Raw genomic sequence first — 72,089 nt, 5'->3', positions numbered from 1 at the left:
TTTTATTACTCTAATTATATTACTATTTTTATAACCATTTTATTACTATTAAACTTTTAAAATTTTAAAAAACAAGTGATTGGTGTTTTTCACATGAACCATTGTATTTTGTTAAAGCCTAGAGAATTTGATGTTGGGAAACAAGTTACAGGACTATTTTTAGAAAGCTTAGAAGCTAAGAGTTAGGAATACAACCAATAAAGGTAGATAGTTTAGTAGAAGGATTAGGAATTGACCAAGACTGATTGTTTCATATTTGGTAACACTCAGAGTCAGCCAAAGCAGTGTGGTGGTAGCTCTTTGGTCACAGAGTAAAAACAGATCACTTTTCCAGGCATCATTCTGTGGAAGTGTGGGAAAGCTCAGAGAAATAATCCAAACAATCCTTAATCTCTGTTGCTGTGATCATGTTAACTTGTGCTACGTGATGTTTACAGTAAGGTTGTGTCATAGGTTAAGAAGGAAGTGAGGTTTTTGGGAGCCAGCCTCAAACCATGACATTTTGTTTACAAAAGGGTGGTTTCTTAAACAACCAGTGGTGATGGTGTTTTGATTAAAGGACCAATCAGGTCCTCATGCAGCGAACTAGAGTATAAAAGTGAATGGGTTCTTAATAAAATGGAATTAGCCTTCTGATCTGACTACGTGTCATCTCTGATGCAACGGTGACAAATCTAGCAACTGATTAGTTTCACTACAACTTTCCCAAAAACTCACTTCCTGGTCGAACCATGATATTTAGATGTTGGGAAATTCTTGCGGTGAATGCCCCAAGTGAGAGGACACGAGTCTTGAGTCCATTTTCATCAGAAGGCTGATTTATTATGTTATATATTATATTAAAATACTACATTAAAACTATACCAAAATAACAGAGAGAGAAGAAGATCAGAAGGCTACCAAGACAAGAATAGAATAGGAATAGAATGCATAACAAAATCCTGTGACTGCTCACAGCCTTGGCACAGGTGGCTGTGATTGGTCACTAATTGAAAACAATCCACATGGACCAATGGAAGATGCACCTGTGGCATTCCACAGCAGCAGATAGTTATTGTTTACATTTCTTTCCTGAGGCACTCAGCTCTCAGGAGGGGAAAAATCCTAGCAGAGGATTTTTCATAAGATATCATGGCTACAGGAAACAAGTTACGGGACGTTTTTTTAGAAAGCTTAGAAGCTAGGAGCTAGGAATGCAACCAATAAAGGTAGATAGTTTAGTAGAAGGATTAGAAATTGACCAAGATTGATTGTTTACATTTGGTAACACTCAGAGCCAGACAAAGCGGGACCAATACACATCTGGTAACAGTCAAGTGAAATCGATATGCATCAGATAACACTCAGAGCTAGCCCAGAGAGACCCATATGTTATGAATTTTGACACTGAAACTAATCAAGACCAGAATGAAGAGACCAGCAGATCAGGTAGTCCGAGCAAGAAGACAAAGGTGAAAAGTCAGGGGAGAGGAAGACTTCCTCCTCCTTCATCTTTTAAGCCCACATACCCATTTTACAACCCCTGACTCAATAAAGAAAAAGGACTACACAGCTGCAATGAACATGCAAACTCATTATAATACTGAGCAGGGAATGGGCGGTGACAGGTAATAAATATGTATAGGTCTTGTTTTGACAAGAACCCCTTGTGTGAGGACACGAGGCTTGACTCCATTTTCATCAGAAGGCTGATTTATTATGTTATATATTATACAAAAATACTACATTACAACTATACTAAAAAGAACAGAGAGAAGAAGATCAGAAGGCTACAAAGACAAGAATAGAATAGGAATAGAATGCATAACAAAATCCTGTGACTGCTCACAGCCTTGGCACAGGTGGCTGTGATTGGTCACTAATTGAAAACAATCCACATGGACCAATGGAAGATGCACCTGTGGCATTCCACAGCAGCAGATAGTTATTGTTTACATTTCTTTCCTGAGGCACTCAGCTCTCAGGAGGGGAAAAATCCTAGCAGAGGATTTTTCATAAGATATCATGGCTACAGGAAACAAGTTACGGGACGTTTTTTTAGAAAGCTTAGAAGCTAGGAGCTAGGAATGCAACCAATAAAGGTAGATAGTTTAGTAGAAGGATTAGAAATTGACCAAGATTGATTGTTTACATTTGGTAACACTCAGAGCCAGACAAAGCGGGACCAATACACATCTGGTAACAGTCAAGTGAAATCGATATGCATCAGATAACACTCAGAGCTAGCCCAGAGAGACCCATATGTTATGAATTTTGACACTGAAACTAATCAAGACCAGAATGAAGAGACCAGCAGATCAGGTAGTCCGAGCAAGAAGACAAAGGTGAAAAGTCAGGGGAGAGGAAGACTTCCTCCTCCTTCATCTTTTAAGCCCACATACCCATTTTACAACCCCTGACTCAATAAAGAAAAAGGACTACACAGCTGCAATGAACATGCAAACTCATTATAATACTGAGCAGGGAATGGGCGGTGACAGGTAATAAATATGTATAGGTCTTGTTTTGACAAGAACCCCTTGTGTGAGGACACGAGGCTTGACTCCATTTTCATCAGAAGGCTGATTTATTATGTTATATATTATACAAAAATACTACATTACAACTATACTAAAAAGAACAGAGAGAAGAAGATCAGAAGGCTACAAAGACAAGAATAGAATAGGAATCAATAACAAAAATCCTGTGACTGCTCACAGCCTTGGCACAGGTGGCTGTGATTGGTCACTAATTGAAAACAATCCACATGGACCAATGGAAGATGCACCTGTGGCATTCCACAGCAGCAGATAGTTATTGTTTACATTTCTTTCCTGAGGCTCTCAGCTCCTCAGGACAGGAAAAATCCTATCAGAGGCTTTTTCACTAAAATATCATGGCAACATATAGGCGTCTTAGAATATGCATGATTTTTGTGAATAAATCGAGGGCTAAAAGCTGCGGAGAGGTGCGCAAACCTTTGGGAGTGATCCCACGTGTCCGCCCAGCGTTGAAATAAATATCCCCTTTTAACCAAACCGGTTAAAAGGTATTTTGTCCTTGCCTTTCATGCATCAATAAGATCTCCTGGAGGAGCCTCTGCCCTTCCTCCTCCCCACCCTGCTCAGAGAGGCTGCCGGCACCCAGGACGGGGTGCTGCGGGTGTGGGGAAGGGACGCGATTGTTTCGGGCCACCTCGAACCCCCCGGGACCCTCCCCGCCCTTGCTGCCCTTTCTGAGGCTGTGCAAGGAGGGCGGGAGCTGCACCCAGACGGTGGGGGCTGTGTCGGTTGCAGTTTGAGGAACTCAGTGGGGGCAGGGCTGGAGCCATCCTACGCCGTTTCCCTACCCCCCTTCGTCTGATGGATGTCTTACGCCCCTCTCAGGACTTTTGAAAGTGTTGGGAGCTGCTCAGAGCTCTGTGTTGGCGCTCCACCTAGACGAACCTGGACCCCTCCCTCACCGAGGCCCTGATATGGCCCTATGGCACTCTGGGGCCACAGGTTTGTTTGGACTTAAATATTTTTATAACAATTACAAGTCTTAACAATTATGTGTAATTAAGGACCTAGTGTTATGCAGTGCTGAATATCTATGATATAAAGCTGATAAGGATTTAATGTAAATAATAATTCTTATAAATGTTGTTGATTGCTATATCTGTAGTTGACATAGTAATTATTTTGACAAGATATATATGTAAAGTGCTTCTTGATGCCTATGGTCCCATAGGACAGGGTTTGAATACTTTTGTGAAAAACACATTCACTCTCCTGTGAAAATTTAAAAAGTTTAATAAATGACAATAAGAGACAAAGACAATAAAGCAAAGATTACGGCCCCATGAGTCTTGGCACTCAGCCAAGAGCACACCATAACCTTTGGGGATATCCTTTAAATACCTTTTCCATTACATCATCACGTTGCATATTCATAGACCCTTATGCATAGCCATATTTTTTCATAAACTATTTTACCTATTCTAGGAAGTATTTTACATGGCCCCTCCTTGGGTCCACCTTTTTAGAGCATGCATGTTTCTTGGCTGTGGTTTTCGTCTGTTCTCTTTATCACTTGCAGTTTGGGCCTTGGTCCATACTTTCTTTGGGCGCCAGATGCTGATAGTTGGCATATCAATAGCAGGGTCCTCATTACATGTCACTGGATGTTATCCTGACCAAACAGACAGTTCACTCATAACTATATCAGCTACCACTGCTATTATGTCTAAGTTTTTGTTAATAGTAGAAATAAAAGCAAAGTTATTTTAACATAATACATATAGCATTCATCTTAATATTTGCAAAAAGCCAACAGCATAATGTGTTTACAACTAGCCTATTATAAACAACAAATATAGTTATTGGATTTTGCATTTATATATGTCCTAGTTTAGGACAAGTTTGGGAGATAACCCCCAAAGGGGCTTCTCTACAAAAGCAGATTCAATTGCCCCTCCCCCCTCCAACCGGTTCGGGAGAAAAATATCTCCTTGGAGAAAAAGTGGAAAGAAACCTGTTTATTAAACAATAGAAACCAAACAATATTAAACAATAAAACTTCTCACTGCTCCAAAAAAAAAAAAAAGCAAACTCAGAACAGTCCTCTCCCCGGGTTGCAGCTCAGCTCACTCAGTCTTTAATCAGTCTCTCTGGTGCTGGAAACGCCGCGGCCCAGGCCCGGCCAGGGGGGCCACAGGTGGAGCTGCCGGTGCTCTTCTGAGTGTTCAGTCTAGAGCAGGCTTGAACAGGTCCAAGCAAAAAGGAAAAAAAAATCACAGTCCAGGGAACTTCTTTGCCTCAGCTAGCTAAAATTAACTAAAAGAAAAAAAAAAAGGGAAAAAGTAGCTCTGTCCAGCTGTTTGTCCATCCTCAGACAACACAGTCCAGGAGCAGGAATGTGGAGGAGTGAGAGCAGTCTGAAAACAAACTGCGCGCTTCTTCCCTCCCCTCTTCACTGTCTGGAAGAGAGTCTTAAAGGTGTAAAACTTATTATTCAGTATAAACAGAACAAGACGATTGGGGATAAAAGCATCATATAGTCAACCCAGGACATTCCACCCCTTATCCCCATATCGTCAGCTTACTACTAAAACTAATATATATTCTAACTCTACAAACACATACATTATACATCCAATATACAGCTATACACAGACAATGGTGGTAACATTCAGCAAACAGTGATATTTATACATAGTTGTCACCCAACAATCAGATCTCCCTGAGGTACACATCGTGTTCTTCCATCTCTTTGCATTATCCACCATGTGCAACTTGGTCTTTGAGCAGAAACAACCCCGCGAATGGGTTTGTCTGTACTCAAGGCAGGATTGTTCTAAACTGTCTTCCTTAACAAACCCTTGACATGTACCACTGGGAATTTGTTTCTATCTACTCTGTGCAAAGGCTCAGATTGGGCAGGGCCTACTCGGTTAGTAGAGCTTCGGGTATTAACTAACCAGGTGGCCTTTGCCAAATGCTGCTCCCAATTTTTGAAAGATCCCCCACCTAAGGCTTTTAAGGTGGTTTTTAGCAGCCCATTGTACCTTTCTACTTTGCCCAAAGCTGGTGCATGGTAGGGAATATGGTATACTCACTTAATGCCATGTTCTCTGGCCCAGGTGTTGATAAGGCTGTTCTTGAAATGAGTTCCGTTGTCTGACTCAATCTTCTCAGGGGTATTATGTCTCCACAGGACTTGCTTTTCAAGGCCCAGGATGGTGTTACGGGCAGTAGCATGAGGCACAGGGTAGGTCTCCAACCACCCTGTGGTGGCTTCTACCATTGTGAGCATGTAGCGCTTGCCTTGGCGTGTCTGGGGCAGTGTGACGTAGTCAATCTGCCAGGCCTCCCCATACTTGTACTTGGACTACTGCCCACCATATCATAGGGGCTTCACCTTCTTGGTCTGTTTGATGGCAGCACACGTCTTACAGTCGTGGATAACCTGAGAAATACTGTCTATGGTTAAATCTACTCCTCGGTCTCGTGCCTACTTATAGGTGGCATCTCTACTCTGATGACCTGAGGCATCATGGGCCTATCGAGCTAGGAATAATTCTTCCTTGTGCTCCTAATCTAAGTCTATCTTGGACACCCCTATCTTTGCAGCCTGGTCTACCTGCTCATTGTTTTGGTGCTCCTCATTGGCTCTACTCTTGGGGACATGGGCATCTACATGGCAGATCTTCACAGGTAGCTTCCCTACTCTGGTAGCGATGTCTTTTTACTCTTCAACAGCTCAAATTGGTTTTCTTCTACGTTGCTAATTAGCCTTTTTCCACCTCTCCAGCCATCCCCACAGAGCGTTGGCTACCATCCATGAATCAGTGTAGAGGTAGAGCTTTGGCCACTTCTCTCTTTCGGCAATGTCTAAGGCCAGTTGAACAGCTTTGAGTTCAGCAAGTTGGCTTGATCTACTTTCTTTTTCAGTGGCCTCTGCAACCTGTCGTGTGGGGCTCCATACAGCTGCTTTCCACTTCCGATTCATTCCTACCATGCGACAGGAACCATCAGTAAAAAGAGCATATTGTGTTTCTTCCGCTGGCAGTTGGTTATATGGAGGAGCTTCTTCAGCACATGTCACTTCTTGTTCCTCTTCATCAGTGAGACTGAAGTTTTCATCTTCTGGCCAGTTTGTAATTATTTCCAGAATCCCAGGGCAATTCAGCTTTCCAATACGGGCGTGCTGTGTTATGAGAGCAATCCACTTACTCCATGTAGCACTGGTGGCATGGTGGGTAGAGGGAACTTTTGCTTTGAACATCCACCCCAGTACTGGTAGTCGGGGTGCCAGGAGGAGTTGTGCTTCAGTGCTTATTACTTCTGAGGCAGCTTGGACTTTTTCATAGGCTGCTAAAATTTCTTTCTCTGTTGGAGTATAGTTGGCTTCAGACTTTTTGTAGCTTCGACTCTAAAATCTTAGTGGTCGGCTTTGAGTCTCTCCAGGCACCTTCTGCCACAGGCTCCAGGACAAACCATGGTTCCCGGCTGCAGAATAGAGCACATTTTTCACATCTGGTCCTGTCCTGACTGGGCCAAGGGCTACCGCATGAGCGATCTCCTGCTTAATCTGGACGAAGGCTTGTTGCTGTTCAGGGCCCCAGTGGAAAGTGTTCTTCTTACGGGTGACTAGATAGAGAGGGCTCACGATCTGACTGTACTCAGGAATGTGCATTCTCCAAAAACCTATGGCGCCTAGGAAAGCTTGTGTTTCCTTCTTGTTGGATGGTGGAGACATTGCTGTGATCTTGTTGATGACATCAGTGGGAATCTGATGCCGTCCGTCTTGCCACTTCACTCCCAGAAACTGGATCTCTTGAGCAGGTCCCTTGACTTTGCTCTTCTTGATGGCAAAGCCGGCTTTCAGGAGAATCTGGATGATTTTCTCTCCTTTCTCAAACACTTCTGCTGCTGTCTTCCCCCATACAATGATGTCATCAATATATTGCAGATGTTCTGGAGCTTCACCCTTTTCTAGTGTACTCTGGATCAGTCTATGGCAGATGGTAGGACTGTGCTTCCACCCCTGGGGCAGTCAGTTCCAAGTGTACTGCACACCTCTCCAGGTGAAGGCAAACTGAGGCCTGCATTCTGCTGCCAGTGGAATGGAGAAAAATGCATTTGCAATATCGATAGTGGCATACCACTTCGCTGCCTTGGACTCAAGCTCATACTGGAGCTCTAATATATCTGGCACAGCAGCACTCAGTGGTGGAGTCACTCCATTCAATGCACGGTAGTCAACCGTCAGTCTCCATTCTCCTTCAGATTTACGCACAGGCCAGATGGGGCTGTTGAAGGGTGAGTGGGTCTTGCTGACCACCCCTTGGCTCTCCAGCTCTCGGATCATCTTATGGATGGGAATCACAGCATCTCGAGTGGTTCTATACTGTCGACGATGCACTGTGGAAGTGGCAATTGGTACCTGTTGCTCTTCTCCCTTCAGAAGCCCTACTGTAGATGAATTCTCAGACAGTCCAGGCAAGGTATTCAATTGCTGGACGCCCTCTGTCACTACAGCTGCTATGCCAAATGCCCACCTCAGTCCTTTTGGGTCTTTGAAATACCCACTTCGGAGATAATCTATACCCAAAATACAAGGGGCCTCTGGGCCAGTCACAATAGGATGTTTCTTCCACTCATTCCCAGTCAAGCTCACATCAGCTTCCACCAAAGTGAAGTATTGTGATCCCCCTGTCACACCAGCAATAGAAACGGATTCTGTCCCTACATGTCTTGATGGAATTAAGGTACACTGCGCACCAGTGTTGACCAAAGCTTTATACTCTTGTGGTTCCGATGTGCCAGGCCAACGAATCCACACCGTCCAGAAAACATGATTTTCCCTAGCCTCTACCTGGCTAGAGGCAGGGCCCCTCTAAGCCTGGTTATCCTTCTTTCCTTGGGCATATGTCTTAGAGGTTCCTTCAAGGGGATCAGACATGTCATAATCATCATCATACCTGGCAGTTCGGCTACGGGCAACTGGAGCTGCTTTCTTTGTTGTGGAACTTCCTCTCTGAGCCCTGTCTTCCTTCAATTCACGCACCCTTCGGGCCAGAGCAGCGGTGGATTTTCCATCCCATAGCCTCATGTTTTCTCCACAATCGCGCAGGAAGAACCACAGCTCAGCTCGTGGGGTGTACCTTCTCTCTCCATCTGGGGAACGTCTGCGTTGGGTACCAGAACCTCTGATCTGTACTGCCGAGATTTGGAGAAGGTCTTCTTTAATCTCCTCTCTGAGCTTCTTATGATTCTCCTCTATCTTATCCTCTAATTTCTGCAGACGTGTTTCCACTGCTGCGATTCTGGAATGTGTTGGGCTATGTACAGCATCTGCATAAGCTCGGAGCTTCTTTGCCATGTCAAGCACGGTCTCATCCGTGTCATCCCGCTTCATGATAGCTAGAGCAGAAGCATATTCATGTGGCCCAAATCATACTAGTTTTCGCCACATCACAGATGTGCACGGTACTAAGTCTGGATTCTTAGTTGTTATGTCATCTGAGAAGATAATCTCCGCCACTGCCATTTTTCTTAGGCGTTGAATCCCTTGTTCTATGGTCTTCCACCGTGTTTGCTGCATGTAGAGATCATCGGCACACAGGTATCTTTGCGCTACACTGTCCAAGACCAGTGCTCAGAGGCTGTGAGGGTTAGCTCCCCTCATCATGCCTTGGTCGATGACAGGACCATGTGACAGGGATCCCAAATGCCTCGCTTCCATGCCGTCCAGAATTGTAGCCTCACCTGCAGCATCCCAAAGATGGACTAACCAGCTAATTATGGATTCATCAGATCGTCAGGTGTAATATTTCCTTAGGCCACGCAGGTCTTTCAGGGAGAAGGACTCAATATTGGCTTCTGATCTTGTGCCAGTTGCTTTGACTCCTGATTTTATGTCAGGAAACATTGAGGGTCCTTCTCCTGCATCATCATCATCATCATCCACTGGTCGATCGGTCTTGTCTGTGCACTTCCCACTTCTAGTGCTAGTAGCAACAGCCATTGGTTGAGGTGTATTGTCTGGTTTAACTGCTGGCTTAGGCTCACTATGTGGTTTAGCTGCTGGCTTTGAGCCTGGGGTGTTGGCTGCAGCCTGAGCGATTGGGATAGCTCTTGATGTATCTCCCTGCCCCCCTTCCTGTGTCTGCTGCCCTAGAGTATCTAGCAGTGTGCGATAAGCATATGCCAGGGCCCAGCTCACTGCAATGATCTTTTTCTCCTTAGAGTCATCATGATACTTCTCTTTCAGATATTTCCCCACCTCAGCTGGGTTCTGAATTTGTTCATGGGGAAAGTCCCAGACTATAGGGTCAGAGAATTCTTTTAGGATTTGGCCCATATTTTCCCATTCTCTACCCCACTCAGGATTCTCTACACGTGGGTCTACTTCTGGGTCAGGGGTCTCATTAGCTCTTCTAGATATCTCAGCCCTCATTCTAGAGAAGCTGCAGACCATATAGAGGAAGCTTACCAGATTAAATACCAGAAAGATGGTCTCTTTAGCATTCAGGGGAAACTGAACATTCTCCACAAGTGACGTAACAGATTCAAAGGAGAAGAAGGAAAGGAAAGGCTGGAAAGCCTCATTCCCTGCTCCTCCTCTAACCAGCTGGGTGCAATTACTAATAAATTCCCAAAACATACTGCTAGAACTGGGATGCAGGGTAGGACGAAGAAAGCATAAACCATACATATCGTAAACAGACGCCAGTATCTTTGTAAACGCCCTATAAATCATTATCACCAAGGCCAGCACAATAGCTAATCCAATCCGTGCCCCTTTACCGCAAAAACTACGTGATAGGGACAATAATCCTAGTGACCAGAAAGGTATTGAAACCTCAAAAAGGTCTAGAGACCAGAGCCACATAAACGCCTCCCTAAGAGACATTACAAAATCAAACAACATTGCTACTGGGTACGTTAACCTACTACACAGCAAGCACAACCAACCTGCAATCAGTAAAGGGTTTTTTTCCACTTTCTCGCCCTACTTTAGGCGCCACTAACTGTATTTGTCCTGGTTTAGGGCAAGTTTGGGAGATAACCCACAAAGGGGCTTCTCTACAACAGCAGATTCAATTGCCCCTCCCCCCTCCAACCGGTTCGGGAGAAAATATCTCCTTGGAGAAAAAGCGAAAAGAAACCTGTTTATTATACAATAGAAACCAAACAATATTAAACAATAAAACTTCTCACTGCTCCAAAAAAAAAAAAAAGGCCAACTCAGCACAGTCCCCTCCCCGGGTTGCAGCTCAGCTCACTCAGTCTTTAATCAGTCTCTCTGGTGCTGGAAACGCCGCGGCCCAGGCCCGGCCAGCGGGGCCACAGGTGGAGCTGCCGGTGCTCTTCTGAGTGTTCAGTCTAGAGCAGGCTTGAACAGGTCCAAGCAAAAAGGAAAAAAAAATCACAGTCCAGGGAACTTCTTTGCCTCAGGTAGCTAAAATTAACTAAAAGAAAAAAAAAAGGGAAAAAGTAGCTCTGTCCAGCTGTTTGTCCATCCTCAGACAACACAGTCCAGGAGCAGGAATGTGGAGGAGTGAGAGCAGTCTGAAAACAAACTGCGCGCTTCTTCCCTCCCCTCTTCACTGTCTGGAAGAGAGTCTTAAAGGTGTAAAACTTATTATTCAGTATAAACAGAACAAGACGATTGGTGATAAAAGCATCATATAGTCAACCCAGGACAGGAAAAAGAGGGGAGCTTTTCCATGTAGGGGTCGCATGTCTCAGTCCTTGAGGGGAGAACCTTCTCTCATCTCAGTCCATCTGACATGGTGGTTGATGTACGGTGAATGGAGGGTCTTTTAGTGGTGACCTCCGAGAAGGTCATTCCAGAGAGAAAGTCGAGCCAAGTCAGAAGGGTGGAGAAATTCCAGGACTAGCGTTGCTAGGTGATGCAGGCGAAGGAGAGCACACTGCCCCTTCTTGGGTGCAGTGTTCCATGAGTTGAGCAAACACACCCGTAGACAATAATTTGGCTTGGTGGACCTGTCAGACCTGGATTTTCAGAAGAGGATCTTTTCCTTTTCCCGATGGTCTTGGCTTTCATGACGATCGAGAGGCAAAAAATGAGGGAGGTTTCAGACAGACACTCACAGCTGGTTGGCATATTTGGTGGTTTTAGCAAAGAGCAACCCTGGCACTTTGTTCACATCAGTGAATACATATCACCACTCCCTTGATGGGGGCATGGGGTCAATGTAATCAACCTTCCAGGTAGTCAAAGCTCACTGTCTCCACTTTATTTCCCCCCAGGGCCTATATAATGCCATTAAATGCAGCTGTGTACAAATAGTACAATTATGTGCAAATGTCTTATTGTCTTGGTTTGAAAGACAGGTGTCTGCCAAGGAAGGCAGGAACCTCCCTTGGAATGAAGAATATGACCACCTTCCCTCTGAATTATTATAACTTTGAAATTAAGGGGCTTTCGGACAAAGATATGGGAAAAGGAATAACAGTTCTTTACTAGTATGTATATGTATAACAAGGCAAACAAACAACAACAATGGCAGCAACAATGAACAAAACCAGAAACCCAGTAACAGCCTTCTCTCCTCTGTCAGGCACCTTCCCCTTTGGTGTAGTTATGGTCACAGCTGGCAGGGGCACTGTAGCTCCCAGCCAGGCAGGGCAAGTACAATGATTCCCTCGCAGCTGCAGGGGGCACTCTGGTGCGAATACAGTGGTAATGGCCGGCGGGCTGGATGGCGAAAATGGGCTGCAGTAGGAACCTCGGAGCAGTGGCTGAGACAGCAGGGACAAGCAGACCCCAGAGTAGCAAACAAAATGAATCAGAAACTCCACAGCTGTAGCAGGAGCCACAGGGGTTGGGTGGACATGAGGTGTTGGGTTTAGTGAAAAAGCCCGAGGCAGCGGCAGAAAGCAGCGGGGCTTGGCAGCGGCAGCCGGGCTTTCCATAGCAGCTGCCACATGCAGCTGGGGAGATGTGCCCCCCAGAAAGGGGAAGGGGGTCGGGGCCCCAGGTTTTCCCCTGAGGCACCTGAATAGATGGTAAGGGTCCCTTCCAGTCAAATCAGTTGTTAATAAGGTCCCAGTTCAATGGCTGCTCTAATGAGCAAAGGCTCACCCACAGTAGGAGAAGCAATGGGAGGACAGAAGCTCTGTAGTGGCAGCAAATCTTCTGGGCATCAGTAAAACAAGCATCTTTCCTGTGCTCTTCTGTTAATTCATCATAAGGGGGTGCCTCTTCCACAGGAGATGCAGAGATATCTCCAAGGAGGACAAGCTTTCCCCAGCATGGGCTCATGATTGAAGGACACAGTTCCCAAAAGAGTAGCATGTGGAGTAGTTACATGCAGTTTTCTCAGTAAAAATCATTGCTGTAAATAATGTTTCTATTTCCAATGTTTGGCTGCCTGGGCCACCCCAGCGTGAGCCCTGACAGAATTATCAGTTACACACCCATTAGTGGGGATGGGGATGTGTACAGCCATGTTATCTTGACCTGTGATTCAGTTTCTTGCAGTGCCTAAAACACAGCTAGAATTTGTTTTTCCATTGGGGTATAATGTGTAGCAGAGCCTTGTAATGCTTTGGACCAAAATCCTATAGGTTCTTTCTGATTTTCTGGCCCAGTTGTCTGCCACAATCCCCACAAGACTCTCATCTAGAATTCTTACTTCTACTTTGAAACGATATCTGCCTAGGAGTGTACAATTGGGCATAATCAATCAAAGCATTCTTGCAGGTATCAAAGGCTTTGGGTTTTTGTTTGGCCCATTGCCAAACAACTTCCTTCTGTCGTTTTCTGCAGAGAGTGCATTAGTACCACCAGCTGTGGAATGAAAGTTCTTCAGCATCCTGAAAGCCCCAGGATAGTTTGCAGTTGTTTCACCATGGTTGATACAGATAATTGCTGGACTGTTTGCTGCACCATGTTCAGTATTTCTCTAAGCTGCCCTTGCCAAACTATCCCCCACAAATTCACAGTAATACTAGGGCCTCCTATTTTCTCTGGAAATGGGCTTTCAGTGATTCAGCAGCTGCCTCAATTTCTTGCCGTGACTCCACCATAACCAATAGATCACCAGTATAATGGTGAACAATGATAGCACCTGACCACAATGCTACATCAGATGCCACCATTTGGTGGCAAACTGAGGGACAGTGGTTACATCGCTGAGGCAATACCTGAAAGACATACAGCTTTTGCTGCGAGGTAAAGAACTGGCTGGATGGTTGAGCCCAGAGAGTGGTGTGGCACCGTGATACTTTCTGAAAAATCCCTTTGCCAGGATTTCTTTTCCTGGGAAGCTGAGAAGCCTCAGAGAAGAATGAAAACAATAATTATCTGATTGCTTCTTCTGTTTTGCTGCTTTGGAATGTGGTCTGGAGATTGTTTACCAACTGGTCATTGTTTGATTGGTTTCATGTGAATTGTTTTTACTTAATGACCAATCGCTGTCCAGCTGTGTCAGGACTCTGGAAGAGAGAGTCACAAGTTTTCATTATCATTCTTGTTAAGCCTTCTGATGTATCCTTTCTCTATTAATTTAGTATAGATTTAGTATAGCATTCTTTAATATAGTATAATATCATAATACAATAAATTAGTCTTCTAAGAACATGGAGTCAGATTTCATCATTCCTTCCTTCATCTTGGGGGCCCAGAAACTACCACAGTGGTGGTGAACAGTGCTGCATCTAGCTGGCGGCCAGTCACCAGTGGTGTTCCTCAGGGGTCTGTGCTGGGGCCAGTTCTGTTCAATATTTTAACTGACAACATGGATGAGGGTATTGAGTCTTCCATTAGTAAACTTGCAGATGACATGTCCCGAGGTGATTTTATGATGCTTGTATCCCAAATCGTCTGTTAAGCCCAGAAATAAGTTTTGCACCTTTAAGACTGGTTCCGAGAGCGAAGGGGGGCAATAAGAAGCTTGCAGTTTGTTATCAGAAACTGCACTTGTTCCCCCGCATCCTTCTCTCCCTGGACTGTGTTGACTGCAGCACAAACAGACAGCGGGACAGAGCTCTCCTTTGCTTTTTAGTTAGTTTTTAGCTAGCTGAGGCAGAGAAATTCCCTGGAGTGTGTTTTTTCTTTCTTCTTGGAACTGTTTAAACCTGCTCTGGACTGAAAACTCAGAAGAGCACCAGCAGCTTTTGCCTGTGGCCCAGTGGGCCTGGCCTGGGCCACGGCATTTCCCAGCTCCAGAGGGACTGATAACAGACTGAGTGAGCCAAGCTACAGCCCATGAAGGGGACTTTCTGAGTTTGTCATCTCTTTGGAGTGGCAAGAGGTTTTATTGTTTAATATAGTTCATTTTTTTTCTGCTAGGGAATGTGTTAAATAAACAGGTTTTTTTCCACTTTTCACCAAGGAAATATTTTTCCAGAAGCAGTTGGGGGAGGGGCCACTTGGATTTGCTTTCTAGAGAGATCCCAATTCGGAGGTTTCCTCCAAAATTTGCCCTAAACCAGGACAAATACATTTTTTGGCGCCCAACATGTGGTTCGAGAAAATGGAAAAAACCTGTACAGATTGAATTTTGGTTGTACTTACTCTGTATTGGGATAAAGCAGTCAGTAGCCATGTTGCTTGAATTCATAATGTCTCTCAGGGTGGAGGCCTTCATGTGTTTCTGGTCCCTAGCTGTTTTTGAGATTTTAATAACTTTCTGGTCCCTAGGCTTAGTTTCTTAGCTGGAGACAGCTCCAGTTTTGTCCCTAACACACTGTTTTTACAGTAGAGGAGCATGGATTAGAACAGCTATTGGGTTGGGCATGGTGATAATGATTTATAGAAAGTTTATAAAGGTACTGGAGTTTGCTCCATATATGCATGCTTTATAGTTTCTTTGTCCTACCCTGCATCCCAGTTCCAGTAGCATGTTTAGGGAGTTTCTTAATAATTGCACCCAGTTTGTTAGAGGAGGAGCAAGGGATGAGGCTTTTCAGCCTTTCCTTTCCTTCTTCTCCTTTGAATCTGTTATGTCACTTTTTGGAAATGTTCAGTTTCCCCTGAATGTTAGAGACAACTTTCCTTAATCAGGTAAGCTTCCTCTATATGATCTGCAACTTCTCTAGAATGAGGGCTGAGATGTCCAGAGGAGCTGATGAGGCCCCTGACCAAGAAGTAGACCAAGGTGTGGAAAATCCTGAGTGGTGTGAAGAATGGGAGACAATGGGTCGAACCTTGAAGGAATTTTCACAGAATCTACAGAATTCACAGAATTACTAGATTTGCAGAGACCTTCAAGATTATCGAGTCCAACCCATGCCTTAACACCTCAACTAAACCATGGCACCAAGTGCTACATCCAGTCTTTTTTTAAACACATCCAAGGGTGGTGACTCCACCACCTCCTTGGGCAGGCCATTCCACTACTTTATCACTCTTTCCATTAAAAACTTATTCCAAATATCCAACCTATATTTCCCTTGGTGCAGCTTAAGACTGTGTCCTTTCATTCTGTCACTTGCTGCTTGGAGAAAGAGACCAACCCCCACCTGACTACAACCACCTTTCAGGAAGTTGTAGAGAGTGATCAGGTCACCTCTGAGTCTCCTACTCCAGGCTAAACAACCCCAGCTCTCTCAGTTGTTCCTTGTAAGGCTTGTGTTCCAAGCCCTTTACCAGCCTCGTTGCCCTCCTCTGGATGCATTCAAGCTCCTCAATGTCCTTCCTAAACTGAGCGGCTGAGAACTGGACACAGTATTCAAGGTGTGGCCTCACCAGTGCTGAGTATAGGGGAAGAATGACCTCCATGTTCCTGCTGGCCACACTATTCCTGACACAGGCAAGGATGCCCTTGGCCTTCTTGGCTGCCAGGGCACACTGCTGGCTCATGTTCAGTTGGCTGTCAGTCAGTACCCCCAGGTCCTTTTCTGCCTGGGCACTGTCCAGCCACACCGTCCCCAGCTTATAACATTGCAGGGGGTTATTGTGGCCTAAATGCAGGACTCAGCACTTGGATTTATTAAACGCCATTCTATTCAAATCTGCCCATCCATTCAACCATTCCAAGACTCTTTGCAGAGCCCTCCTACCTTCCAACAGATTGACACATGTTCCCAACTTAGTGCCATCTGCAAATTTACTAATGAAAGACTCGATACCCTCATCCATGTCATCAATAAAATTATTGAACAGAACTGGCGCCAGCACAGACCCCTGAGGGACACCACTGGTGGCTGGCTGCCAGCCGGATGCAGCACCGTTCACCACCACTCTCTGGGCCCGGCCATCCAGCCAGTTCTTAACCCACCAAAGAGTGCTCCTGTCCAAGCCGTGGGCTGCCAACTTTTCCAGGAGCATGCTGTGGGAGACAGTGTCAAAGGCCTTGCTGAAATCCAGGTACACAGCATCAGCAGCCTTTCCTCCATCCATCAGGTGGGTCACTTGGTCATAAAAGGGAATCAGGTTGGTCAAACAGGACCTACCCCTCCTAAACCCGTGTGTCTCCCAGATTTTTAAAGATTTTCTAATCCTTCTGATGTTTATATATGTCCTATAGCGACATCTGGTGACCGCCGAAGTGTACTGCAGCCTAGGCTGGAGGCAGAGAGTCCGGACTGCCGGGTGAGGTCGTGTCGTTTTACCCCCCCCCCCGCCTCGCTGTTTGGTGCTTTGCCTGCTGCTCTTGTGGTAATGGCAACCCCTGTGGGTTTCATGGCGGAGTATCTGGTTTTGGACCTCTGGAGGGATCTCCTGGAGTGGAAATTAGTTTCCGTTTCCTCGAGTGATTTTGAAAGATTATTTCAGTGGGACAAACAGCAAGGGTTTGTTTCCAAGGGTTTGTCTCCAGGGAGACGTGGTCTCTAGTGGGAAGCCATCTCATGGACGCCCTGTTTGATGATTGCTCTGTAGACGTGGGACCACTGCTGATGCAGTGGAAAATATTAGACACAGTTTGGCAGGGGTCTGGATTTTGTAGCTCTTGGAGTTCCCTGGGGGACCTTTCCGTCTCGGATGTGGACAAAGGGGAATTTGAATTTCTGCGCGACGCAGAAGCTTCCCCTCTCCCCCAGGAAGGGGAGCTGGAAGACGGCTCCACCTCCGATGGTGATGGTTGGTCCCCCGGGGTGGATCGAGCTCCCAGCCAGCTGGTCCTGGGTGACCAGCCGGTGGGTGGGGCCCCGCAGGCTTCTGGGGGCCCCGAGGAGTCGGCTCAGCTGACCTGCCCCACCCCGTGCCGCGGAGGCGGCGGAGCGGGGAGGGACCCGCTCTCTCCTTGTGCCTTCCCGGCGCTCGGGGGCAACGGGAGGCCCCTGGATCAGCCTCCGCCTCTGATTGAGCCTGATTCAGTGACCACGCTTTGTTCGCATTGCGGTGTTTCCACGACATATCCCCTGGGGGTGGTGGGAACTGATTCGCCCGCTCCAGACTCAGGCTCGTCTTCCAGGGGGGTGGTTTATCCTGTTTCTGAGCCTGCGCAGCCTGCCGGGCATGCGCAGGTAGTGGAAGCCGCCAGAGGCGGGGCGTTGGTTGGTGTTCTGTTGGGCCCCACCCCAGCAGGCGGGCAGTCCGCCCCACTCTGATCGGCAGGGGCAGTGCCTGCTCTGGGATCCCACATCACAGGTCGGACGCTGATAGGGGCTGTGCCGGCCTCCCATGTGTCGCCCCGCAGTGACGTGGCTCCACGCACCGCGTCTCTCTCTGTGCCCCACCCCTCCCTCAGGCTGGGGGAGGGTGGCTCCGTGCTGGGTTTGCGATCCATGCCAGTGCCTGTGTCCGCTGTGGTGTCCTCTGCCCGTCCTGCGGCGGACAGCACTGCCGGGTTGCTGGCTGGTTCGGCCCCGCAGCCCCCGCCTTCCGCAGGAGTTGAGGTCGTGGTGTAGCAGGGCGCTGGGGTGTTCACCTTTAGCCCAACTCATAATGCGGCCGACAGGAGACCGGTGGTTTCCCGGGGCCACGGACCCTCCTCGTCGGCTTTGTGGACTCTTCCCCCGTGCCAGGTGACCGTGGGTCTGAAGGAACACGGGTGGTTCTGGCGAGAAGTCTGAGCTAAGGCCGAGGAGGCGGGCAAGCCTGCCTCCTTGCAGGGTCTGCAGGATCGCGGAGGGGGCTCCTCTGGCTCTGCTGATGCTGCGGGGGACGCGGGGTCAAGTGGTGTTGCACCGTCTCGCAGTCAGGCAGCTGCTGTTGTCCCTGTGGGGTCCACTGGACAGGACATGGCAGATGCTGCAACCTTACCAGGGGGTCCCCAGGCTTTCCCTGTGCTCAGGGGTGCTACTCATAACATCCATCAACCTCTATAGTTTAAGATAATGAAGGAAGTCCATGATACAGTTGCTCGACATGGTGTGGGGTCTGCTGAAGTTATGCAGATGCTTTGAATGCTTTCTGCTGGGTGCTGACACCTTTTGATGTCCATGCTTTGGCACATGCTGTTTTTGACCCTGTGGAATTTGACATTTTTGAGACCAAGTGGGCTCGCTTGGTGGCCAGCGCAGTGGAGCAGAATGGTACGCTGGGACTGCAGGATCCCAGGCGTGTGGTTGGCACTGACATGCTGTTGGGCACAGGCAAATATGCTGATCCTCAGGGGCAAGATGACTTCAATCCCCTCCTGCTTGACCAGTGACAGACACTAGGCATTGCAGTGGTGGTTTGGACCCTGGAAATGACTGCTCCGAGGCAGCCATTTGTGACTGTCGTGGTTTGACCGGGAAGTGAGTTTCTGGAAAAGTTGTAGTCAAACCAATCAGTGGCCAGATTTGAAAATTGGCACCTGTTGTGGCCACTGGGGACCTGGATACGCCTCTGAGAACACACAGGGGTTAAAAGCAGAGGATTCCCAGAGGGGCTTTCTCTTTTGAGTCCGGCGGTGAGTCGAATCTGACCTCCTCCCATGCCCAGCTGCATCTGGGTGGGGGGGGGGAAGGCCATGCGGCCTGTGGGAAGGGAGGCCGGAGCCCTGCAAGGTGCAGGGGTGGAGACCTGGGATGTTTTGGGCAGCCCCCCCCCCGGGAGAGAGTGATAGAGACTGTGCTGGCTTGAAATTTGATATCTTGTGCTGGCCCCATGGCCAGAAGGGGGGGGAGGGGGCAAGGTGCCCAGCTGCCGGCAGACCGCATCTGAGGTTTTACCCCGTTGGTATTGAGATAATGGAAGCTGTAAAAAACACTGATCCTCCCCAGCTGAGAATTGAGAGGGAACGGAGGATGGGCAGATGAGAAGAAGGCTTGAGTGAGTGAAGAAATACCAGCAGATGAGAAGCACCCTAGATAGAGGAGATGATTTGGAGTGGCCTTTTGGCTGGACTTTTCTCTTACATGGCCACAGGACGGAACCAAATCTTCCTGTAATGCAGAGACTGCACCTTGGGGGAGGCGGTTGGCCAGAAGCCAGGAGTGACAAAGCCGTTATGAGAAGAAGTAGAGGGAACAGAGACTGATGGGGAGGGTGTGGTGGAGCCCTCTGCCTTCAGCGAAGGATCTCTGTTCCTGAGACCCCCAGGCCCCAGGGGAGTAAATATGGGGGGGGACAGGTGTCCCAAATGGTGAGAGGCTGCCACTTCTTAGAACTGGGCAAGGCATTCTTAAAAGGACCTAAGAAGCAGTTTGGATCCATGGTCAGTGGTGAGAGCACTGGACATGGAAGGAAGATGGTCACCACAGCAGATTCTCTCCAGGCGGCTGCCACGTGTGACATGGAAGCCCAGGAGGTTCCAACTGTGTTTCCTGGGGAGGCCCATGGTGCAAGAGGGACACTCCTCTCTCCTGATGAACTGGGGGGAGGTTGTGTGAAGGAGGGTATTGGACTGAGAATTGAGTGTTAGAGGGTATGGAGTGTTAGAGGGGTGGAGGGAGGAGGAGTGTTTTGGAGGTATTCCATTGTGGATTGTTGTGTGTGTTTGTTTTTCTTTTTTTCCCTTTTGTCTCTTATGTTGTAGATTAATAAAGTGTTGCGTTTTTCCCTCCATTCCCAAGTTGGAGCCTGCTTTGTTCTGTTTCCGGGTCACATCTCACAGTAACCATTTTGGAAATATACCTTTCATGGGGGCACTGGCATTGTGCCAGGGTCAAACCATGACAGTGACCATTGTCCAGGGGGCTGATGAGACTTTCCTGGAATTTGCAGGGAGGCTGACTGCCTCTGTGGAGAGACAATTGTCAGATCCTGTGACAAGGAGACTTGTGATTGTGAACCTTGGGAGAAGTAACTGCAATGAAGATTGTAAGAGAATCATAGAGGCTCTTCCTGGTGAGCCTACTGTCTCACAGATGGCAGAGGCCTGTGCAAACATGGATCCCCCTGTCGTTGTCGAGGCGGTCACAACACAAAGCAGAGACAACAAGCAGTCTCAGATGGCAACACTTTATTATCGAACATGGCTGACCTTTTATACACTTTTTAATTGTTTATGCTTCTTCTACCCTAACTATTGGATACAATAAATCAACATAACACCATTGGTGAAAAGTTACAGTGACTTAACTAACTTTCTAAATATACTTCGTGCAGCTGTGAAGTTCTTATCTTTCTTCAGTCCCTCAGTTCTCTTGGTCTCCTTGGTTACAGCCTTGGAGAGAGCTCCTTATCAGCTTCTTCTTTCTTCTCAGCTTCTTCTTGCTCCTTTAGCTAACAGGCCCGCTGTTAGCCCCTTCCACAATTCCCCCTTTTTGTTTTTAAACACAGCTGCTATGGATTTTTGCAGGGCCCTTTGCAAAAATCCAAGCAGACAGGGGAAACACAGAACAACAATCACAACCATCAACAAAATCATCATTCCCATTCTTAGTACAATCATTCCTGTCTTTCATCCATCTCTAGGTGCTTTTAAATTTCTTAACTACTTTATAAGATAAAGCCGTGAACTATAACCACCCCAAAGTGCTCAAAAGGAGCTGCAGGAATACTAGAACTAAGGTTCCAAAAACCTGCATTGTCTCGGTCAGCCCAAACCAAAACCACACCCTTTAATTACTATGAAAGCACATGAAGAGCAATGAAATACATATCCTGATTTATATATCTAGATATAGCCTTAGCCAATGTCATCCGCACGTTCTGCTTCAGCTGCGGAGCCATCCGTCTTGTCCCTGCCTTCACACTCCAGATAAGGTTTGACACAGCGAGCAGGAACCCATCGAGGACCATTATCTGTCAAAACACAAGCATAACCTCTTCCCCAGGTTATTAATTCCACTGGGCCAGACCACATGCCAGTAATTAAATCCTTGACCCATACCTTAACATTTCTACGGAGATCTGGTTGCCTAGCATTCAAAGAAGAAAAATGGTAAAAAATTGGAGATAACTGTGAGTCAGGTAGAGGACATAAGAAGTTTAACCCATAAACAGCTTTATCTAATCTCACTTGAGGTGACTCCTGTTGCATTCCCCCTTTTTGTTTTTGAACCTGACGTTTAAGAAGACCGTGAGCTCTTTCAATAATTGCTTGGCCTGTGGGGACATGTGGAATACCCGTTGAATGTTCAATGCCCCAAGCACGAAAGAATGCTTGCATTTTCTGCGAAACATATGCTGGGCCATTATCCGTTTTTATGTGACATGGAACACCTAGGACAGAAAAGGCATGATAAAAATGACGAATAGCATCACGAGTTTTTTCTCCTGTGAATGCTGAAGCAATCATTGCGTGAGAAAAGGTATCAACCGTAACATGAACATACTTAAAGCGACCAAATTCTGGCATTTTCGTAACATCAGTCTGCCATTCCTCTAAAGCGGAAAGACCCCTAGGGTTGGTACCATAATATTGAGTGACGTGAGTCATGTGACAGTCAGGACAAGAAGAAAGAATTGATCTCGCTTCACCAGGAGACAATTTAAATTGCTGCCGTAAAGCTCGAGCGCTCTGATGAAAAAATTGATGAGATAAAATTGCCTGCTGCAACACATTATTTATGGTTTTGATTGCAGCAGCAGCTACTAGAGAATCTACATAGGCATTGCCTTCAACAAAAAATCCTGGTAACGATGTGTGGCTGCGAACATGCATGATAAAATAAGGATGTTTTCGAGCACCAATGACTGTCCATAACTTCACTAACATGGTAAACAATGGTTTCTCTTGGATATTATACAACACTGCTTGATCTAACTGCTTAACCAAATTGGCAACATAGATAGAATCAGTGACTATATTTAGAGAATCAGGAAATAAAGTGAAAGCCAAAAGAACAGCACAGAGTTCAACCAATTGAAGAGATCCCTGCTGAATCATTGTCTCATATTCCCAGTGGTCATCCTTTTTCCAAACTACAGCTGCTTTTCCGGTTTTCCCGGATCCATCTGTAAAAACCGTTATACCTTCCACTGGAACAGGAGAACAAATTTGTTTTCCTTCAAAAGGAATCTCCTTGGTCAGTTTTAAAATTGGATGAGAAGGTAAATGGTATTTTGTTTGGCCTGTAAAACAAGACAAGGCAGACTGCAATTCATGCACTTGGATTAGGTGTTGTTTTCCCTTCATGCCCTCGCTGTCCACATCTATAGCATTTTGATGAATGTCTTAAAACTGCAGCAAGAGCTGCCATTTTATGCTCCACAGAACCGACTTTTGAGCAAGCAGTAACAATTTCAGGCAATGTGGGTTCCCCGGGTAAAGTATCAATAATCTTTCTGCAATCTGGGTTTGCATTTTCCTTTGCCAATTGGATACACAATTTTTGTCGCAAGGGTTCATCATCTACCTGTTTTTCAATAGATGCAGCAAGCCTTTCCACAAATTGCATAAATGGTTCTCTCATCCCTTGCTGTATAGTAACATACCTCTGCTTTGGGGCTGACATTTCCATTGTTTTAATTAAAGCATTCATGCCAATTTGCTGAGCTTGCATCAAAATTACAGGATCCCACCTTGCCTGTAAATCTGGATTAGCAAAAGGCCCACTGCCGAATAGGGCATCAAAACCCACAGCATGACGAGGGTCATGTTGAGGCAGATGCATATTTGTCAAAGCAGTGCGCTCAGCCACTTGCCTCCAAGATTCTTGAAAAACACCATATTGCACTGGTTGGAATAAAATTGTAGCAAGGTGCATGATGTCATAAGGTGCAAGCAGATCTGCATTGATTACACGTATTAATTGCATTACCTCAGAGGAATTAATACCATACTGAGCCACCTTCGACTGGAGATCTTGTACAACTCTCCAGGCATAGACATGATGACTATCATCCTGTCTTGTTCCAGGAGCTGCTTTAAAAACTGGAAAAGCCATAGGGTTAGTACAGGCAACAGTTGCACCAGCACTCTTCTCCTGAGGTACTTTTGGAGGACCCAATCTTTCTATTATGTCCCAATTCTTTTCTTCAACTGCTTTTTTTCTAACAAATTCCCAAAACTCCTGAGGATGTCGAGGAAGCACAGTTACTTGACATGGAGGCAAAGTCCATGGGGCAGTAGGGCTAGAGCTATTAAAAGGTAAACTGACAACAGTTCCTTGCCCCAACTCAGGTGTTACTGCGGGTGACTCATCACTTGATTCGCTGTCACTGCTAGATAACGGAGGATACGACCTTGCAGATTGTTCATGCAGTTGAAAGCGGAGCGGGGGGGCAGACGGCTGGACTAGAGCAGAGGGAAGCGGGGGGGCAGATGACTGGGTTTCTTTCTCTGCTAAAGACAGTTCAACTAGCTGGCGTAGCGGTGTATCGTATACAGGCACCATCGCGAGCTGCTGCGCAGGTGTGAGATACAGAGGTTTAGGAGTCTGATAAGGAGACGCCACGGCAGTTTGCCCAGAAGTTTTGGCAGTTCTCCCAGAAGCCTTGGCAGCTTTCCCAGAAGTTTTGGCGGCTTTCCCAGAAGCTTTGGCATCCAGCCCAGAAGCTCTGGCAGCTTTCCTGGAAGCTTTGGCAGCCAGCCTAGAAACTCTGGCAGCTTTCCCGGAAGCTTTGGTAGCCTGCCTGGCAACTTCCACGGTACCTGCACCTTCTTCAAGGATGGTTTCAGCAAGTTCCCCATCAGAGGCCCCGTCTGCCTCATCCCCCCGTCAGTTTCTATTATCAACCCCGATTCTTCGTCCACATCCCGCTCTGCTTGTTTCTGCTCTGTTTTCCATTGTTTCAATGCCTCAAAGAGCGATCCCCAGGTAACAGCTAAATCAACAACACTTTTATCTCCTGCTCGGATAACTTCCCACAGTCTGTCCCCAACTTTTTTCCATGCCTTAACACTAAATGCTGTACCAGGGTCAGTGCCAAAACCCTGTGATTTAGCTCACAGCAATAAACTTTGAAGGGCAGAGTCTGAAGTAAAGATTCCCTTATTTCTTAACAAAACTTTCCATGTAGCCGAAACAGTTTCTTCCTCTTTAGATAAATTATTTCCCATTATTGCTAGTTGGTGGCTCACCTAATTCCAGGTGTCTTGATAGGAGAAAATCAGGTTTGGACCTCCCTGTGGCTTTCACCGGCCACTCTCAGCTACACCAACGCCGCCTCCCCCACTACGTCCCAGTGGGTCACGGTTGCCAATCACTAGGACCCCGAGTATCTCGTTAAGGGTCTTGTATCACGTCAGGGATCACCAAATGTCATTGTCGAGGCGGTCACGACACAGAGCAGAGACAACAAGCAGTCTCAGATGGCAACACTTTATTATCGAACATGGCTGACCTTTTATACACTTTTTAATTGTTTTTGCTTCTTCTACCCTAACTATTGGATACAATAAATCAACATAACACCATTGGTGAAAAGTTACAGTGACTTAACTAACTTTCTAAATATACTTCGTGCAGCTGTGAAGTTCTTATCTTTCTTCAGTCCCTCAATTCTCTTGGTCTCCTTGGTTACAGCCTTGGAGAGAGCTCCTTATCAGCTTCTTCTTTCTTCTCAGCTTCTTCTTGCTCCTTTAGCTAACAGGCCTGCTGTTAGCCCCTTCCACACCCCCCAGTTCAGAAGATGGCTGCCTGGGCTACTGTCCGCAGCCGGTCTGGGCAGCTCCGCAGGGCAGGCAGCGACAGCAGGGGAATGCTCAGGCCAGCAAAAAAAGGTGGAAGAAAGCACAGAAGGCAAAAATTCCCATGTTCTTGTGTGGCCGGTGTGGAAGGCCAAACCATATGATGAATGTCTGCAAGGCAACAATTCATGTTAATGGCCAAGCACTGCCAGGCTCGGGAAACAGGAAGCGAAGTGCGAAGGGGAGACGCGCTCAGATACAAGCTTCTCTCCAGACCCCAGAGCCGATGGAGGCTTGCTCAGCCAGCTTGCAGCCAGCACCTGCAGCTCAGCAGGTGTGAATGTCTGCACAGCAGCAACAGTTGTTTTAGAATCTTGTCAAGTACACAAGGTTCCCCTGGATGCCTTTGGTCCCTTGGGTGAGGTCATGAGTGTTCTCCTGATGGGGAGGTCTAGTGCTACCCTTCAGGGCATTATTGTGCATCTGGGGTTCATTGATGCAGACTTCACAGGGCAGATTTGTGCAATGGTCTCCACACCCACCCCCCTGTCACAATCCCAAAAGGGACGCGACTTGCTCAGATTGTGCCTTTTAAGCCCTCTGTTCGCAGACAGCTGACCGGTCGTGTGGGGCTGGTGACTTTGGATCCACTGGGACCCTGCAAGTTCACTGGACCACTGTCCTGACCATCAAACGTCCCGAGATGATGTGTACCCTGTCCATCCCTGGTGCGACGCCGTTAGAGATCTACCTCTGCAGGCTTCTCGACAGCAGCACTGACATCACTATTTTCTCCCTTGCCACCTGGCCTCCGGACTGGCCCCTGAATCCGGTGGAGATGCCTGTCATGGGACTGGGGGGAACGGCCCGATGTTATGTGAGCCAGCAGTCTGTGATGGTCATGAACCCAGAGGGACAGACAGCCTGGATTAGGCCTCATGCTACTTCTACCCCTGCTAACCTCTGGGGGAGGGATGTTCTGTCAGCGTGAAGGATGCACATTGGTGCAGGTTTTTGATGGGGGCCACTGTGACAAAGGGAAGTGTCCTATATGGTGGCTGGTGGACAAACCTGTCTGGGAAAACCAGTGGCCCCTCCCTCAAGATAAATTGATCGCCCTTTGAAATCTAGTGCAGGAGCAGTTGGACCAGGGTCATCTGGAGCCTTGTACCAGTCCCTGGAACACTCCTGTCTTCTGCATCAAGAAAAAATCTGGGAAATGGAGGTTGTTACAAGACCTCCGAAAGGTTAATGCTGTGATGGAAAGCATGGGAACATTGCTGGCGGGCATGCCATCACCTACCATGCTTCCTGCAGACTGGCCGGTCCTCATTGTGGATCTGAAGGATTGTTTCTTTACAATTCCTTTGCATCCTGATGACAGACCGAAATTTGCCTTCTCGGTGCCAGCAATTAACAACGCTGTGCCCACACAAAGATATCAATGGAGGACCCCTCCCCAGGGCATGCAAAACTCTCCTGTGATATGCCAATGGTATGTGGCCCATGCCTTGTCTGGAGTTCGCAAGCAGTTTCCTGGTGCACGTCTGTATCATTATATGGGTGACATTTTGGTGGCTGCGTCCACCCAGGATGACCTGCTGAGGATTCAGCCTTGGTTGCTCGATGCTTTGAATGCGCATGGACTGCAGGTGGCTCCAGAAAAGGTTCAACAGCAACCACCTTGGAAGTATTTGGGGGTCAAAATTCTGGAACAGACAATCAGGTGCAATTTTTGCATTCTGTGAAGACACTGAATGATGCTCAAAAATTGGTAGGTGTCATCACTTGGTTACGTCTGTACCTGGGACTAACCGACGCACAACTGTCTCCTCTGTATGATTTGTTGAAAGGAGACTCTGATCTAAAGTTGCCTCGCACATTGACCCCTGAGGCACGTCAGGTCCTGGAGGTGGTTCAGCAAGCTCTTTTGGCTTGACAAGTTTATCGCATTGATCCCTCCGTTGATGTCACTCTGTTCATCACTACTCCAGATTCGCATCCCACAGGCATCATTGGCCAATGGAGTGACAAATGGTCTGATTCCTTGCACATCTTGGAACGGGTTTTCCTGCCCCATCAGCTGCAAAAGACAGCAACCTCATTATCTGAGTTCCTTGCTCGCTTGATAATCAAATGCCAGCAACGGTGTTTGCAATTGATGGGTGCGGATCCCACAAAGATCGTACTCCTGGTATAGCGGGAGGATTTTGACTGGAGCTTTGCAAACAGTGTGTCCCTGCAGAGTGCTCGAGAAAACTTTACAGGGCAGATCATTGCATATGGCAAAATCCACACAAATCTCTTTGCGGCCCAAAAATAGTCAGGAACCCGTGATAGGACCCACCGTCTTCACTGACAGTTCAGGGAGGACATAAAGGCTTGGAGGGACAGATCTGAGTGACAGGTTCTGGAAGGTCATGAGGATGGGTCAGCCCAATTGGTTGAATTGAAGGCTGCTGTCATGGCATTTGAGAAGTTTTCCCAGGAACCTTTCAATTTGGTCACGGATTCTGCCTATGTGGCTGACATCGCACAGCGATTGGCTCATTCGGTTTTGAAGGAGGTCAGTAATCCTGCCTTGTTTCATTTACTGAAGACCTTGTGGTGTGCCATTCAGGCTTGGGTTCATCTTTTCTATGTTCTGCATGTGAGGAGTTGCACCAATTTGCCAGGCTTTATAGTGGAAGGTAACGTGAGGGCTGACAAGTTGGCTAACCTAGTGTGGGTAGCACCTCAGCCTGATACACTCGTGCAGGCCAAGGCATCGCATGGGTTTTTCCACCAGAACGCATATACTCTGCAGAAGCAGTTTCAGCTGACGCCAGCTGAGGCTCATGACATTGTTGAGTCATGTGACGACTGCCATGTGCTGGCTCCGCCTTTGCCAGCAGGGACAAACCCCAGAGGCCTTAAGGCCTTGGAGCTTTGGCAGACCGATGTCACCCAGATTGCCATGTTTAGCCGGCTCAAGTGTGTGCATGCCACTGTGGACACGTTCTCCTCTGCAATGTGGGCTTCTGCTCACACTGGAGAAAAGGCCCGTGATGTCCTTGCCCACTGGAGGCATGCCTTTGCTGTTCTGGGCATACCTTTAGCTGTGAAAACTGACAATGGTCCTGCTTACGCATCGCAAAAGGTGCGGCAGTTCCTGCAGTTGTGGGGTGTGTCACACAAGTTTGGTATCCCTCATTTTCCGACTGGTCAAGCTATTCTAGAACACGCTCATGGTACTCTGAAGCGGGTTCTTCGAAAACAAAAATGGGGAATGCAGGGTGAAACCCCGCACAGTTGGTTGGCAAAAGCATTGTACACCATCAATCATCTTACGGTGCCGCAGAACTCAAATAACCCTGTCATTTTGAATCACCATCTCTCGTTGCAGTCTGCGGACAAGGCACATCAGCCTTGAGCGAAAATTCGGGTGCGGAATTTGGTCATCAAACAGTGGGAAGGTCCCTATGACCTTATTGCTTCGGGGCGCGGGTATGCTTGTGTATCCACAGATACTGGGGTACGCTGGGTACCTTCGAAGTGTGTTTGCCCTGACCTGTGACTGCAGAGACAGAATCCGGCTGATGGGCAAAATGGAAACCATGATCAACCTGAAAGGCATCAAGTGGGCGAACCATTGAGTGATGACTAGGATGCAGACGACGTAAGTGATCACTTCGATGATTGCTCCACGAATGGACACTGAACCTTGTTCATTTTTCTTTTTTTCACATTGTTCATTTTTTCTTTCTTTTTTCTTTTTTTTTAAACTGAGAAGGGTGAGATGCCCTGATTTTTTAAGATTTTCTAAGCCTTCTGATGTTTGCATTCTTGTAGCAAACTTTCTCACACATTTTCTGTAAACAAATTATTGTTTTGCATTCTTTTATGGAGGAGGAGAAATTTGATGGACTGTTGGTTTGTCCAGTGTCATTGGAGAGGTGGTACTTTCACCCTCCAATCCACTGTCACCTTTGGAAATCTATAAATGTTCGAGTCAGAAAAAAACTTCCCTTTTCTACCTTGAGAACAGCAGTGTGTTCGCATCATGTTATTTCGTGTCCTATAGCGACACCCTTGCTGGCTGGGTCTGATACCCTGGCCATCCTGTAAGTGCTGTGTGATGACACTCAATATAAACTGTTCCATAACCTTAGCAGCTACTGAGGTCAGGCTGACTGGTGTATAATTACCAGAATCTTCCTTTCCACCCTTTTTGTGAATGGGCATCACATTGGCCAGTTTCCAGTCATCCGGAACTTCACCAGTGAGCCAGGATTGCTGGTAAATGATGGAGAGTGGTTTCACAAGCTCATCTGCCAGCTCCCTTATCACCCTGGGATGGATCCCATCAGTTCCCATAGATTTATGAATATCTAAGCGTCTCAACAGTTCTCTGACTGCCTCCTCTTGGATAATGGAGGGACCATTCTGCCCCCTGACACCATCAACCCACCCAAGAGGACAATTGTCCTGAAGGCAAGTCGTCTTCTCACTAAAAACTGAGGCAAAGAAGGCATTAAGCACCTCTGGCTTCTCTTCATCTGCAGTTATTAAGTTCCCTTCCGCATCTAATAAAGAACAAAGGTTGGTCTTACCCTTCCTTTTGCCATTGATTTGCGGAAGCAAACAACTCCACAACTTTTGTGAAAGTTGTAAAGACGGTATGTTTATTACAATGCTGTACGCGTGTGGGAATTGTTCCCCTAAAATGACATGCGTGCCTCTGGGAACTCCAGATCCTTTTTTAATTTTATCTCCCTCTCAAATACATATGCATGCAATTTCACAATAGGTTCCTACATATTCATTCTACTGATTTCGTGTGACATTTGCCACTAATTTTTCTTTATCAGAAAGAATTCCTTGGTCATTTTGACCCTGCTTTCCGTAGCAGCCTCTCTGTCTGTTTCAGAGTTCAAGGCCCCCCTCCCCCCCTTATCTCCTTTGGCTGAAGTAGTTTTTTAGAGCATGGGCTTTTTGCGAGAACAGGCAGTCAGACTAAACAGCTATGTTTGCAAGCTACAGACTTAATTCAAAGACGTACATTTCACCTAAATCAAAATGGATTTCTACTTGGAAAATTTCCACTCTGTCTCACAATTAATATATTTGTAAAAATATATTTTTTTTTTATCCTTTACAGTGTGGATATGACAGTCTGGTCATAGAGAGAGAAAACTAGATAAGCTTTCCCATTAGTTGGTCTGGGAAGTTTTAGGGAGGCAGAGAGGAAGAATGATAAACAAATGCTAAACTATCTGCAGGTGGTATTTGTAATAAGTTGTTTTTTCTCATAAAGATGTTTACAGAAGGGTGTCTTCTTAATTAGCCAATCATGTGAAATGTTTTGATTAAATGACCAATCAGCTCCACCTGTACTGGACCAGGGTATAAAAGAAGAGGTTTCAATAAGCACAGGGCTTTTAGCCTCTTAGCCTTCTGACCTAGAGTCTGTGTCATTTCTGACTCAATGGTGACATTATAGAAGTCACCATTTTAAGTTCAAACTGAACTTTGGCCTCCCTAATTTTTTTCCTACATGCTCTAGCAGCCCCCTTAAATACTTCCTGAGACACCTCACCCTCTTTCCAAAGATGATACATCCTCTTTTTATTCCTAAGTTCCTCCAAGACCTTCTTGCCCATCCAGGCTAGACATTTGCCTCATTGACTTATCTTTCGACACACAGGGACAGTCTGTTCCTGTGCCCTCAAGATCTCTGTTTTGGAGCACGCACACCTTTCCTGAACTCCTTTGTTTTTAAGGGCTGCTTCCCAAAGAACTCGCTGAATAAGTCTCCTAAATAGGCCAAAGTCTGCCCTCCAGAAGTCCAGTGTAAAAGTCTTATTGATGTTCCTCCTGATTTTGCCAAATATCGAGACTTCTATAATTTCAAGATCACTATGCCCCAAGTGACCTTTAACCACCACATCTCCCACGAGCCCATCTCTATTTGCAAACAACAGGTCTAATATAGTCCCTCCCCTGGTGAGCTTACCCACCAGCTGTGACAAAAAATTGTTCTCCACACACTCTAAAAATTTCCAGGACTGTAGCAGCCACAGGGCCTGCAAGGCCTCCCTGGCAGTCAGTTGCGTAAGATAAGAAATGCCTATTCATGATGACTGGACCTAAGAAGCCCCTCTTCCGCCTTCAGACCCTTGTTATCTCTCTGTAAGATGATAGGTCACTTTTGCCTCGACCCCTACTATTAGACTGTTTCCTAAAACTCCTATACCCTATAAAAAGACCTATTTCTGCCCAGTTCGGTAGAAGACCTGTCACTGAGACCTTTTGCAAAAGATACCAATAAAGACATCTCTGTGGAACCTCACCACAGCGCTTCTCCTCTCTCTCCCTGCGTCTGCCAAAGGCACTTAGCAGACAAAGATCTGAAAATCACTAATGAGCTGAGAATCACTAAAAAGCTGATCTCACTTAAGAGCTGAGCTTGCTAAGATTGCCTTCGGCTCTGGAACCTGCCTGAAGGGCCCGGACAGGTTGTGCTTAATTGGACTTCTCTGTCTTGGACACCCATGGCAGCCGGGGTCAGGGAGACCCCAAAAGCCCCAGAAGCTGTATTACTGGACTGCCTTTTTTCTGCTGTATTAAGTTCTCAGCAGATGTCTGGCAAGTTGAAGTCACCTACAAAAACAAGGGCTGATGAACCTGAAACATTCTCCAGCTGCTTATAGAATGAGTTGTCTACCTCTTCTTCCTGGTTGGGTGGAAGATAACAGACTCCCAGTAGGATGTCAGCCTTGTTGGCCTTCCCCTTAATTCTTACCCACAGGCATTCAACTTCATCATGATAAGTTTCAATACCTATGGCATCAAAAGCCTCCCTAATATAAAGGGCCACCCCTCCACCTCTTCTCCCTTTCCTGTCTCTTCTGAAGAGCTTGTAGCCATCCAGTGCAGTGCTCCAACTATGTGAATCATCCCACCACGTTTCTGTGATGGCAATTACATCATAGCTTTGCTGTTGCACCATGGCTTCCAGCTCTTCTTGTTTGTTACCCATGCTGCGTGCATTGATATACATGCACCTCAGCTGGGCTACTGATTTCACCCCTAACTCAGGCTTACCACCCTTTTTTGATTTTATGATCCCCCAGCCTGGGAATATTCACATGAACAAATTCAGAACCCAGATGAGGTGGGGAAATATCTGGAAAAGAACTGATATGATGATTCTAAGGAGAAAAAGATTGTTGCAATATGCCGGGCCCTGGCATATGCTTATCGCACACTGCTAGATACTGTAGGGCAGCAGATAGATGAAGGAGTGTAGGGGGATGCCCCCAATGAGAGAGGGGCAAACTAGCCTTTGTCCCCCAAAAATGAAGGAAGCCCAGAAGTTTCTCCCAACAATCAGGTGAAAAGACACCTTATAGGGCCCCAGAGACGTTACTAAAACCTTGGGGTCACCTAATTGGATGGAAGCCAAAAGGTCCCGCCTGGGCCATAAGGTAGAAAAAGAGAGAACAAAGGAACCACGAGGCTTTTGTGAACGTGTTTCTACCAGGATCAGACCTCTGTACCTGGCTCGGATTTTCTGTTTATTGTTTTTCCTTTTATTAAACCTTTCTGTTTCTAACACTGCAGCAGAAGCCATCCTGCTCATTATTTGCCTCCAAAGGTAATAGCTAAGCTATCCTTGGTGTATTAGGTTCCCTTTTAAGGGCTCATAAAACCCTGGCCCGACAAAACAGAACCTAATAGATAGAGGCAGGGGGGCAGGGAGATAAATCAGCAGCTACCCCAGAGAGTCAGGCTGCAGCCAACAACCCAGTCTCTCAGGATGTAGCTAAACCAGACAGTGAGCCTAAGCCCGCAGCTAAACCAGACAGTGAGCCTAAGCCACTGGCAGTTGCCGCGGGAAAGAAGTACACAAGCAAAACTGATTGGCCAGTGACCGACGATGATGATTTGGGGGAAGGACCCTCAATGCCAATTCCTGACACAAAATTTGAAGTCAAAGCAACTGACTCAAAATCAGAAGTCAAAGTAACTGACACAAGATCAGAAGTCGCTATTGAGTTCTTTTCCCTCAAGGACCTTTGTGGCCTAAGAAAGGATTAAAATCGACGACCAGATGAATCTATAATTAGTTGGTTAGTCCATCTTTGGGATGCTACAGGTGAGGATACAATTCTGGATGGTACTGAAGCGAGGTATTTGGGATCCCTGTCACATGATCCAGTTATCAACCAAGGAATGATGAGGGAGTGTCGCTCAGCCTCGGCTAGATGGTGATGGGGGGAGTGACAATCCCCCTCCCCCGAGCTCCGCTAAATCCCAGCTACCAGTATTGGCGCAGCATGAAACAAAGATCAGCACACGGGTCCTGGGGTAACTTTATTTGATGGTAAAACTTCCCCTCTTCATCATCCCAGGACCCTGAACTGAAGGCAAACAGTAACTTATATATGGGGCCAGATCCCAGGGGGAGGATACAATCTTTAACAAATCAGGAAAATTTGGAGTAAAAAACAAGACGGGGAATACAATGTATAAACCAATAAAAAATTTCAAGGGAGAAAAACAGTTTCAGTGAACTAATAGAGTTTGAAGAAATACAAAACTGACAGGGAAGATTCTCGAGGAGAGGCAGGCTCAGAGAGAAACTGGCATCTAATAAAAGGAGAAGTGATGAAAGTTCTGGGAAAAGGGCAGGGACAAAAGGAACAGCATAAGGAAATGACAAAATTGCAAATCAAACCGTAAACATACTAATAAAACAAAAAACACACCACAACAAAGGAGGCTAACCTTCACAGTCTGGACATGGGTCCTGGGAAGTGTGGCACAAAGATTTGTGTGCAGAAAATTTCTACATGTAGCAAACCCAGTGGAAGACCATAGAGCAAGGGATTCAACGCTTGAGAGAAATGGCAGTGGCAGAGTGTTATGGTTTGAGGTTGGCACAATGCTAGTGTTTTTATGAAAATATACTTTTTTAGTGGCTTCTGTGAGATGTGATCAGAAATAGAGCAAAGCAGGCTTTAACTTAGGAATAAATGAAAAAAAACCTTTATTAACTACAATATCTAAAAAGGAACAGACACAGAACTTTGAATGAAAACTTTTTAAATACATTCTTCTTCTTCTCTTCTATTTCTTCTTCAGCATGAAATAACACTTTAGATTTCTACCCAGTTACTATCTTTCAGATAATTAACTTTTAGTCTATAATTACTTCTCAAATAATTAATTTTCAAGTTTATCGGGGGGAGAGGAGTCTTTTTTTGTACTATAGGCTTTCTCTGGAAACACAGTTGAAACTTCTTGTGTTTCTATGTGACTCGTGGTATTGCTTGGAGAACATTTGCTCTTGTGACTTCTTTCTGTGTTCAGTGCTCTCACTACTGCACATGGACTAGAACTGCTTTTAGGGTTTTCTTTTTAAGGATGCTTTGTTCAGTTTTAAAATGGCAACAGTCTTTCAGATTCAGGACACCAGTTTCTCTTAATTTACTTTCTGGGGCTGAGGGGCCTCGTGAACAGAGATTTTTTTTCTTTACTGATGACAGAGGGCATTGCTATACTTTTCTTAGCTGTTTCTGTTTACGCTACTGTTTTATTGCACTCTTTTGGCTTTAAGGCATTGCTTCTTCTTAAATGTAATTTTTGTGTTACAGGAAAAACATGGGTCTGTTTATGGCTATACAAGAAAATAGTCTAGTCCAAGGCTATTCTATCATCTTTTCTTACCTAGGATTCTTCTCACTTTTTTTGACATCTCTTACTTGCACTAACTTTTATCACACCTGCTTATTTCTTCCTGCTTTATCTCTCTCTTTCTTTTTATTCAGATTTAGGAGGATCAGTATTTGTAAGGTATCTATTATTTAAGAAAAGGGTTAAAATTTTTGCTTTTGTCTGCCTAGAACTCCCACAGAAGCTGGGTTTTGGTGCCGCATCTTCTTTTTCTGGCTGGCTGTGTTGCTAGTCCATGATATTGAATTTCAAGGCAGCATAGGCATTTGCTTTCTTTCTCTTTATTTCTCTCTTGGGGGGTAAGGAGGGTGGGGGGATGTTTTTCAGGGCTCTTCTACCCTTTTATTTTGTAAAGCCTTCACTCCCCTCTTTTGCTTAAAGCTCTGGCCTACTTCACCTTAGCTGCATGGCTTCTCCTCCCCCACCCAGCCCTGGCTGGGCAGGGGAGGTCTGACTTCCTTCACGAACTGGAACCAAGAGAGAGATCCCTTAGGTGTTCTCTGCTCTTTTAACCCCATGTGTTCTCAGACGCCATCCATACCTTCAGTGGCCAAACCAGGTACCAATATTCAAATCCAAGAACTGATTGGTTTGACCACAACCTCCCAAAAAACTCACTTCCTTCTCACCCTAAGACACACAGATTGTCTTCTCAGATGACCTAAACACTATAAATATAGACTCAGTATCGTGTACATCCATGATGTGTTGAAAACTTGTACGACTTGGGCCACAAGAATACGCTTCTGCTTTAACAATAATGAAGCAGGCTGACGGGGAGGAGACCATGCTTGATATGGTGAAGAAGCTCCGAGCATAGGCAGATGCTGTGCATGGCCCAACACATGCAAGAATGGCAGCTGTGGAAACACATCTGCAGAAATTAGAAGATAAAATAGAGGAGAATCACAAGAAACTCAGAGAGGACATTAGAGAGGAGATGAAAGAGTGCTTTCTTCAAATCTCGGCAGTACAGATCAGAAGTTATGGTACCAGATGTAGATGTCCCCCAGATAGGGAAAGAAGGTACACCCTATGAGCTAAGCTGTGGTCCTTCCTGCCTGATTGTGGAGAAAACATGAGGAGATGGGATGGAAAATCTACTGCTGCTCTGGCATAACAGGTGCTTGAATTGAAAGACAGCAAGACTCAGAGAGGATGTTACACCAAAAAGGACCCGACACTAAGCAGGGAGCATGTGTCCATCTGTTGGAAGGTAGGAGGGCTCTGCAGAGAGACCGGGAACAGTTGGATAGATGGGCAGAGTCCAATAAGATGACGTTTAATAAATCCAAGTGCTGAGTCCTGCATTTTGGCCACAATAATCCCATGCAATGTTATAGGCTGGGGATGGTGTGGCTGGACAGTGCCCAGGCAGAAAGGGACCTGGGGGTACTGATTGACAGCCAACTGAACATGAGCCAGCAGTGTGCCCTGGCAGCCAAGAAGGCCAAGAGCATCCTTGCCTGTATCAGGAATAGTGTGGCCAACAGGAACAGGGAGGTAATTTTTCCCCTATACTCAGCACTGGTGAAGATGCATCTTGAGTACTGTGTCCAGTTCTTGGCTCCTCAGTTTAGGAAGGACATCAAGATCTTTGAATGCATCCAGAGGAGGGCAACAAGGTGAGAGGCTTGGAACACAAGCCCTATGAGGAACGACTGAGGGAGCTGAGGTTGTTTAGCCTGGAGAGAAGGAGACTCAGAGGTGACCTGATCACTCTCTACAACTTCCTGAAAGGTGGTTGTAGTCAGGTGGGGGGTGGTGTCGTGGGGACAGGACATTTTCATGCTTATTATCCCAAATCATGGTTTCTGTTCCCTGCTCCGTTTGTTGTGTCTATCGTTTTGTCCTTCCCCCCGCCCCTGCCTTGGGGCTGGGCTTTTTTGCATGCTGCTTGGCCGGCTGGCTGCTTGCTTGCTCTTCTAGCTTTGCTTCTCTTTCTTTTTTTTTTCTTGCTTTTTTAGCTCGCTTGCTTTTTCGCCATTTTTTTTTTTCCTTTCCCCGGTTTCTGTTGTTCCCTTTCTTCCCTTTCCCCCCCCCCCCTTTCCCCCCCCCGAAGATATCGGACCGGCGCCGGGCAAGGGGCTCTGTCCGGGGTCTGCAAGAGAAGCTTTGTACCCTCCGCAGCAAAGAGAGAAACGGCTCGACCCCTTGGACTGGTGAAACATCTGTTGCCATCTCGGGCTATTTCTCTTGTGCTGGGAGTGTTTTTTTGTTGTTCTTTAATAAACAAGCTTTTTTCCACTTCCCCTCTGAAGAAATTCTTCCCGAACCCAGTGGTGGGGAGGGGGGAAGGTGCGGAGGGTTTTGTTTCCTATAAGGGGCTCCTTTGGAGATATTTTCCCCTAATTTGTCCTAAACCAGTTCAGTTGGTCTCTTTCTCCAAGCAGCAAGTGACAGAATGAAAGGACACAGTCTTAAGCTGCGCCAAGGGAAATATAGGTTGGATATTTGGAATAAGTTTTTAATGGAAAGAGTGATAAAGTACTGGAATGGCCTGCCCAGGGAGGTGGTGGAATCACCACCCTTGGATGTGTTTAAAAAAAGACTGGATGTGGCACTTGATGCCATGATTTAGTTGAGGTGTTAAGGTGTAGCCATGATATTTTAGTGAAAAAGCCTCTGCTGGGATTTTTCCTGTCCTGAGGAGCTGAGAGCCTCAGGAAAGAAATGTAAACAATAACTATCTGCTGCTGTGGAAGGCCACAGGTGCATCTTCCATTGGTCCATGTGGATTGTTTTCAATTAGTGACCAATCACAGCCACCTGTGCCAAGGCTGTGAGCAGTCACAGGATTTTTGTTATTGATTCCTATTCTATTCTTGTCTTTGTAGCCTTCTGATCTTCTTCTCTCTGTTCTTTTTAGTATAGTGGTAATGTAGTATTTTAATATAATATATAACATAATAAATCAGCCTTCTGATGAAAATGGAGTCAAGCCTCGTGTCCTTACACAAGGGGCAGCCTAAGCAACAATTGGTGATCCCTGGACGTGTGAAACTGATGGTCACCCCAAGAGTGACCACGGAGTCCAGCCTGGAGCTGAAGAAATGAGACCCTGAAGATGGGCAGAGTTCACAGCCAAGGCAAACAGGAGAACCTGTTGGACTTTCCTGGACATTGTGTCCAGAGACCGCAGAGCAGCAGAGCTGCACAGCTGGATCCACAAGGACACTGTCTAAAGGTACTGTTATTTTTTCCCTTCCTGAAGATCCTGCCATTCGCAGAAGGTGGGAGGAAAGTTGGAAAAATGTACCTTCGGAAGCTCAGGTTCCGTTTACTGCGTCAGAGGAGAAAGTTATTAAACTCTGGTGCAAATGGGGACACAATTTGATTTTTAGGAAGGAACATTATTATCAGGTTTTCAGATGGGAAAAATTTCATAGATTTTTTACAAATGTGGCATACTCCCTCGATTTAGATATTTGGGAGTTCATGAAGGCTGCTGTTGAGTGGACAGAGCACCAGGGTGTTAAACGCCCGATAATGTATTCAGTGTCCCCAGCCCTCTTATTCTGTATTTTGAAAAAAAGGGAGGCTGCGGGGGGCATCGTGGCTCGGTGGCGCGGCTGCGCTCCGTTCCAACCAGGTTCGGCACGAGAGGAGCCTCTCAAAGAAGATGAACCGTGGGTTCGCAGCCCCCCCGCATTGCCCACGACTGAGCAAAAGTTTTTCTCTGCTCCCTTGGAGCAGGAGCAGACAGAGCTGCCTTTCCCCCCCGCTCCTTTTCTTGGGGGGGATGGGGAGCCGGACCCGCTGCTTTCCGGGCCGGCCCCGCCCGCTTCGCCGCGGAATTCTCCGCTCCCCCCACCCCGGGGGGACGCGGCCCCGTCTCAGCCGGTCCCGCGGGAGGAGACGGACCACGCGGCTCCGCCCGAGCCGGCCCCGCAGCTCCGCCTCAGCCAGCCCCGCGGGAGGCTCCGGAGCCGGCGGCTCCGCCCGCGGCCCCGCAGCCACTCGGGCCGGCTCCGCCGGCCTTGATGACTGCGCCTGCGCTGCAGTTTCCGGACTCCAAAGGAGACTTGGCTGCTGCGCCCAGCCCGGCAGGGGATGCGGCCCTGTCGTCCCCGCCTGTCCTGCCGCTCCCTGCCGACCTGATTGCAGTGCAAGAGCTTGCCGAGAACGGTGCTGAGCCCACGGGACCGCCTCAAAAGCCGACACCAGCGCTCGTGCTGTCCGCACCACCCACCCCAGTTGTCCCGCTGGTTTCCGGAGCTCCAACCTTCGCATCAGACCCTGCGAAGAGCCTGTCCTTCCGTGGAGGTGGCATGGCCCGCCAGCTCACCGCAGGAGCTGTTCGGCTGGCTGTTTTCAGAATCAGCGTGGTTTCTGGGTCATTTCGCGTGTGGTCGGGGGCTTCTCCCTGGGGGTTGGGGTGCCTGCCTCCCCCCAGCACCCTAGCGGCGTGGGGGAGTTGGCTCCTGTGGTATCTGACTCTGGTTCCCAGCCCAGTGGGGATGGTGGTGGTGCCCAGGGGCAGAAAGCAGGTGGAGTTGCATTTGCATTGCAGGAGCAAGAGACACAGTGCAAAGCAAGTATTGCTCGCTTGCTCTGGGGACAAGAAACCCTCAGATCTGGGATGAAAATTCCTGAGAATGCTTCCCTTCCTGAGCTGCCGGTGTGCACCGGTGGTGCTTCTGGGGGGAGGAAGCATTGGGTCATTTCTGCTCTCAAGACGCTGGCAGCATGGTCCTGCCAGGTTGTGAGCACACAGAGCCCGCCTCACAGGCTGGTTCTGGGCCGTTTGGCTCATTTCCCTGGGCCGGGGCCTCGGCCCCGTCCAGTGCTGGGTTTGGGGACTTTGCTTTCCCCACAGGGACCTGGGCCACCATTCTGTGGGCCAGGTCTGGGTTCTCTGGTCCGTCCACCAGGATCAGGGCCACCGAAGGGTCCTAGAGACCCTCTGCTGCTGTTGCTCTTTTTTGGAAAAAAAAAAAAAAATTAAGAAAGAAAAGTGGAAAGAGCTAGCAGCTCAAAAGCATTGAAAAGCCAAAAATTAGCCTCAGCCCAAGTGGTTCAATGAAGGGCTGTGGCCAGGGCATTCCAGAATTTTCTCTCTGAATTGTTTCATGACTGTCAATGAATTGTTTGATAATTCTTGTTTTCTTTAGCAGTTCTTTGTTTCAGAATTCTGCAAGCCTGTTTCAGGACCAAAAGGGACTTCCAGAGATGTCAAAGAGGAACATCTTCAGTCCATGGACTCTGTCCTGAAACTCAGCTGTTTGGACTTGAAACAATGAACTTTGTTTGCATGATTTTTTTGCATTTTCTTATATTTTAGGATTGTTTTAGTGATATGATAGAATTTGATGTTTGATAAGTGAAGAATTTCCCTGAATGTTCTACAGGTGAAGAATTTCTCTGACCATTCCACATCAGCAGTTGATTGAGATTTTGATTGGCAACACATGAACCTCAAGAAATGTTTGTTCTCTCTTCTGCAAGGGCCCAGTAGAAGAGATTACAAACATTCTCTTTTTCTATTTAATTTAATACATTTTAAAGGGTGAGATGTAGCCATGATATTTTAGTGGAAAAGCCTCTGCTGGGATTTTTCCTGTCCTGAGGAGCTGAGAGCCTCAGGAAAGAAATGTAAACAATAACTATCTGCTGCTGTGGAATGCCACAGGTGCATCTTCCATTGGTCCATGTGGATTGTTTTCAATCAGTGACCAATCACAGCCACCTGTGCCAAGGCTGTGAGCAGTCACAGGATTTTTGTTATTGATTCCTATTCTATTCTTGTCTTTGTAGCCTTCTGATCTTCTTCTCTCTGTTCTTTTTAGTATAGTGGTAATGTAGTATTTTAATATGTTATAAATGAGCACAACAGGCTATCGGAGCCAATTCAAAGCCAATTTATTATTACAGAAAAGAAAAAGCAAAATGCAGCGCTGGGCGGCAGGGGAGTCCTCGCTCCACCAACTACCGCGCCGAGGGTTGTCCCGTTCTCCTTTTATGCCCCCATTCTTCCTCCTTCCGGTGTCTCTCTCCGCGCATGTTCGCTTTGCTGCCAGGGGGTCTTCTCCTGCCTTCTGGTGGTCGCTGATGAAGTCCTTGAGCCTAAGACTTGGAACAACTTGTGGTTGATTAGCTCGGCAGTGTTTGTCTTTTGCGGTTTCTCAAGTTCGTAAGCTAGTTATCACATTCTAACTGGCAGTTACTTATTTACACTATATTCCCCCCCGGTTTCTAGTGAACAACAAGGTCATGTTCCCCTCACAGTCATCACATTCCAACTGACAGTTACTTATTTACAATATATTCCCTCCTGTTTTTAGTGAACAAAAAGGTCATATTCCCATCACAATCCCCCCTTCTTCTATTTTACTCTTTTTGTTCACTGAATCTGGCAAGCTCCCTTCTGCTGAGTTCCAGGTAATCCTCTGTCTCCCCTCCATTCAAAGGTTCATATTTCGCCCTAATGAGCATGAGATGGGCAGCCTCTAATCTTCCTTTTACTATGTTAATTAGTTTGTTGAAAATACAGGGCCCAAAGGTCAATGTTAAGATGAATAATATTAGGGGTCCTGCTATAGTGGACAAGAGTGTTGTGAGCCAAGGAGAGTGGTTGAACCATGATTCATACCAGTTTTGCTGTGCTTCCCTTTCCTTTTTACGTTTTTCCAATTGCTTCCTGAGCTCGGCCATGGTATCTATTACTATTCCAGTGTGATCTGCATACATGCAACATTCCTCTCGTAATGCTACACACAGCCCTCCTTGTTGCAAAAACAGTAAGTCTAACCCTCGTCTATTCTGGAGCACTACTTCTGATAATGATCTTACTGATTTTACTAGTCCATCTATGGCCTTTTCAATTCTACTTAAATCCTCGTCTACTGACACTCTTAGGTCCCTCATTCCCTTCTGCTGGTTTACTAGAGCGGCTGCCCCTGTTCCTACTCCTGCTCCTCCTATCCCTAGCAATATAGCTAACGTGAGAGCTGAGGCTGTGAAGGGCTCCCTTTTCATCAAATGATATTCGGACACGGTCTGATGTTCGTATACGTACTCCTTTGGGTGATATATAACCCGGGGGAGTATCACCGCCTGTATGCAGTACTCGGAAGATTCGTTAAAATGAGGTATGGATATGCATGGAGTTATTCCCAAAGTATTACACACCCATTTGGCATTCTCTGCCGGGAGGAGCCATTGAGCGGGTTGTCCTTTTCCTTTTCCGGTGTCTGCTATGATGTTACACAAATGTTGTTTGTCCTTGGGGATCTTCCCTATACATTTCCCTTTCCCTGTTACTTGAGCTACTGATATACCTGGAGTTCTATCTGTTCCCTTTTTCCAATAACATTCTCGTGGATTAGATCCATTAATTCTGCGAAGCTCTGCTGTAGTACCTATAGCCTCGTAGAAGGGAGGAGCAACAGCAAAGCACAACCAACATTCCTTTGTCAAATTTGGGTTTGTATGGTTTAAAACTCCAAATGCTGCTTGCATTACTTTCCATAACATGCTATGCTCTTGGGTGATTTGGTCAGTTAGTGGCCACTCACTTGATCCCGCGGTGGAATTTTCTACCTCGGAGGTGTTTGCATTCTGTATTCCTCCAGTTATTAAGCTATTAGGCCCCACCGCTCGACTATCTACTGGTGCTGCCTCCTTCTTTATCAAAATCATCCCTCCTCTATCCCTTCCTGGTTCCCAGAGTTGTAGACCCCATGTTCTCCCCATGAACCAACTAGAATCTTCAGGTTGTGTTACATTTAAACATATGTACTGGCACCACTGCGAGTTTCCTCCCTGTATTATCCCATCATACCCATAACGTGGGTCCTGACATCCTGGGGGCCCACGGTTCACCCTTAAGTATCTATCCGGCCCTCCTCCGGGGGAGAATCCCAGTGCTATAGTCTCACATCCCCAATATGCACAATAATTATATCCAGGGTAATTACAATAAGACTTCCCGGGATTCGAGGCTGGACACATGTAAAAGGCTTTATATCGTCTCTGGGGGTTGTGGGGGCTTGTTGGAACATCTCCGGGCCATATGGTGAGCAATTCAGTTAAGTAAACACAAAAGGCCGGGGCTCCTGGCTGGGTAAGGTTCTTGATTACTTTCTGATCTTCCCATCTAACTAGAGACCATTTAAAGGGCTCGTGCGACACGCTGGCTTTTGCCCCAGACATCATTAGCATTATCCACACGTTCCAGCCCCACCTGGAAAAATGGAAGGACCTACTGCCAGAGTGGTTCATTCTATTAGTTCTCTGCTTTGCCTTCTCCCCTCTGTTATTCCCCTCGCCCAGTTTCGCCATCGTCATATTGTGGTCTTTATTTCTGGTGCCGTGTAAGAGTCGCCCTTCCCCATGGATCATTCCTCTGCCTAACCCGTCAACTCGGTTGCTCCGAGCTACGGGGTAACTCATCTTCTCGGCAGCAAGAATTCTCCTCGGGGATGGGTTCAACTCCTCTCTCCCACTTTCTTTCTGGCACTTGGTCTCTAAAATATCGACAGCAGGCAGAATAAAGGGCTCGATAGGGTGATAACAGTAAAGCTCTGGATCCATTTCTTTAGGATAGATTTTCCGCCACGCAAGGGGTCTCTTTCTTAATTCCCAGGTGGCTACTTTATATTTCAAAACCTCGGTTGGTTAGATCCCTCTATTATTCCCAACAGGGTGGGTGTACACCTCGGGGAACCCCTCCCCCTCTGGCAGTGAATCCACCACTTCTCCTTACAACTAAGTTTACAGTTATCAGCTATAAGTATAATTTCGCAACCCGGTCCGCTAAAGCGTCCTCTGGAGTCTTGCCCTCTGGGATAGGTCCTATTACTGAAGTTCTCAGGGAGGGAACCGTATATAAACACTTAGTACTCACTATGAGAGAGTGAGCTATCTCTGAACACTTACGCAGCCATCCTTTGACTTCCCATCGAGCCCAGGCTAATAACAATTGTTCTGGGGTTTCATAAACTGCCCTAAATTGAGAATAGGGTACTCTATTTTCCTGCTCTAGTGCAAGACTCCAGTCGTCCTCTCTGAGGTCTCTACTCCGACATTGCCCACACCGCAATTCATTCAATACCCTTTGTACTGTCCAATACACTTTATGGCAACCCCCGCACCTGAACGCTACCCATGCTTCGCAGCACTCCTTGCCGCAATTACAACATGGACTGCGTCTAAGGGGTCGGAACGAAGGTTCTTCCTGATATTTATAAGTCTCAATCCACCAAACCCAGTTGTCCGGGGGGTTCGTTATGGCCTCTCGAGCTGCCGAATTAAAGCGTGCTAAACTTAGTAAATATGGCTGCAGAATTAATGACAGTTTCTGTTGGACTCTCCTTTGGTCAGCCCGTCCCAGTCTTTCCCATTGCTCAGTCATCAGGGTGATGTCCCATTTCTGGGGTTTTAGTGAGAGTTAGTTTTAGGCCGTCTGGGGGTCCTTTTATTCTCCACTGAGGGTTCTGTGGATGTTCAGGGAAGTTGGAAGGGTTCACTGGTCCTTTTATTCTGCTGGCGTGAGTCCACCCTCTTTCGGCTGTCCGTACAGCAGTGTCTGTGGTAAGCAGGGTGAGATATGGGCCTTCCCACTTTGGGGTTAAAGGGTTTTCTTTCCAGCTCTTGATTAACACCCAGTCTCCTGGCTGAACCTGGTGTAATACAAGATTTAGAGGAGGTCTCTGGGCCCACATTCCTTTTTCCCACAAACTTTTTCTGTACTTTGCCAAAATAGTTAGGTAGTGGTTCAAATTCTGATCACTTATATTGGGATTTGACTGTACCTTTTCTAGGTTATAAGGCATCCCATACAACATTTCAAAAGGAGATAGGCCCATATCTGCTCGTGGTTGTGTCCTAACATTCAGCAGGGACAGCGGTATACATTTTACCCACGACAACTTGGTCTCTAATACTAATTTGGTTAATTGCTTTTTTATTTCCCCGTTCATTCTCTCCACCCGTCCCGAGCTTTGAGGATGATAGGGGGTATGTTGTTCCCATTTTATTCCCAGTGCATTAGCCAAATCTTGTGTTACCTTTGAGGTAAAATGTGGCCCTTTATCTGAATCTATAGTCTCAGGTACCCCATACCTTGGTACTATTTCTTCTAGCAAGGTTTTTACTACAGTTTGGGCAGTTTCTCTAGTAGTTGGGAACGCCTCCACATAGTGTGTAAGGTGGTCTACTATCACCAAAAGGTATCTGATTCGCCCCACTTTAGGTAGTTCTGTAAAATCAATTTGTATATTCGAAAATGGCCTTTTTGCTAAAGGCCGCCCTCCAGGAGGTAGTTTCCTCAAGTTGCTTCGATTAACCCGTAAACAAGTGGGACAGCTCTTGGTGATATATTTAGCAATGTCGTGTAACCCAATAGTCATGTACTTAGTTGCGAAATGGTCTGCTAACCCTTGGGCTCCCCAGTGTGTGCTTTGGTGTAATTTATACAGAATTCGTTGGGCTACTGCTTTGGGTAATATTTCCCGCCCATCCTGGGTTATCCATTTCCCATTATTCTTGGACAATTCTAGTTTTTTTAACTTATCCTCCTCTTCGGGGGTGAAGACTAATTCCGTATTTGCCCTTTGTCTATCTTGCTCTCCTGAGTTTTCCCTTAAAACCATTTCCCTTGCTGCTGCCCGTTTTGCCTCCTGATCTGCTGCATTATTACCCCTAGTCTTGAGGTCTGTTCCTGTTTGGTGGCCTTTCAGATGTACTACAGCTATCCTTTTTGGCCCCCTCAGGGCTTGCAATACCCCAGCTATCAATTGCTGGTGAACTAATCCCTTCCCTTGTGAGTTGATTAGTCCCCTTTCTTCCCATAGTTTTCCGAAGGTATGTACTACCCCAAACCCATATTTAGAATCAGTATATATTGTTCCCTCTTTTCCTTTTAAAAGTTTTAAAGCCCGAAGGATGGCGTACAGTTCACAGGCTTGTGCTGACCAAGATTTATCCAAGGCCCCTGATTCCACTACTTGTAAGCCTTTGCCCCCAATGATGGCGTACCCTGATTGCCGTTTCCCCTCTATCACCCGGGAGGATCCATCTACAAACAACCTTTCTCCTTTATCTAATTCTTCTTCTTCCAGATCAGGCCTGATCTTGGTTTGTTCCTCAATAGTTATCAAGCAATTGTGTGTTAAAGGTTCTTGCTCTATGCTCCCGAACAAAAAGGTAGCTGGATTTTGAATTGCAGTTGTTTCTAGGGTAAAATTTGGTGCTTCTAGTAAAATCCCTTCATATTTTAGGAGCCTAGCATCAGATATCCATTTGTCCGCTTTCTGTTGCATTACACTCCTGATATTATGGGGAGAGTAAACCTTAAGGCTACTGTTGAAGGTAATTTTCTTAGCTTCTTCAACTAGTAAGGCGCACCCAGCCAATATTTGTAAACATGTGGGCCATCCCCTGCTTACGGGGTCCAAAAGTTTTGATAAATACGCTACAGGTTTCTTTTTGTCTGCCCATTCTTGGGTAAGTACCCCGAAGGCAACTCCTCCCTCTATATTGACAAATAAATAAAAGGATCTTTTTAAATCAGGGAGGCTTAAAACAGGGGCATGTACTAAACTTTCCTTCAGTTCCTTCAAATTTTCAGTATCCTCTTGAGTCCATTTCATCAATCCATCCTGAGTCAGTTTTTGATACAAGAATCTGGCCTTGCTACTGTAGTTTTCAATCCACTGTCTACAGTACCCTGTTAAACCCAAGATTTGCCTGATTTGTCTCTTATTCTTGGGTATTGGTAATGATAAAATAGCCTGTACCCTTTCTGGGTCTATTCTTTTCTCACCCCGTCTCAAATAGTGCCCTAAATACTTTACTTCTTCTTCCACAAACTGTAATTTAGCCCTTGAAACCTTTAAACCTTTAAGTCCCAGGAAATTTAAAAGCCTTATACTTTCTCTTCTTACTTCTTCCTCTTCTTTTCCTGCTAATAATAAATCATCTACATATTGTATCAGGGTTACTCCAGCATCTGTCTGGTAATTCTCTAGAATTTGTTCTAAGGCTTGTCCAAATAAGTTCGGGGATTCTGTAAATCCTTGGGGTAATACTGTCCATCTGAGTTGTTGTTTCCTTCCAGTTTCTGGATCTTCCCATTCAAAGGCAAAGTAATCTCTACTTGCCTCATCCAAGGGACAAGCCCAAAAGGCATCCTTTAGGTCTATTACACTATACCAGTGGTTGTCCGGGCTTAGTTTACTCAATAATGTATAAGGGTTTGCTACCACCGGAAATCTAGCTATTGTTCTCTTATTTATTTCCCTTAGGTCATGTACTAGGCGATAGGACCTGTTTGGTTTCTTTACAGGGAGAATTGGAGTATTATAAGGAGACATGCAAGGTTCCAACAATCCTTGACTGATTAGTCGGTCAATCTCTGGTTTCAACCCTTTTCTCCCTTCCAAGGACATCGGGTACTGTTTTATTCTTACTGGAATCTCCGGGTTTCTAATTGTTACTTTAAAGGGAGTAATTTCCAGTCTTCCGGCACTGTCAGGACTATACCATACTTCAGGGTTAATTTTCTTCTCATCCTCTAATCTTAAGGGGCACAGCTTGATCCGAATCTCCTGTTCTACCACTTCAATTTGAATGCCTAATTCTACAATCATGTCTCTACCTAATAGGTTATAGTCTGATTCTGGTACTAATAAAAAGTTTCCAATACCCATTTTGGAATCTGATTCCACCGGTACTTCCTTTATTATCTTAACTTCAAAAGGTTCCCCTTTTGCTCCCACTACCGTGGCAGTTTCTTTTGATAATTTACACCCTTTAGGTAACGACTGGAGCGTAGATCTCTCAGCTCCAGTGTCGACCAGGAAGATAACTTCCTGGCCCTGGGGACCCACCTTCAATTTTATCAAGGGCTCCCTTTGATGTTTCTGGGTCCCCAAGAGGTAGAGCCCCTGACCCCCCTAATTCTCCTTGAACTCCTTCTCATCTCGGATCCGCATCCGGCACTCCCTCTTAAAGTGTCCTCTTCTCCCACAGTAAAAACACACCTTTAACTCCTGCTTTTCCCTTGGACCTTTCCACTTCCCTGGGGATGGTTCGTTCCGTCTCGGTTCCCTTCTGCTCTGCTCGAATCTCCTATCTAACCCCTGGCTTTCGCGCACAGCTGCCACCATTATCCGAGCCTGCCTCCTATCTCTCTCGTCTTCCCTTCTCACGTACACTTTCTGAGCTTCCCTTAACAACTCATCTAATCCTCTATCTTGCCAATCTTCCAACTTTTGTATTTTCTTTCTGATGTCTTCCCAGGATTTGGAAACAAAATGTACCTTTAGTACTGCCTGCCCCATCTGCCCATCCGGATCCATTCCTGAGTATAACTGAAAGTTCTTTCTCAGTCTCTCCAGCCATTCGGTGGGGGTCTCATCCTTCTTTTGTCTTTCATTAAAGGCTTTGTTAATATTCTGCCCTCTCGGAACAGATTCCCTAATTCCTTGCACGATTATCGTTCTGAGATCCTGCATGTGGACCCTATGGGCCGGGTTTTGATGGTCCCAATTGGGGTTTTGTAATGGCCATTTTATGTCTGCTGCCGGCCCCTGCGCATGCTGCGTATCCCAAATGCGCATCCCTTCCCTTCTAATCATATTTTTCTCTTCTGCCGTAAATAAAATGTTCAGTATAGATTGTAATTCTTCCCAGGTATACATGTTGGGCCCTAAAAATTGGTCTACCCGTTCAGCAACCCCAAGCGGATCCTCCAAGAGGTGTCCCATTTCTTTCTTAAATTCCCTGACATCTCCCGAGCTCAGGGGCACCGACACAAACCCTATACCTGCCTGTGGTCCCCCCATAGGCATCTCCCTTAAGGGGTATAAACCCTTTTTGGTTCGACTTCGGGTCGCTGGTCCTGTATACTCAGGTCCATCCGAATCTGAGTCTGTCCCTGTCGGTGCATTCGGAGGGGCTGCCACTTCCTGTTCCTGGGGTGGGGGTACATAGGGTGGGGGAGGCACTAGGGTTTCTTCTGGTCTACTTCCATTTTTCCTGCTCTTTTTCCCTTTTGGCACTTCAGAGAGTTTAAAAAGAAACACTTCTGGTTTTTCCACCCACACCTTTGCATAATCACTTTCTTCTTTAGTACAGGGGGGTTTCTTGCTGTTTACCCAAATATTCAGGATTTGCCTTACCCAATCCTCTGAGGATCCGAATATAGGCCAAAATACACCTTTTGAAATCTCCTTTCCTCCCCATACTTCAACACAATAGTAAATCATTTTAGCCTTATCCTTGCCTTGTGTGCCTGGAAAATGTTGCCAGTTCTCTATTAAAAATCCTAAAGGACTCTCCCTAGGAATCGGAGGGAGTTTTACATCGACAGGGGGCTTACTCTTCCCCTGTCCCATTCTTCTGGAGTGCCTTCTTTCACACAATCAACTTTCGCTTCCCCTGGTTCGTGGCCCAAGCCCTCGCGGATCTATGGAAAGCGCACTACTAAGGGTCCACACTCGCTTGGAGAGTCCGGCTGCCAGCCCTCCACACACACACACCACGCACTCGCCGCACTCCGGGATCCCAACCCCACCCGGACGGATCCCGTAATACTTACGCGTCCCGCGTCTTCGTCCGGACTTTGTGCACAAAACCTTTAAGGGGTTTCCTGGGCCCTTAATCTCCCTTTGCTTTCTCTTTTCCTTCTTTTCGGGGTTCGTCGGTCGGGGCCGAGGCTGAACTCTTCAGCCACTGGGGCCACCAAGCTGGTGGGGCGCCTCCCCAGCGACTGAGAATCCCCCGCAGCCTCCGATCCGAGTCACGGCACCAAGCTGTTATAAATGAGCACAACAGGTTATCGGAGCCAATTCAAAGCCAATTTATTATTACAGAAAAGAAAAAGCAAAATGCAGCGCTGGGCGGCAGGGGAGTCCTCGCTCCACCAACTACCGCGCTGAGGGTTGTCCCGTTCTCCTTTTATGCCCCCATCCTTCCTCCTTCCGGTGTCTCTCTCCGCGCATGTTCGCTTTGCTGCCAGGGGGTCTTCTCCTGCCTTCTGGTGGTCGCTGATGAAGTCCTTGAGCCTAAGACTTGGAACAACTTGTGGTTGATTAGCTCGGCAGTGTTTGTCTTTTGCGGTTTCTCAAGTTCGTAAGCTAGTTATCACATTCTAACTGGCAGTTACTTATTTACACTATATTCCCCCCCGGTTTCTAGTGAACAACAAGGTCATGTTCCCCTCACAGTCATCACATTCCAACTGACAGTTACTTATTTACAATATATTCCCTCCTGTTTTTAGTGAACAAAAAGGTCATATTCCCATCACAAATATAATATATAACATAATAAATCAGCCTTCTGATGAAAATGGAGTCAAGCCTCGTGTCCTCACACAAGGGGCAGCCTAAGCAACATTAAGGCATGGGTTGGACTCAATGGTCTTGAAGGTCTCTTCCAACCTAGTCATTCTGTGTGTAAAGACAAAGCATTAGCAAGATGCATTACCACCTTCCGAAGTTGTAAATTTTTGCTGATTTTTCCCATGAGGGAAAACATGGGTCCCATATTTGGGACTGTAACTGCAATTGGGAGGGTGTCCTGGTTTGACACTGGTCCACACCATTGTTGATTTTACTCACTTCTCTGTAATCAACAGTCACTCTTCAAGTGCCATCCAATTTTCAAACAGGCCAAAGAGGGTTGTTTAAAACAGTCATGGTGCATGGAGTGATCCCCACTCATTAGAGTGCCTGAGTCATTTGAGTAATTTCTTCGTTGCCCCCAGGAATGTGATACTGCTCTACATTTACTACCTCTGCAAGCACTGGCAGCACAACAGAATCCCACTTTGAGAACCCACACAAAACAGTCATAGATTGAATGACAAATCCTGCTTGTGGAGTCCCAAAATAAAAGTGAATATACAATGTTTCCACTGTTCACTCTGCCAGCATATCAATGCCCAAGATATATTCTTTAGCTGGGGAAATTTGGGGCAATTCACCACTCCAATGCTCCCACTATTTTGGCATTTGCCAGGAGTTGCAGTGTTTTGAGGCAGCAGGAGGGGGTGGTGGGAGGATTATTTTTCCGTAGGCACTAGCTTTTGCCAACAGCAAAATGTTTCTGATGTTGTAATTCCAAATACTTCTGAGTGTGTGACACGATCCGTCCTAAGGACGTGATTAGTGAAGGTTCTTTTTCACTGATCTCAGGGTGCAAAAACTGACACGACAAGGGGATTTGTAGTAAAATCAAAACAGAGATACTTTTATTGTATAGCCATAGCAAAGATGCGTTAGAGAGAAGGGGAATGAAGAAAGGGGAAAGAATAAGGAAAAGAAAAAGAAGAGAGGGAGGGCAAGGAGGTATATAGCTACCAGACGTGCAGATGACAAAGTCCCTCGAAGTCCGGTCGACGAAGAGGCCTGTCGTCTTCACGTCAGGGGAGATCTCCAAGGTATCAGTCAGCTCTAACCTTTTTTATAGTCCTTTCAAAATGGGGGAAGGGGACCCATTTCAAAATAGTCTATTGAGAAAGGGTACAAGGAGTCCATCAGTAGTCCATCAGGAACAGGTGTCGTCAGCAGCAGATGTCGTAGGCAGGAACCATTGTCTTCTCGGTCCAGTGGTCGCTTGCAAAACTTGCTCCGGTCCCCACGCATACCTTCCCTCACCCTACGGTGGGGATTTCAGTCTTAGTCCTTTAGGGAAGAAGAGGGGAGCTTTTCCATGTAGGGGTCGCATGTCTCAGTCCTTGAGGGAGACCCCTCTCCCATCTCAGTCCATCTGTCACAGTGGTTGATGTATGGTGAATGGAGGGTCTTTTAGTGGTGACCACCGCGAAGGTCATTCCAGAGAGAAAGTCCAGCCAAATCAGAAGGGTGGAGAAATTTCAGCAGTAGCGTTTCTAGGTGATGCAGGCGAAGGAGAGCACACTGCCCCTTCTTGGGTGCAGTGTTCCATGAGTTGAGCAAACACACCCGTAGGCAATAATCTGGCTTGGTGGACCAGACAGACCTGGATTTTCAGAACAGGATCTTTTCCTTTCCCCGGTGGTCTTGGCTTTCATGATGATCGAGAGGCAAAAATTGAGGGAAGTTTTGGACAGACACTCACAGTGTGGAACACTGGCTTGCACTAGATTTTTCCATCTTTGTTTCCTTGTCACCCATGCAGTGACTCTCTTTGGCTCCTCCGGCTTATTTTCTCTCACTACTCACACAGCTGGTTCTGAGGCCATAGCTCCAATATCCCTCAAGGCATTTGTTAAAGCACTTGTGTTACCAGTAGCATTCATGACTGTTAATATAATCAGGGGTTTCAATTAATCAGGTGCCCCTTTCAGAAACTGCATTTCAATACTTTTCATTACTACTGCTTTGTTAGGATTGGATCCTCTGGTTAGGGCATGAGCCATCCTAATCTGCCACAGTAAAGAAATGCCTTCTTCCATTGTGCACCAGTTCCTAAGGGATGACACTAACTCATCAGTATCTGTGTGTGCCATTAAAGCTGCTGCACACAGCCAGTGATACAGTGTAGGCGCAATAATATTTCATCAGGACCCCTGATATTCCATAGCTGAGCCTACTCCTGTTGGATTTAATTATCAGTGGCTATAGGAGTTAATAGATCCTTTTCACCCACTAATAGGTGATTAGATGCAGCACCACCATCCCAAGCTCGTAAAATCCATGCCAGTTTGCTGTGTCTGCTCTTCTGCCAGTAGGTCTCTAAAAATTCCCATAACTCTTTTGGGATATAGGTCCATGTGACCTGTCCCCCTCCATCCATCAGATCCTGCTGCCCCTCCATTTGTATGAGGGGTCATGCCTCTACCAACTCTTTATCTGCCAGGTCTGGCTCAAACTCAGTCTCAGAGTCTGAGGATTCTGTCCAAATATGTCCATTCCATTCCTCAGGATCTCATGAAGGGTTTTTAATAGGAGCACAAACTTGGAAAGTCAAGACATTTTCCCATATTTTTGCCTTTGTTAGCAATGCATACCACCAGTGCATTGCTGCTCACAGAACTGTGCCTTTTGAGCATTAAATTCTTCCTATGCAAACTCCTTTGTGTCCTTTAAAGCACCAGTTTCCTATTTTGACTCTATCACCTGGCTCCTTAAGGCTATAGTCCCGGTAATTACCAACCTGCTGTGATGGGCTGACGCTGGCCAAATGCCAGTGCACCCACAAAAATAATTTATTCGTTCATTATGGCTATAGTTAAGCAGAAGAGGGGAAAAAGAAAGCTCATGGGGTGAGATAAGGATTAGGAGAAAACACTTTAAGGGCAAAGCAGGCTGAAAACTTTAAAAGGTATAAAGAAAAAAAGATTTATTAACAGAATTAAGAGAGGATAATGAGAACTAAAATAAACCTTTAGAACACCTTTCCCCCACCCCAGCCCTTCTTTCCTTCCCACCGACAGTGCAGGGAGACAAAATATGGGATTTTTAGTCAGTTTGTTATTTTGAGGCCCAAAAGATAGGCTGGAAATAAAACCCCATAGACCAGTGTCTATAGAGCAGGTATTTGTTTATTGCAGCACTGGTGGTGAGGGGGATTTTTCCTCCTAACTCACCCACCTTTGTCAAGTGCTGTGGTATATTTATACAGTAAATATTGCTTAGTGTTACTATGTCATTACAACATCATCATATACTCTCCAGAACTAATTTACGTTGTATGATCTCATGGTTATTAAATAGTTCTTTTGCACTGCGCTTGCACCTCCCCAATTTGGGGGTCATTGGGGGTCTTTGATGAAGGCTTCTAGAGTCTTCTTCACATCTGAACTTTTCAACTTTGTCTTTGGAGCATGCGCAGTTACAGTGTTCCTTGGTCTGTCTGGTCCTAACCTGTCTCAATTCTTCATTTTGTGGCTAATTGGCTTTACATTTGCCAATTTCTCATTAGCACTATACTTATCTATCTCTGAAACTATCCGCCTGGTGAGTTTTTTTTCCCTTTTTTTGTCTATTCAGCATTAAGCAACTAGCTAACCATATACTAGCCATTACATTGTACAGAAATTTATATCATGTTATATAGGTACAAAAAGCTATGATTCAGGTTATACTGTTATTAAGTTATATAGATATATAAAAGTCATGATCCAAGTTATATTGATATCTTATAACTCTAGTTATATAAGCACCTGGTAACTTTGACTGAAGTTATATAGGCATCAATTTCTTAAGATCTTTCTTCAGTTTGCATAGGGAGAGGAGTCTCTTTTGCTGTGCCATGGGGTCTTTCCTATAGGAAACAGTTCTCTGTGAACTTTTCCAATGTGGATTTAATTTTCATGGCTAACAGTCCACCCAGAACCTGCTTGCAACATGAAGTCCCTCCCATGGACTGCAGTCTTCCCACAACTGCTTTTTGTGGGCCATTTAGTTTACGGGGTGCAGTTTTAAGGATGAGCTGTTGTAGTATAAAAGCAAGGGTCCTCTTCCTCCATCTCTGAAAGCAAGGGTCTCTTTCTGTTTAAGCCTCTCACCAGATCACAGCTCTTCAGCATCCACATGCTCCAGCATGAGTGCCTTTTTCTTATGGGCTGCAGGTGAATGCTGCATCCCCCCCCCCCCCCCCCATGCACTTCCTGACTTACAGGGAAACAGTTTGCTGTATTATAGTCCTCACCATGGCTTGCAGAAGAATCTCAGCTCCAATGTTCGGAGCACCTCCTCCTCCCCCTCTATCTTGCACCGACCTTAGTGTCGCCATATTGTTCTCCTCATGTGTCCTCACTTTTTCCTTTTCTCCGACTTGGGAGAGAATTGGTGGTAGGAGGTTCATTTGTTCTGAAGTTCCATCAATTGAAACAGATTTTATAGAGCTCTGCAGCACTGAAAGGTTAATCTTGTCCCGGCTCTGCAATTGGGGAATCGCTTGCCGTGCTTTTCTCTCTATTGGTCACATGGTCTCTGCTGGAACTGTGCAAGCTGCGCCGGCTGCTGGCTCTTCTCTGTGCCTTTTCTTCATACGGGACGCCTATTATGTTTAATATCCACAAGGATGACAGACACACACCAAAGCTTCATGCGAAAGCCAGCATGTTTTATTGTTGAGAGCTTTCTTTTATAGGGAGTTCAAAACTCCCAGGTCTCAACTGCTGATTGGTCTGATTGCCACACAGCCCAGCTCCTGACCAGTGAGATGTCTGCAGCTCAAGATGGAATGTTGTTGCATTAGTATTAATCAAATTATAATAAGCAGCTCAGCTCAGCTCCATGAAGCAGCCTCTGGGCTGACTGACAGAAGCTCACAACCAATGGGAGCTCTCCTAAGATGCAGACATTGTATTGGTTCAGAATCTGGGAGCACAGAGAGAGACCAATGAACTGTCTCGACCCAGGAGTTTTGAATTGCCTGTAAAAGTAAGCTCTGAGCAATAAAGCATACTGTTTGCTGATGACCAAGGGAGTTCCGTCGTGTGTTACGTCTCAGACATACAAACATCACGGATTCTACTGTAATACGTGGTGACCTCATGTGAGGACAAGCAGTCCAAGGACCCGTGGATTTACGGAGAGAGATGGAGCGAAAAGCTGAAAGAGGCTGGAAAGAGCCTGAAAATAAGCAGCAAAGGCTGCATGAGCTAACTTCGTGACAAAGGTCGCAGGAAATTACAGCCAAAGGGCTGCGTGGAAAAAGAAACCAGAGAAGCTGAAAAAGCTGGGAAGAAAGAGACTGGAAGAGCCTGAAAATAGGCGGCAAAGGCTGCAAGGATACAAGTCGCAACAAAGGTTGCAAGAATACTCAGCCAAAGGGCTGTTTGAAAAAAGAAACTGGAGAAGTTGAAAAAAGAAGAAAAACCCCATTGGAGAGCATGGGTGCTTGGTTTTCAACATCAGAAAACCCCACAATATAGGTATGGAAAATTTTCTTTAAGGAATGGGACATAGACACATATACTATGATGAAGAAGCGCTGTTTAGATTAATTACATGGGCTAACACCCACGGCTTTAACACAGCAAAAGAAACTGCCTTTGATCTTAATACCTGGGAACGAACTGGTCACTTTATATTAAAGACAGCCTCGAAAGGGGAGGAAAATGCAATAAGAGTTATAAAACCATGTAGGCTCCTTTTGGATTTAATAAGACTATTAAATACTTGTTATAGGTAAAAATTGATCCAGCCAATTTAATAAAAATAAAAATAGAATTTATTTTGCGACCGATATCCAGTCCCAACAGCCAACAATCAAGGAACAGCACCGACCCTAGGACTGAAGCTGGGTGAACACAGACCCAGCCTCTATCACACCGAATGACCCTAGGACTGAAGCTGGGTGAACACAGACCCAGCCTCTATCACACCGAATCCCCCACAGTTCACGAATGCGGCTTGGCAGAGTCCGTTCTTATACCCTTTTTCTAGCCCATGGCGAAGTCTCTTTGTCTCCTTTCAGGGTTCTCCATATTCATGTTGCTTCCATTCTCTGTCTTGTGCTGGACAAAACCCTGTCTGGGAACCAATGTGTGTCCATCCTTCGGTTACCAGTTACCGGAATCCCGTATTCAGATGTATGTCCCTGATGACTCTGTTTACCTAAGATGAACATCTTCATGGGCCATCACCGCTGGTCGTTCTCCTGTTCATGCCAGTGAGAATGACCATATCCTGTGCCAGGCTAGGTTCTCTTCGTATGCTAATGGCATACCTCCTCCTCAGCTGCCAGCTGCAATTTCGTCACCCTGTAAAGCAACTCCCTTTTTCCCCTGCTAATGTGATTTTAAGGTTTTTATATCTTAGACATATTTCATGCATCTATATATATGTTATAAATAAGAAGCTTGACTAGGCCAATATTCAAGCAGCAATTAATTTATTAATTAATATGGTAAAGTACGAGCAATACAGCGCTGGGTACAGCAGGGGAAATTTTCCCTCCAACTGCACACCGATAGTTGGGGCTTACAGATATTTATAGGGGTTTTCATAAGCTTTCTCAGCAGTTTCTATTCCCAATTTTTACGTCACAATTCTATACACTATTGTGATTTAGTTTTTCTCAGGATGTATCTCAGAAAGGAGTATCCCCAGATGGTGGGGTGTTGCCATGATATTTCAGTGAAAAAGCCTCTGCTGGGATTTTTCCTGTCCTGAGGAGCTGAGAGCCTCAGGAAAGAAATGTAAACAATAACTGTCTGCTGCTGTGGAATGCCACAGGTGCATCTTCCATTGGTCCATGTGGATTGTTTTCAATCAGTGACCAATCACAGCCACCTGTGCCAAGGCTGTGAGCAGTCACAGGATTTTGTTATTCATTCCTATTCTATTCTTGTCTTTGTAGCCTTCTGATCTCTTTCTCTCTGTTCTTTTAGTATAGTTGTAATGTAGTATTTTAGTATAATATATAACATAATAAATCAGCCTTCTGATGAAAATGGAGTCAAGCCTCGTGTCCTCACACAAGGGGTTCTTGCCGAAACAAGAATTGGTGACCCCTGTGTTATGAATAGAAAGTTGTATTTTTTTTTAAGTTTCAGAGTTAAAAAAAACCAAGCCAGACCGAGTCAGACTCCTTTAGTTTCGCTGCTGAAGAAAAACCCTTAATCACCAGTTAATGGCGGGTGATTAACTGATTGTTTCCCTGATGCTAGCTGTATGCCAAGGAGATACCAATGGAAACCCTCCAGGGTAAAGAGATGGGCAGTGACACCAGAGACAACATGCAAATGAGAAATGCAGTGCAACCTGGGTTTTTACAGTTTTACAGTTTTTATAAGAAAAACCCCTAAAATCACGAGCCAACAAGTGACTTAAAGTGACGTCTAAGGATGGGAGCATTGTCCCGTACCTGCTTGAATCTTTTTATTCCTCACCCTAACCTGAAAAGAAACTGATTAAAGAGACCCCCCGGGTTTCTAAACCAACAAACCAAGGACTCAACGACTCTCCCGTGAGGACAGAGTCCCCAGTTCTGTCTGCAGACCAGCGGACAAAACTGCATCATCCTCCTCCTTCGTGCCACGCCTGGGAGCAACGGCGGCGAGGGCGCAACCCGTCGATTTCTTCCCACCTGAGCTGATTCTTCTTAATAAAGGCATTAAAAAGGAGAAAGATCTCCTGCCCATTTATTTCAGCTTGGGGGACTCGTCCGGGATAGCCACGCCTGAAGAGGACACCAGGACTGGGACGGCCGCCCACCCTGGACCTGCAGGACAGCTGGCTATCAGGACCAGAGAAGACCGGCTTGGGACAGTGACACGGAGCAGCGTCGGATAGGTGAGAATATCCAGCGGCGGGAGAGGGAGGCGAGCGACTGTGTGTGAGTGAGACGAGGGCCGGCAGCCCGGCTCCTCGAAGCGAGTGGGGACCCCTCAGTACCGCGGTTCCGCACCCCCGCGAGGGGGCCGGCCGGGAACAGAGGGAAGCGAGTGGAACTGGTGATTGAGGCGCCTCCAAAGGGGTAAAGAGGACCCCCCTCCGGGCGTGCGGAGGAAATAGCTGTGTGAGTGGCACGCACCCCACAGGACCCCCCTCCAGGCGTGCGGAGGAAATAGCTGTGTGAGTGGCACGCACCCCAAAGGCCCTGATACAGGTCCTAACGAAAGAAGTTAGGGTATCAGGCAGTTTGGCCCAGACAAAGGAGGTCGGGCGCCTCAGAAGCCAGGGTTTCGAGGTTTGACTCTTTGAGCCTTGGTAAGGGAAGGCCAAGGTCTCTCTAAGTCCTGACGAAGGAAGTCAGGCGAACCTCAGAGGTCAAGACCTCGAGGATGTTTTTTTGTATTTTGGTTGTTTGTTGAGTCTTGGCAAGAAAGCCAAGGTCTTAACAAAGTCCTGACGAAAAGGGTCAGTGAAATTGGAGTTTTGGCAGGAGGTCGAGACTTCTTAAATAAGATATATTTCCTTTAGAGAAAAAGACATCTTGTGATTTGGCAGAAAATAATGAGAGGGTGCGGTAGTAAGAAAAGTGGCCAAAGATTGAAGAATATACCTGCCCACAGTCCCCTAGGTGAACTATTAGAGAAATGGGACTTTATAGAAGGCACAGAAGGATTAGATAAAGTTAAGATGATTCATTACTGTTCAGAAGTGTGGCCAGAATTAGAAGTGCAAGGAGGATGGCCATGGTGTGGGACGAAAGACAAGTGGATGTGTCAGCAGCTGAGTAACTATCTGACGGCCCGAGAAAATAGAGAAGAAGAAAAAGCAAAGGCCAAAGCCAAGATCATGCTTGCTATAGCCAGAGAAAGTGTGGGAGCAAACAACCCTTTCCTACAGTACAAGGCCACAAAAGAGTGGGGGAGTACACCACCAGGAGCAGGCAAGAATACGGCAGTACTGTCAGGGACAGGAGGCATGGAGAGGCCTCGAGTCCCTTTGAGTGAAAGCTGCTGTTATTACTGTGGAGCAACTGGACCCCCCCCCCCCCAAGACTGTTTAGCCTAAAGTTGTGAAACGTTTGCTAGCTTATCAAGATAGCAAAGGAAGCAGCTTTAAGACCAGAAGATCTGGTAAAAGTGTTTTTTTTAAGCAAAAACCACACCCGAGTAGGGAAAAAGAAAAAAATAACTCATATTTTGTGAAATTTAAAGTTACATCAAGGGATATGGGGGAGTGGTTAATACCTGACGGACAGGTGTTTCTAAACAAAGCACTTGCTAAGATGGTGCTAACAAAACTGCAGAAATTACCCACTGGGGAGTCCAAGGACTATGTGATTATTTCCTAAGAAATAACCTGTGCATAGGTGTATATGACCTAGCAAAAACAATTATAAAAGAGTGTTTAACTTGCCAAAAAGTGAACCAGAATGGAATAGTGAATACCATAGACTCAGACCGAGGTCCACATTTTGTAGCTCAAACATTGCACAATATAATTGAAGTTTTGGGAATAAAATGGAGATTGCATACTCTGTGGCACTCCCAGAGTTCTGGGAGGGTGGAACAAATGAACAAAATTCTCAAAAATGAATTGGCTAAAGTGTTTACCCCTAGTGCTCTTGCGCATCAAAACAAGACCCTGGTCTGATATAAGGATTTCACCTTATAAAATGATTTTTGGACTGTCATTCTTGTTAACACCCTATAGCACAGGAGACTACCTGGAAGGAGAAGAAGCTACAAGGAAATATTTAGAAGTCATTGGAGGAACCCTAGAAGGACTTAGAAAAAGAGGATACCTCCCCCAAACCTCCCCTCTTGATACAAAAGCACATGACATCAACCCAGGAGATTGGATTTTAATAAAATCCTGGAATTATAGACCATTAATGCCTAAATTTGAAGGCCCCTTTCAGGTACTCATCGCTAATTCGGCCGTGCGAACCAGAGAAAAAGGTTGGACTCACATTACGAGAATTAAAGGACCAGTCCCACCCCCGAGCATTGGACAAGATTCTTCAGTGTCTGGTATTGGACCAGATTCCACACCACTCTCACCCCCGGGCATTGGACAAGATTCTGCAGTGTCTGGTATTGTACCAGATTCCACACCACCCTCACACTCTAACTCAGGACAAGATTCAACCGCATCGGGAGTTAATTCAGCTGAGTATACTATTATAAAAGGACCAAATGAACAAAAATAGTGACATCTTCTGTACAGAATAACCTAAAGATCTCTAAAGGAATTAACTTGAAAAAACCAAAAAGGGTAATGAAGTTTAGTAAATATGATCACCCAAGTGCTGAGGAAGTGTATTATCAATACAAAAAATATAGGAAATTCTATGAGCCAAAAATTATAAGTTGATGCAAGCTTAAGCTTGATCAAAGAAAAATAGGGGGGAGCTGTTATGAATAGAAAGTTGTATTTTTTTTTAAGTTTCAGAGTTAAAAAAACCCAAGCCAGACCGAGTCAGACTCCTTTAGTTTCGCTGCTGAAGAAAAACCCTTAATCACCAGTTAATGGCGGGTGATTAACTGATTGTTTCCCTGATGCTAGCTGTATGCCAAGGAGATACCAATGGAAACCCTCCAGGGTAAAGAGATGGGCAGTGACACCAGAGACAACATGCAAATGAGAAATGCAGTGCAACCTGGGTTTTTACAGTTTTACAGTTTTTATAAGAAAAACCCCTAAAATCACGAGCCAACAAGTGACTTAAAGTGACGTCTAAGGATGGGAGCATTGTCCCGTACCTGCTTGAATCTTTTTATTCCTCACCCTAACCTGAAAAGAAACTGATTAAAGAGACCCCCCGGGTTTCTAAACCAACAAACCAAGGACTCAACGACTCTCCCGTGAGGACAGAGTCCCCAGTTCTGTCTGCAGACCAGCGGACAAAACTGCATCATCCTCCTCCTTCGTGCCACGCCTGGGAGCAACGGCGGCGAGGGCGCAACCCGTCGATTTCTTCCCACCTGAGCTGATTCTTCTTAATAAAGGCATTAAAAAGGAGAAAGATCTCCTGCCCATTTATTTCACCTGGACGTGTGAAACTGATGGTCACCCCAAGAGTGACCACAGAGTCCAGCCTGGAGCTGAAGAAACGAGACCCTGAAGATGGGCAGAGTTCACAGCCAAGGCAAACAGGAGAACCTGTTGGATTTTCCTGGACATTGTGTCCAGAGACCGCAGAGCAGCAGAGCTGCACAGCTGGATCCACAAGGACACTGTCTAAAGGTACTGTTATTTTTTCCCTTCCTGAAAATCCTGCCATTCGCAAAAGGTGGGAGGAAAGTTGGAAAAATGTACCTTCGGAAGATCAGGTTCCATTTACTGCGTCAGAGAAGAAAGTTATTAAATTCTGGCACAGATGGGGACGCGAGGACGGAGTTACTCATTGTCTGTGGGAGAGACGGTGTTATGAGTTTTTCAGATGGGCAAAATTTCATAGATTTGTTACTAATGTCGTATACTCCCTTGATTTACATTTTTGGGAGTTCATGGACGCTGTTTTTAAGTGGACAATAGACCAGGGTGTTGCATCCCCAATGGTGTTTGCAGTGCACGTGCGGATTTTTGTCTGTGTTTTGAAAAAAGGGGAGGCTGCGGGGGACATCATGGCTCGGTGGCGCGGTCCCGCTCCGTTCCCACCAGGTTCGGCACGAGAGAAGCCTCTCGAAGAGGACGAACCGCGGGTTCGCAGCCCCCCCGCATTGCCCACAGCTGAGAAAAAGTTTTTCTCCGCTCCCTGGGAGCATGAGCAGGCAGAGCTGCCTTCCCCCCCCCGCGCTCCTTCTCTTGGGGGGGATGGGGAGCCGGCCCCGCCGCTTTCCGGGCCGGCCCCGCCTGCTTCGCCGCGGAATTCTCCGCTCCCCCCACCCCGGGGGGACGCGGCTCCGCCTCAGCCAGCCCCGCAGGAGGCGCCGAACCCTGCGGCTCCGCCTCAGCCAGCCCCGCGGGAGGTGCTGGAGCCGGCAGCTCCGCCTCAGACGGCTCTGCCCGCGGCCCCGCCACCGCCTCTTGGAGCCGCTCCGCCGGCTCTGATGACTGCGCCTGCGCCGCGGCACCCGGAACCGTCTCCCGCCGATCCGCCCGTCTTGCCAGGCAACGCGATCAACAACAATGGTTCCCCGGCTGTGGTGCTGTCCCCGGGAGCTGCAGGAGCTGCCTCCGTGACTTCTCCCTCTGCATCCCAGCCGGCAACTGAATTCTCAACGGTGCAGGCGGCGCTGGCGCGGGCCGATCCCGTTCCGAGCCCACCGCCCCCGCCTGTCCCACTGCTCCCTGTCGACCCGATTGCAGTGCAAGAGCATGCTGAGAATGGCGCTGAGCCCACGGGACCGCCTCAAGAGCCGACACCAGCGCCCGTGCTGCCCGCACCACCCACCCCAGTTGTCCCGCTGGTTTCCGGAGCTCCAACCTTCACATCAGACCCTGCGACGAGCCTGTCCTTCCGTGGAGGAGGCGTGGCCTGCCAGCTGACTGCAGGGGCAGTTCGGCTGGCTGTTTTCAAAATCAGTGTGGTTTGCGGGTCATTTCGCGTGTGGTCGGGGGCTTCTCCCTGGAGGTTGGGGTGCCTGCTTTTCCCCGAGCACCCCAGCGGCGTGGGGGAGTTGGCTCCTTTGGTATCTGCCTCTGGTTCCCAGCCCAGTGGGGATGGGGGTGGTGCCAAGGGGCAGAATGCAGGAGCAGTTGCATTTGCATTGCAGGAGCAAGAGAAACACAGCAAAGCAAGCATTGCTCGCTTTCTCTGGGGACAAGGGTCCCTCACATCTGGGATGACAATTCCTGAGAAAGCTTCTCTTCCCCAGCTGCCGGTGTGCACCGGTGGTGCTTCTGGGGGGAGGAAGCATTGGGTCATTTCTGCTCTCAAGACGCTGGCAGCATGGTCCTGCCAGGTTCTGAGCACACAGAGCTCGCCTCACAGGCTGGTTCTGGGCCGTTTGGCTCATTTCCCTGGGCCGGGGCCACCGCCCTGTCCAGTGCTGGGTTTGGGGACTTTGCTTTCCCCACAGGGACCTGGGCCACCATTCTGTGAGCCAGGTCTGGGTTCTCTGGTCCGTCCACCAGGACCACGGCCACCGAAGGGTCCTAGAGACCCTCTGCTGCTGTTGCTCTTTTTTGGAAAAAAAAAAAAAATTAAGAAAGAAAAGTGGAAAGAGCTAGCAGCTCAAAAGCATTGAAAAGCCAAAAATTAGCCTCAGCCCAAGTGGTTCAATGAAGGGCTGTGGCCAGGGCATTCCAGAATTTTCTCTCTGAATTGTTTCATGACTGCCAATGAATTGTTTGATAATTCTTGTTTTCTTTAGCAGTTCTTTGTTTCAGAATTCTGCAAGCCTGTTTCAGGATCAAAGGGGACTTCCAGAGATGTCAAAGAGGAACATCTTCAGTCCATGGACTCTGTCCTGAAACTCAGCTGTTTGGACTTGAAACAATGAACTTTGTTTGCATGAGTTTTTGCATTTTCTCATATTTTAGGATTGTTTTAGTGATATGATAGAATTTGATGTTTGATAAGTGAAGAATTTCCCTGAATGTTCTACAGGTGAAGAATTTCCCTGACCATTCCACATCAGCAGATGATTGAGATTTTGATTGGCAACAGATGAACCTCAAGAGGTGTTTGTTCTCTCTTCTGTAAGGCCCCAGTAGAAGAGATTGCAAACATTTCTTTTTCTATTTAATTTAATAAATTTTAAAGGGTGAGATGTTGCCATGATATTTCAGTGAAAAAGCCTCTGCTAGGATTTTTCCTGTCCTGAGGAGCTGAGAGCCTCAGGAAAGAAATGTAAACAATAACTGTCTGCTGCTGTGGAATGCCACAGGTGCATCTTCCATTGGTCCATGTGGATTGTTTTCAATCAGTGACCAATCACAGCCACCTGTGCCAAGGCTGTGAGCAGTCACAGGATTTTGTTATTCATTCCTGTTCTATTCTTGTCTTTGTAGCCTTCTGATCTCTTTCTCTCTGTTCTTTTAGTATAGTTGTAATGTAGTATTTTAGTATAATATATAACATAATAAATCAGCCTTCTGATGAAAATGGAGTCAAGCCTCGTGTCCTCACACAAGGGGTTCTTGTCTAAACAAGAGTGGGGTCCAGCTTCCAAAAGAAGAAAGAAGTCTCCCAGCTGGTGAGGTCCAGATTCCAGATGCGTGTTTACCTTTTAATTGCAAGGGCTATAAATCTCATACCAGTGATGTCCAGCTTCCCTTGGTCGAAACTATCAATCCTGGACTTGATGTCCATCTTCCTTTCTCAAGCTGCTTTTTCATATTTTGTTAAGGCATCGAGATAAGCATCTTTCCTTTTTATATATTCTAAAGCTATAATTTCAAAGATCCTTACTACAAGCAATATTCTAAAATTATACTTCAAAAGGTTATTATTGCTAAACTCTTTTTAGCTATAACCAGAAAGTTCCTGTCAAACAGCAACATCCTTAAAGCTTTAATTCGAATGCTCCTAAATAAACTTAAGACTTATAAAGGTTAATTGCAAACAAAGGATAGGTTCAAAGGCCTTCTTCCATGCTTTACTTCCTCAGTTATTTATTAGAATTGTCTTTATAACTGTCCCACGGTCAGTTTCCACACATATCACAATCACAGATACACACGTTGCCTGTATGTACCTGACACGAAACACAGCTTTGTATTTCACATATATATATTCTCTACCAGTACGAATTACCATAATACATATAACAATACTGAACTGTATGTGGAGGAAAACACACTGGAGGAGTTTTCAGGTGAGATGGACACCTCTCTAAGCCCCCAGAGCACGTGGCAGTACACAATGGCCGACAATGCCGCGCCCACGTGGCCGAGCTGCTTTGAACTACTCCCCCACATCAGCACTGTTCCCGGGAGAACCATCCCCCACAGCTCCCCAGCAAGGAGCGGCCCCGCCACGCAGGGAGACGGGGGGGGGGGGGGGGGGGGGGGGGGGGGGGGGGGGGGGGGGGGCGGCGGGGGTCCCAGGGATGCCGGGGCGCCCTGTGCCAGCATCCCGAAAATACCACCCTGTGCCTGCCCTGTTATGAATAGAAAGTTGTATTTTTTTTTGAGTTTCAGAGTTAAAAAACAAGTCAGACCAGTCAGACCTCTTTGGTTTCAATGCCAAAGAAAAGCTCTTCAATTACCCGTTAATGGCCAGTGATTAGCCATTGTTTCCCTGATGCTGGCTGCTTGCCAAGAAGACACCAGGACAGACCCTCCAAGGTAAAGAGAATAGCAGTGACATCAGAGCCAGTATGCAGATGAGAAATGCATTGTGCCCCGAATTTTTACAGTTTTTACAAGAAAAACCCCTAAAATCACGAGCCAACAAGTGACTTAAGTGATGTCAGAGGATGGGACCATAGTCCCGTACCTGCTTGGACACTTTTTGCTTCTCACCCTAACCTGAAAAGATACTGATTAAAGAGACACCCAGGGGTGTTAGACAAACAAGCCAGGAATCTGCGACTCTCCTGTGAGGACAGAATCCTCAGCTCTGTCTGCAGACCAGTGGACAAAGCTGCATCATCCTCCTTCTCCGTGCCAAGCCTGGGAGCGGCAGCGGCGTGGGCGCAACCCATCGATTTCTCCCCACCTGAGCTGATTCTTCTTAATAAAGGCATTAAAAAGGAGAAAGATCTCCTGCCCATTTATTTCATGCCCCATGCAACTGCTGCAGGAGCTCGGACAGCGCCGCCATTCCGGCTGAGCAGCCCCCGACCATGACGCAGCTCCAGCTCGGTGCTGTCCCCGGGACCGCCCCCCTGCCACCGGGGCCGGCCACGCCTCTCATCACCATGGAAACACCCGGACCTCCCCTGCCCGAAGCTGGTTGGCTCAGACCACAAACCACGCCCACAGCCCCCCCACAAGGAGAGGCACCGCCGCGCAGTGAGACGGAGGGGTGTGGTGGGGTCTGGACCAGCAGCAGGAATGCACTCAGGCCAAAGTGCCATGCAGAGCTGGGGCGTCCCATACCAGCCCCCCGAAAATGTTTCCCGACGTCGGCTCCCCGGAGCTACTGCACAGGCTCAAACTGCGCCGCCACTTCGGAGAGGCAGCCTGTGACCATGACTCAGTCTGCGCAGGGCGGGTGCTCTCCCACCGAGCAGACAGGCGAAGCCAGCCCACACCGGGACGTGCCGGCGGCGGGGCACCGCCCCGTGACTGCAGAAAACAGCACAACCCTGGGGGGTGGGGAAATCCCAAGAAGCAGAGATCATTCCCACGCCCGCACCCCCCATCCAGCCCATGTCAGGGGGTGGGGGCCCGCACCCAAGCCGAAACCCAGAGAACACCACCGAGTCTCCAGCAACCGAAGTCCTGCCCCCAGCCCTGCCTCCATGGGCAAGTCTGGGAACGTCATCACCAAGAGCTACAAACATTAAACCTGGAAGCAGAGCACGGGAAAAACTCCTGCGAGGACCCCGCCCGGCTAAGAACAGTGGAAAAAAGCATGCAAAGGTTTGGTACCCTGGGGGCAGAAACAATTGAATCTACCTGAAGAGATGGGGTCGGTCACATGGGATAACTGTCTCAAAGCAACTAAAATCAACACGCCCTCTCATCCAACCCAGCGAGGAGCCAGCCTTTCCCTACAAATGGATGATGGAGAAGAAAACAGACACCAAGTTTCCACCCCTCAAGAGTTTCACAACCATTTTACCCCCTGATAAATCAGGGTTGTCATGTTCTAAAAACTCTAATGGAAGCACTGAGGGGTTACCATAAAAAAAAGTTACAAAAACGTGCAACTGCTTGTGAGATATACCTTGGAAGTCATAGTACAATATTCATTGTGGATATTTGGGATTGTTAGGACCAAAATCAATAACCCTGTGTTCATTAAAGTGTGGCATTTCTGTCTCAGGCAATTACTATTATGCATCAAGGAAGCTTTAGTGTATGTGTTGTCATGTATATTTTTGGTACTCCTTGTGATTACTGTTGCATTGTTTCAAGAAGGATGGGTAAAACCCAGGGGATATCCACTGAGATACTCATAACAAAATTAATTTGTCGTAGGCAAATTTCAGTTGCGGGGTTCCTTAGCTGAAGTTCTGCCACTTGTCATCATTTTAAAAGTTAAAGGTAATCTATTCTGGGTGTTTGATTTTTCTTTCAGGGATAAATGGGTTGCACTATTATTCTTTTTAAAATTCTTCTTACACTAGATGTCAATAAAGGCTTACTTAGGGGGGTAAAAGTGGTTGGGGTGAGGGTACACCACCCTCTTTGAGTCTTAAGTAAATCATATAACAGTACAGTAACCTTATGATATTCAACTACCTAAAACAACAGACATTACAGAGCCATGTAACCATGGCAATAAGTAAATACCTCATAGAAATCTGGGACTCTTAAAGTAACGGTTCATATAAAGACTCTATTTATTTACAAATTGCTTTAGCTGTTAAGTTTGTTTTTTCTCACAGTTCTAAAGTTGAATATTTCAAAGTTATAAATTCATCTTAGAGTTAAGATTTAACTTGCAACTTTGTTTACAAATTAATTTTCCTGTTTACAAGTTGTTTTTCTGTTTACAGATTGTTTTTTCTAGTAGTTAGACTTTTCTTTAACAGTTATAAGACTTAAGTGTTTGGGTTTTTTTAGAAATAAGTTGTAACTTGTAATCTAAACACTAAGAAATTCTTGCCTACAGACTCTAAACCAATATACTGCACCTTCACTATATATAAGTCATGCCAATTAAAACCATGCTGGTTTTTTGTCACCCTGTTTGCTAGGAATTCCTGCAAATAGATGACAGAGAACAAACCATGATTTTTAGTAAAGACGAAACGGTGAGATGTTGCATTAGTATTAATCAAGTTATAATAAGCAGCTCAGCTCCATGGAGCACCCTCTGGGCCGACTGACAGAAGCTCACAACCAATGGGAGCTCTCCTAAGATGCAGACATTGTATTGGTTCAGCGTCTGGGGGTATAGAGAGAGACCAATGAGCTGTCTCGACCTGGGAGTTTTGAATTGCCTATAAAAGTAAGCTCCAAACAATAAAGCACGCTGTTTGCTGATGGCCAAGGGAGTTCTGTCATGTGTTACGTCTCAGACATACGAGCAGCACAGATTCTACTGTAATAGAATGTGACTGAAAGAAGTCCCTGTGTAGATTTAAATCCAACCTATCCCCGCCTCATCTGAGGACCTATTTTACCTCAGGGCTGGCCGAGGTTGAAGGTCTGATTCATTTGGCAGGTACAAGCTAGTTGCAAATAGTGAAAGATACTGAAAAAAGAAAAGCTGCTGTTGCCGCTTCTGTCTTTCTGTCCACCACATAGCTGGTTAAAAGTAGCTACGTAAGTAAAGTCCATTGCGAGCCATGCCGAGACAACTGTGGCTGCTCCCGAACCAGAATGCTGGCAAGGCTGCTCCTGGCACTGGTCCCAGCTGCATGGGTGCTCGCAGTGCCGGACTGTTCCCCAGCAGCATGGCCTGGCAGATGCGCCAACACAGGATCCAGCCGCTCCCTCTCACAAGGGGCCCTGGCCAACGCCTTCAGGGAGGGGGGCCCAGCCGACCCCCCCACTCCTCTGTCGATGTGACAGTCTGGTCAGAGAGTGAGAAAACGAGATGAGTTTTCTCACAGCAGACTTGTGACACTTTTAGGGAGTTGTAGAGAAATTATGATAACTTGTTATTATAAACAACCTGCAGGTGGTGTTTTCCTATTCTCTGTTTTTCTGTTCTTCTCAAGGATTGTTTGTGAGAAAGGTGTTTTTGTTAATTAGCCAATCAAGTGGAATGTATCTGAACTGTCTATAAAAGAGAAGAGTTTTCGCATTAAAGCTGCTGTTGTGCAAACCAGCCTTCTTGGAGTCCGTGCCACTTTCTTACTCAACAGCAATACTCCTCTGTAGAGAGCAGGGAGCAAAGGAGCTTCCTATGGTTTTTTGTTCTTAAATATGTTATCATAGAGGCATTATTAGCTTTTCTAATTGGCTTAGCAGTAGCCTATCTTCAGAGCTAGCCAGCGATTGGTTTTGCCAGGCATGGAGGAAGTTGCTAGCAGCTCCTCACAGAGAATCACTTCCATGGCTGACTTTTTCCCTCTTCACCAATAATCAGTTATTGCAAAACCAGCACAATCCCTCCGCTAACTTATGAGCAGACTTCCATGCCTCTTTCCACAGTAATTCATGCATAGCTGACTCAGTCATATGGGGGGGCAACCACTGCCCCATCATATATTTCAGGCCATGTATTTCAGGCCATGCCTCCAGCAGAGCCATTTTTACTAGGAAAGTGGCCACATGGTCCAGTGTTCAGTTCTGGGCCATCTAAAAATGTGGAGAATCACCATTACGGTGTCTCCAGTTCCTGACTTTTTCCTTAGCCACAGCCTTAGCCTTCACCTAAAAAAGCGTGCAGTACACCTAAAACCAACTGCCCCAAAAGTAAAAGCACAGTCCTATCATGTGCCATAAACTGATCCAAACTTCACTAAAAAAAGAGTAAAGCTCCAAAACATCTGCAATATATTAATGACATCATTGTGTAAAAGAAGATGACAGCAAAAGTGTTTAAAAAAAAGAGAAAAAAATCATCCAAAATCTCCTAAAAGCCAGCTTTGCCATCAAAAAAAGCAAAGTCAAAAAACTTACTGAAAAAATCCAGTTTCTGAAAGTGAAGTGACAAGATAGCATCAAATTCCCACCAATATCATCAACGAAATCACAATGTCTCCACCATCCAACAAAAAAGAAACACAAGCTTTCCTAAGTGCCATAAGTTTTTAAAAAAATGCACATTCTTAAGTACAACCAAATTATGAGCCCTCTCTACCTAGTCACCCATAAAAAAACACTTTCCACTAAAACCCTAAATAAGCCTTTGCCCAAATCAAACAAAAAATCACTCATACAATAGCCTTTACCCAGTCAAAACAAAACCACATATAAAGAATGTGTTCTACTCTACAACCAAAAACCATAGTTTATCCTGAAATCTTTAGCAAAGAGTACCTAATAAAACTTGAAGCCAACCACTAAAATTTTCAAGTCGAAGCTACAAAAAATCCAAAGCCAACTACACTCCCACAAAAAAATTAAAAAATAAATTTAGCAACCTATAAAAAATCCAAGCCACCTCAAAAATAATAAATACTGAAACACAACTCCTCCTAACACCCCAACTACCAATACTAAAGTAAATGTTCAAAACTAAAATTCGCTCTACCCACCATGCCACCAGTGCTACATAAAGCAAATAACTTGCTCTTATCACACTACATACCCATATTAAAAAACTAAATAGCACTAAAATTCTAAAAGTAATTAGAAACTAACCAAAAAGTAAAAACTTTAGTCTCACTAATAAAAAAAAGACAAGAAGCGACACATGCTAAAAAAGCACCACCATATAACCAACTGAAAATAAAAAAACACGCTACACTCTTTTTATTAATAGTTCTTGCCACATTGTGAAAATAAAACAAAAATAAAAACCAACCATATAGAGCCCCACACAACAAGTCACAAAAGCTACTAAAAAAAAAAAAAAAATCAAACCAACTTGCGGAACTCAAAGCTGTTCAACTAACCCTAGACATTGCTGAAAAAAAAGTAACCAAAATTCTACCTCTACACTAATTCATAAATAGTAGATAATACTCTGTAAGAATAGCTGAAAAAGTAAAAAGAATCTAATTAACAACATAAAAAACCAATTTGAACTACTAATAAATAGAAAAACATAACTATCCAAGTAGGGAGGCTACCAATGGAAATGTGCCATATAAATTCCCATGTCCCCAAAACTAAAGCAAATAAAAACACCAAAACAATGAACAAATAAACCAAACTACAAAGATAAAAGTGTGAAAAATAGACTTAAATTGACAACACAAAAGAGAGTTATTCCTAACTCAATAAGCCCATAATGCCTCAAATCATCAAGGCAGAGACACCACCTACAAGTAAACACAAAACCAAAAAATAAATTTAACCATAAACAGTATTTCTCAAGTTATCCATGACTATAAAACGTGTGCTGCCCTCAAACAAGCCAAACAAGTAAAACCCCTATAATATAGTAAGCAATAGTCCAAATACAAATATAAAAAGCCTAACAAATTGACTACATCACACTGCCCCAAACACGCCAAAGCAAGCACTATATGCCAACCATAGTAAAAACCACCACAAAATAGTTAGAAACCTACCCTATACCTCATGCTACAAGCCATAACACCATCCTGAAGCTTGAAAAACAAATCCTTTAAATACATAATACCCCTAAAAAGATTGAGTCAGACAATAACTCATTTCAAAAACAGCCTTATCAACACCTAAGCCAAAAAACATAGCCTTAAATAAATGTACCATATCCCCTACCGTGCACCCGCTACAAACAAAATAAAGAAATACAAAAAATTATTTAAAACCACCTTAAAAGCATTAAATAAAAAATCTTTCAAAAATTGAAAACAACATCTAGCAAAAGCCACCTAGCTAGTTAGCACCCAAACCTCGACTAACCAAGCCCTGCCCAATCTAAGCCTTTACATAAAGTAAATAAAATAAAAGTCCCAATAATACATGTCAAAATTTATTTAAAAAAAAAAAAGTTTAAATCAATTCTACCTCAAATACAAACAAACCCATTTGTAAAGTTGTCTTTGCTCAAAAACCAAGTTACACATAATAAATAATACAAAAAAATAAAAGAACACGATGTGTACCTCAAAAAAATCTAATTATTAAGTAAAAACTATGTGTAA

The 72,089-nt window shown here is 46.1% G+C and overlaps 1 protein-coding gene across 1 annotated transcript; it reads right to left on the bottom strand.

The window, feature by feature from the left end:
- Positions 1-40,915: 40,915 nt before the first annotated feature.
- On the bottom strand, positions 40,916-49,200 carry LOC135288994 (protein NYNRIN-like). The gene has a single exon (XM_064402371.1). The coding sequence runs from the start codon at positions 47,704-47,706 to the stop codon at positions 44,401-44,403; it is 3,306 nt and encodes a 1,101-aa protein (XP_064258441.1). The 5' UTR covers positions 47,707-49,200; the 3' UTR covers positions 40,916-44,400.
- Positions 49,201-72,089: the final 22,889 nt, after the last annotated feature.

The sequence above is a fragment of the Passer domesticus genome, chromosome W, assembly GCF_036417665.1.
Source record: "Passer domesticus isolate bPasDom1 chromosome W, bPasDom1.hap1, whole genome shotgun sequence".
NCBI lineage: Eukaryota > Metazoa > Chordata > Aves > Passeriformes > Passeridae > Passer > Passer domesticus.
Note: the sequence above shows the minus strand (reverse complement) of the source record. Positions and strands in the feature narration are given on the sequence as shown.

Coding starts and splice junctions, on each gene's coding strand:
- LOC135288994 (XM_064402371.1), bottom strand. CDS start 47,706: ATGGGTATTGGAAACTTTTTATTAGTACCAGAATCAGACTATAACCTA.